This window comes from Ochotona princeps, chromosome 14, assembly GCF_030435755.1.
Source record: "Ochotona princeps isolate mOchPri1 chromosome 14, mOchPri1.hap1, whole genome shotgun sequence".
Classification (NCBI taxonomy): domain Eukaryota; kingdom Metazoa; phylum Chordata; class Mammalia; order Lagomorpha; family Ochotonidae; genus Ochotona; species Ochotona princeps.
Window position 1 is genome coordinate 63,932,129 of NC_080845.1, and position 72,089 is coordinate 64,004,217.

At 37.6% G+C, this 72,089-nt stretch overlaps 3 long non-coding RNA genes across 3 annotated transcripts; all 3 read left to right on the forward strand.

The window, feature by feature from the left end:
• The first annotated feature begins 9,841 nt into the window (after positions 1-9,841).
• LOC131481932 (uncharacterized) lies at positions 9,842-13,799 on the forward strand. Its single transcript, XR_009246659.1, has 3 exons — positions 9,842-9,910; positions 10,795-10,830; positions 13,733-13,799. It is a non-coding gene; the product is annotated as an uncharacterized LOC131481932 (long non-coding RNA).
• Positions 13,800-22,592: 8,793 nt separating this feature from the next.
• LOC131481877 (uncharacterized) lies at positions 22,593-24,608 on the forward strand. Its single transcript, XR_009246609.1, has 3 exons — positions 22,593-22,687; positions 23,947-24,007; positions 24,573-24,608. It is a non-coding gene; the product is annotated as an uncharacterized LOC131481877 (long non-coding RNA).
• Positions 24,609-41,571: 16,963 nt separating this feature from the next.
• On the forward strand, positions 41,572-54,443 carry LOC131481975 (uncharacterized). The gene is made up of 4 exons (XR_009246677.1): positions 41,572-41,643; positions 42,534-42,594; positions 43,124-43,159; positions 54,379-54,443. It is a non-coding gene; the product is annotated as an uncharacterized LOC131481975 (long non-coding RNA).
• The last annotated feature ends 17,646 nt before the right edge of the window (positions 54,444-72,089 follow it).

The window sequence follows — 72,089 nt, forward strand, 5'->3', positions numbered from 1 at the left end:
TTGAACCACCTGCATCCAATATGGGCTCTGGTTCTAATCTTGGCAGCTCCACTTCCCCTCCAGCTCCCTGCTTGTGGCCTGGGAAAACAGCCGAGGTTGGTCTAAAGCCTTGGGATCCTGCACCCGCGTGGGAGACCTGGAGGAAGTTCCTGGCTTCTGAGTTCATATTGGCTCAGCTCTGGCCATTGTGGTCACTTGGGGAGTAAATCATTGGACAGAAGATCTTCCTCTCTGTCTCTCCTCCTCTCTGTATATCTGGCTCTGCAATAAAAATAAATAAATCTTTAAAAAAAAAGAGAAAATACTCAACATCAATTTAATAAATAATTGTTTTTAGCAGTGGAATAAGTAGCTTAACTTTTGAAGTGGGTTGCAAAAGTTTTTTAAAAGTACAGATATACATAGTTTGTGTATTCAATCATTTATTTTTAAGATATTTACTTAAAAATTCCTTGCATTTTCATTTAAATAAGTAGTGAGTATTTTAGGATAGTTATATACTCAATACATGTAATTACTAAAATTTTTGACTTATTAATACGATTTTGTATTTTTTCTTTTCATTAAGTTTGTGGTAGTGATTTAGTTTGTGGTAGTGATTCATGCCACGTTTTGGAAAATATGTATTTCCTTCATTCTATCATCAAATAATACACTGATTTTGAAGCACTCAGATTATTTAGAATTGTTAGTTTTCATTTTTATAGATTACTGTAGGTGAATTAGCAGTTGAAGGTAGGTTAAAGTTTATACTTTTCTCTCAGGCATAGTTTGGTTTAAGTCTAGAGGACATCTGAGTATTTATTAGCCAAAAGGTCTAAATTCCTTGTATGATTTATAACACATATTATGTTTAAGCCCAAAAGTTATTGCTGAATAGAAATATAATACTATTGAGAGGCAAATTCTTTACTAGTTAAAATGGATATTACTGATTGTTATGGAAATATTTTAAGGAACTATTGAAAAAATACTTTTAAAAGCCTTTTTTATGCATTTTAGCTTCTAGGTTGAATAATAGATGCTAAATTCAATGGGGGTTTTTGAGGATTTTATACGAAAATATGAAACAATATTTAAAATAGTAGATCTAGATCTTTAAACTATTGAAAAGCATTAGATGTTCTATTGTTGGAGCCATTTTAATTTTGTTAATTTTGTCATTAACTTATTAATTTGGTAACTTTTGCCCTCAGATGTTAGTGTGTAACTTAAAATATTCCTTCTGTTATGACCTAAAATTTTCTTTAGAACATATTGAAAATGATCTGACTGAACAAATACCTTTGAAGTCAGAAGGGACACAATTTGGAAGTGAAATTGGGACACATCCGCAGGAAGTCCCAATGATGACTGAAGTATATCAAGGAAATGACATGATGCCATGCAGGTAATAAAAATCATTGCCAACTCCATTGGATGACAAGTAATCTATCTATCTATCTATCTATCTATCTATCTATCTATCTATCTATCTATCTCTATATTATAAATTTTAAAAATATTATTTGACCTTAAGATAGTTTCTTTAAGAGAGAAACTGGGGCAGATAACAGAAAGAAAGTGTTGAAAGTACTATTGGAAGTTTTGAACTAGTTCATAAAATCTTGTGTAATTTCCAGGAATTGGCTATTCAGTATGTGATTGCCTTAAATTAAATGATATTTGAGACTACATCAGGGAATCTGAGCATGTCTGGTTTCAGTATCCTTTATACACATCTCCAATGTATGGAGTATCTCATTTAGAACATTTTTTAAGTGTCAGTTTAATTTTAAATCCCGTATACACAACTCCAATATATGGCAAACTGATTCCTGTACCCTGTACGAATTGTTCCTATGGAAGTATTCCTTGTCTTCATTAACTAAAAGGAATTTGCCTAATTGATCAGGGTGACTTCCTAAGCCATTGCTGGCTTCTGTTTTGTTATATCCTGTATTGATAGGTATTTTATGGCTTTATTTAAAATACTGGAAAGGAACTTCTTAGGAAGGAAGAATTATTTTTGGCTAATATGCTGTAGGTATAGCATCCACATTAAGTAGCCTCATAGGTTCAGAATCTGGTGAAGATAGAGAACAGTGGAGGGCTATTCATTACACAGTGGATGATGAAGCAGAGATGGGACGCATGCTCTGCTTTTATCCCCCATCCTCTCTAGAGGATTGCCTTCCCAGGGTGACCTTAGGCCTCTCGTGTTCAACTAACTCCTAGATTACATGATTAAATTGATTGATTATGTTAATGGCTTTTAAAAACTGTTTCCACATGTAAGGTAAGTTTCATGATAGAACTCTTTTATTATGTTATCTCAGTGTCTAATGCTGTGTAGGACACATTGTAGATATTCAATAAATATTTCTGATTGTATAAATAAATATGCTTAGTACATTTATATATTGGAGAATGTGTGTGTGTGTATGTGTGTTGATGTCTGAATGGAGAAGTATAGGGAATTCCTTTGAGATAATGTATTTGGAGAATCATATTTTCTATTTGTTAAGATTTAGTTTTATTTATGTGAAGGTAGAGTTACAGAGAGGGAGAGTGAGAATTAATCTTCCATCATCTGGTTCACTCTCCACGGGGATACAGTGGTCAGGAACTCAGATTCCAGGAGGTGACAATGGCCAGGAACTCATATTTTTTCAGGTTTTCCATGTGGCTTCAGGGGCCCAACCACTGGTACTATCTTCTGATGCTTTCCCAGGTGCATTAGCAGGGAGTTGAATTGCAAGTGGAGCAGCCAGGTCTCCAACTAGCACTGATATGGGATGTTGGTGTCACAGGCCACAGTGCCAGGCCCAGAGACTCTGATTTGCAAATATCTCTATTAGCCCATGTTTTCCATCATAAAATGCAACATTTTAAGGCGTCACTTGTTGCTTAATAGAAGTCATTCCGGTCTGTCATTATTTTTAGGTTCTGTTTTATAAAACTCCCTGCTTGCTAAAATTTGTTTGTAATTTAACATTATTAGTATCGACTGAGCTTTTGTGTACCTGCTGATAACTACAATAAATTTGAGCTACTTAGTGCACATATGTATTTCCACCTGAGAATGAGTAAGGCAGCCGTGTTTCAATCCTCATTGTATAAGCAAGTATGTTTTTCATAGTATGTGTAGTGCCACATTTTGGTGTGTGTTAGTCATTTAGGTGTTTATGATGATCCCAATCGTAGTGCTGAAATGATGTTTAGTGTTCCTAAGCATAAGAAGGATATGTTTTTTTTTTTGGTTGGGTTTTTGGAGATAGTATATGTGTCAGACACATTTTATTTAGGCCTTAGCTGCAGATCTGTAGAGTGTGAGCTCATGTTAATAAGTCAATAATATATTAATGTATTGATACTGAAGTAAACATATAAAAATGGTAGAAATGGTTGGCTGATGAACGTATTCTGGTTAGAAACTATCAAGAATTTGCCGGTATCGCTTCTAGGCCTTTTGACTAAGATCAAGGGAAGAAATTTGCCTGTATTTTCCTTATGAGCAAAGGTACAATATTTGGCACTTAAGAATTTTACTTCAAGAACAGATTTATTAATTTATTAAAACTCTAGGGGCCCGGCACCATGGCCTAGCAGCTAAAGTCCTCTACTTGAACACACCTGCACCCATATGGGTGCCGGTTCTAATCCCGGCAGCTCCACTTCCCATCCAGCTCCTTGCTTGTGGCCTGGGAAAGCAGTCGAGGACGGCCCAATACTTTGGGACCCTGCACCCGCGTGGGAGACCCGGAAGAGGTTCCAGGTTCCCGGCATTGGATCGGCACAGCACCGGCTGTTGTGCTCACGTGGAGAGTGAATCATTGGACGCAAGACCTTCCTCTCTGTCTCTCCTCCTCTCTGTATATCCGACTTTGTAATATAATAAATAAATCTTTAAAAAAAATTCTAGTTTTAATGTGGGGTGAGATAGGGACCTTTTTATAAGATTTATATATTTGATAGGCAGAATTAGTGATGGAGGGAGAAAGGAAGAGAGAATGAGAATGAGAGTTGTATTTTCCATTCTATTCCCCCAAAACCCTGTAGGCCAACTAGTTGGTCCCAAGGAAAGAGATTGAATATCTGCTGGTGTATTTCTAGGGAAGCTGAAATAAGGAGAACTGATTGCAGGCCAAAGCCAGGAGTTGCAGCTGCGTCTCCCCTGTGGGTGAAAGGAGTGGAAGCATTTCTGCCTTCACTCTGCTTTCCTCAGTCCATTGGAAGGCAGCTGGATCTCAAGCAACTGGGAAATGAGCCAGCATTCGTATGAGATGCTGGCTTTACAGGTGTCACTTTATCTGCTGCATCACAACGTCGTCTTCAGTGACTTTGTAGAATGTAACTGGCACAAATAAGGAGAAGTCTGTTGTATATATCCGGAAAATTGTAGGGAGTAAACTAGGATGGTTGGTGGCTAGTTAGGTTCATTCACTGTCAAGTTGTAATACCTCAACACCAGCTTTGGATTCAATTCAGCATTTAAAAAATCTCTGCAATTCATCATGTACCTCTTCCATATGGGATTCTTCAGGACATGAAAAAAATGACTAAATGGATTAGTTGTAGTATAGCTGCCATGTTTCAGTTAGGAAAATCTGGAACAGGTCCTTCATTTTATATGCATGAAATATAACTAAATGATTTGGATGTTGAATTATGAGAGGTGCAAAAAAATACTTATGAATGCACCACTGGGATGAGCACAATGTATGCTGTTGATTACTGAATCTAAAGATGATGTTTTCAAGATTTATTTATTCATTTTATTACAAAGTCAGATATACAGAGAGGAGGAGAGACAGAGAGGAAGATCTTGCATCCGATGATTCACCCCCCAGGTAACCGCAGTGGCTAGTGCTGTGCCGATTCGAAGCCGATCCGAAGTCTCCCACACGGTTGCATGGTCCCAAAGTCTTGGGCTATCCTCGACTGCTTTCCCAGGTCACAAGCAGGGAGCTGGATGGGAAGTGGAGCTGCTGGGTTTAGAACCGGTGCCCATATGGGATGCAGGTGTGTTCAAGTCGAGGACTTTGGCCGCTAGGCCATGGTGCCGGGCCCCAAGATGATGTTTTAAAATTTCCAAGAGAAAGGTGTTTTTTTTGTAGATTTTAAGAAGTGGATTCTGGATATGTGTGGTTGTTAGAGTGTGATTTCACTTAGTCATATTGGAATGTTTTGAATTTCCCAAAATATTATACCTCATTCTTGCCCTCAGCTGTTTACTACTGAGATTCAATGGATGTTGCTGCTGACAGTTTTCTGGAGCTAAAATGGAGAGTTGGTAGTGCTGACAAAATGTTAAATTGTTGCATACATATGGTATAATTTAGCCTCATTAGCATTCTCTATGCTGGATTGATATTTCTTACTACTGTATTGGAAATATTACTAGTATATTACTAGCACTTTTCCAAATTTATTGTTGGAGAGACTGAAAGGCTAGAACCTGATAGTTAGGTGTGCTGCTTTAAATATTTGAAGTAAGATACGACCATGTATTGGTCATATCATCAGGGTTTCTTTTGCATTGATACTCTAATAGGCCCTTTCAAAATCAAGAAGAGGGTACATAGATCTCTTGTCTCATTGGAACAGGTGTCAATTAATGACCATCTGCAGGCTATGGAGTCTTCAAAAACACTCTTTTCTCCCATATCCATTTTCATGATAAGTTGTTTCCTAATGAAGTGATTTCAGTTTTTTATACTCGCATGATTCCTCATATATAGTATCTTTTTTTTTTTTTAAAGATTTTATTATTATTGGAAAGCCGGATATACAGAGAGGAGGAGAGACAGAGAGAAAGATCTTCCATCCGATGTTTCACTCCCCAAGTGAGCCCCAACGGGCCAGTACGTGCCAATCTGATGCCAGGACCAGGAACCTCTTCCGGGTCTCCCACGCGGGTGCAGAGTCCCAAAGCTTTGGGCCGTCCTGGACTGCTTTCCCAGGCCACAAGCAGGGAGCTGGATGGGAAGTGGAGCTGCCGGGATTAGAACTGGCGCCCGTATGGGATGCAGGTGTGTTCAAGGCGAGGACTTTGGCTGCTAGGCCACGCTGCTGAGCCCTATAGTATCTCTTTCTAACCAGTATTTGCTATAGTGTGTAGGATGTAATACATTTATGAATCTCCCTCAGGATTTCTTCCATAGTTAAGTCACTAAAATTCAATCCAGATGGATAGTGTAGTATCAAAGAATCACTGTCTGTGAGCCCTGCATGTGGATCAAATCACAGCCATGCATTGCACACTGTTGTTTGGGTCAGACAGTATATATGTGGGTGGTCCCTAAAGTTTAAATTACCTGGTGACATGATACCTATGTCCAATTTAGTATATTTTCACTGTTCTATAGGCACAGAGATTCCCACTTCATACCTCATTCTGAACTACTGTATTATAACAATAGTATCTTATAGCAACAATCACAAGTCTGTGATTCTTCTATTTAAGTTTATCTTGGCTTTGTAGGTATAGACAATGCTAGAAAATCTCATATGCTATTGTCAAAGTATGTTTAACAGTTTCATTGTGAGTTCTTTTATTAGGGAGAAGAGGTGCATATTGGAAAGTATCTTCAATGATAAATATATGTATGTATATGTTAGCCTAAATATTGATCTGGTATTTTGCGTGAAGGTTGATATATCAGAGAGAATATGTGATGTTTGTCCTTTGGGGATTGACTTATTTCACTGAGAATAATGGTCTCTAGCTGGGACCATTTTGCAGCAAATGGTAGAATTTGATTCATTTCGGTGTCTGAGTATTATTCCATGTAGTAGATCTGCTACAGTTTCTTTATCCATCTTTTGAAAGGCATCTGGATTATTTCCATGCCTTCACTTGTATGGATCATGCTGCTATAAATATAGGGTTGCAGGTCACTTTTTCATATGCAGATTTCACATTATTTGGATTTTTTTTCAGTATTGGACTAGCTGGACAATATGGTAGATTCACTTTCAGTTGTCCTAATACTCTCCATACTGACTGACAAAGTGGTGGCACTAGGTTGCATTCCCACCAACGGTGAAACAGGGTACCATTCTTCCCACATCCATGCCAGCACCTGTTGTGAATAGATTGACAAATATAGACCATTCTCACTGGTATTTGCTGGAATGGTAATGTGGTTTTTATTGGCATTTCCTGAATAAATAGGGAGCAGAACCCTTGCAGCCTGTGCCACACTGGGGACCCTAGGATGGCATTGGAGGGCCATTCCCTATCCCCAGGTGCTGAAGTGGTTGAGAGTCTGGGTGTTGCTCCCCTCCCATTCCCTGTTTTCCAAGACACAGAAAGTAGAAAAAATTTGAAACGATGGTCTCATCTACTTTCCCCTAATCCAGGACGCTTCCCACCCTAATCGACTGTGTAAACAAAATAAAAGAATAAAATGTATATAAAGAAAAAATGTATCTGCATTTATCATGATACAAGACCTGACTTAGTTTATTGCATTCATATATATATATATATGAATTAAACAATATATATATATATATTATTTAATGGATTGTAGTATTTTTGTAGTGCTGTTTCAGTCTTTAAGCAAGATCATTACATGTAAGGCCTAAGGATAGATTCTGGTACAATCTCAGGGCTTCAAAAGCCACTTATCATTGCAAGAAGTATGCACACTAATAAAAATATTACTGATGATACTACTAACATAATTAACTTTGGGTACAGTATGATTTTGTTACTTTCTGATCAGACCCAGAAGCCAACTCAAGATTTAAAACTGATATAAAATGATTCATTTTCTTATTTGAAAATCAGCATTAGAGCGAGGGAGAGGGACCTTGCATCTGCTGGTTGATACTTCACATACCTGCAGCAGCCAGCGCTGTGCCTGGCTGAGGAGCTGCATGAGGGATTCCCACATCATTAACCACCAATCTAAAATGACTTAAACATGGTTTATTGTGACTTACTCCTGTGTAACAAATATAATGTTGCTTTATATGGGAAGTCTGGATAAATGTTATGTATTCTCATAATTTCGTTTTTGCATCTTTTAAATTAATTTCTATGTGAAATTCCTACACAAAACTTTGGCATCTGTTGTGATAGCAGTAGTATTTTAGATGGTTTGCATTAAAATTTGAGTTTATAATGTTAAATACTATGTTTATATAGCAGTTTTATGCCGTGTTTGTAATGATAAGTATGGAAATACTTTTGGAAATCACCAATTTTGATATAGTTAAGCAATTAAATTCAATAAAATAGTTTTATGATGCGTATTAAGGGAAATGTGTAATATTTTGCTTAAGGAAATTGCTGGTAGAAGAAAATTGCCAACTAAAGAAAGAAGATCATATTTTCAAAGTGGCTGATAATCTTAACTGTGAAACAACAGCAGCAGTCAACAGTTACCGGTATTAAATGCTTTTTCTTTTGTGAGTTGGATAGTAGCTAAAAGCTCACTAACAGAAAAATCAGAGAAAATGCACAATCAGTTAACATTATTTGGATAGGTATATGAAATTTTTTAGAATTTATTCAATTTTCTTGGAAAGGCAGATTTACAGAGAGGAGATATAAGGAGTAAAGATTATTCATCGGCTGGTACACTCAAGTGGCTGCAATAGCCGGAGCTGAGCTGATCCAAAACCAGGAGCTTTCTGAGTCTTCCACATGGTTGTAGGGTCCCAAGGCTTTGAGCCACCCTTCTTTTCCAGGCCACAGGTAGAGACTGGATGGGAAGTGGAGCAGCTGAGATAGGAACTGCTGCCCATATAGGATCCCTATGATTTGCAAGGTGAAGATTTAGCCATCACACTAAGCTGTTTAAAAGTCTCTTTTCATTTATTTATTTTATTTGAAAGAGGTACAGAAAGACAGATAAAAGTTAGATTGGCTTGGCCACATGACCAGAAATAGAGCTCCTGTAATCTGAATGAGTGGCCTATATGAGATTATGAGATTATGGTGCCTCAGAGGGAGACTTATCCCATTATGCCACGGAGTCAGCTTTGTTTACAAGATTTTAAGTCCAGCTTTAACCTTGGATCCTTCTTCAGTTGACCCAAGGAAATAATATAAAAGCTATAGACAAAAGGCAAGATTCAGCTGTATGTGAATAGTTGTGCATGACACAAAAAGCAAAGTTGGATTTTATCTGAAAGATTTAGCTTGATAGTCTTTTTTAATTGATTCATGTATTTGAAAGGCAGTGAACAGAAATGAGGAGAAACATGGAGCAAGGAACAATTAGAGAAAGGATGAATGAATAGGTCTTTTACCTGCTGACTCATTCTCAATGACCACATTTGTGGGTGGGACAGTCTGAAATAAGGAGCCAGAAGTTTCCTGAGGGTCTCCTACATGGGCCCCAACACGTAAACCATCTTTCTCTGCGCTCCCAGGCACGTTAGCAGGGAGCTTGATAATGTGGGGCAGGTGGAACTTTAATGAGTGCCCATGCGAGATGTGGGTGATGCAGTAGCATAGCAGCCTTTGACTATCTTGTCACAGTGCTGTCCCATCATTTTAATCTTGCAAAGGTAATGAATAACATTTGTCAAATAGAGGACATTAATTTTCTATGATCACATGAAGATTTCAGATGTCCAAATAAGCCTCCCTTGATCAGACTTAAAGCAGATACACACACAGTCTAAATCTTGGGATGACCTTTGTTTCAGGAGTGCCTAAATACTAGAATATTAACATCAGATCATGTTTTTTTGGAGAACGTGATAATTCCTCATGTTTATTTCTCAATATATATAGTTTTGGGAGTTTTTTTGCTAAGAATAGAAAACTCTTGATGTAAATAATGTTTTATGAGTGCCCAGGGTATTGTGCTTATACATTAATGTAAAAATAATTTTTCTCCATAGATGGAGAGTCAAAGACCTTGAACAAGAATTGGAAAGAACAATTGATTATTTTCAATTTCAGGTATGTGTGTGTGCATGAACATGTGTGTACCATTCATTATTACCAGGTACAGGTGTGTGTGTTTGTGTGTGTGTACATGGATGTGTGTACCATTCTTTATTACCAGGTACAATGTGTTGTGTGCACACATGCGTGTGTGTACCATTCATTATAAACAGGTACAGTGTGTGTGTGTGCACACGTGCATGTGTGTATCATTCTTCATTACCAGCTGCAGGTGTGTGTGTGTGTGTGTTTCTGTGTACCATTCATTACCAGGTATACATATGTGTGTGTGCATACATGCATGCATGTACCACTCTTTATTATCAGGTACAGGAGTATGTGTATATGTGTGTGCACATGTGCATGCATGCACCATTCTTTATTACCAAGTACAGGTATGTGTGTGCACACACATGCATGCATGTGTCATTCATTATAATCATGTTTAGGTATTGTGTACGTGTGTGCAAGCACATGCATATATGTAGGTCCTAACACCTGAGTGTTGAATCAAAAGAGAAAATGAATTGCTCCATCAGTTGTACACTTTTGTTTAGAATGTCACATGTGGCTAAGACATTTCAACAGTTTCAGGATTTCAAAGAGCTTGACACAAGAATTCTTAGGTATCATGTCTCCTGCTTTGTTGTAAAAGTACATCAGATTTCACAAATGAAAATTATTGACTAAAGAACCTAAAGTGGAAGTGTACTAATTATATTTTAATTGTCTTCACATATACCTATAATACGTGATGTGTACATGAAAATTTGCATCAATATTGTTGTTACTGATGTTAGTGATATTTGGAATAGTTTTGAGTTGAGTTATTTCCTAAGCAAATGATAGGTATGTTTTTATACAAGAAAAGTATACATTTAAAATATCCTGTTTTTCAGATTATTTATATGAAGAAAAATGCAAATGATAATTGGGTAAGTATCAAATTCCCATAAAACTTTTTACCTTTTATAAATCAAGTTATGATTTTACTTCTAGAAGATAATACTGAGCAACTAAATTGAAGAAAATAAATTACTGTGTAAAAGAATCACTTTATTCTAATTGCACCAAAAGTGGAATTACCCTTCTTGTGAGAATTAACACATTGACCAATCCATACAGTCTAGTTTTAGCACGTTGCTATTTTGAAAGGAACCTATACTGTCCGCAAGGGTCAGAAGGATGTGATGTGCATATACAAAGATCATGGTCACAGATTCACATTTTTGGGGCATTGGATTACTCCTTGTTATTTATGAAGAAACAAAGTTCTCTGAATCATTTTAATCATTTGTAAACAATGGGGTGGATAAAGCGCTAAGTTAACTAAGCCCCTTCTAGTTCTAAAATTCAGAGTTCTTTAAATATTTGTTGAGGTACTCACTACATATTAAGAAGTGGATGATTGTGAACACTGGTCTGTGCTGCAGAGGAACTGCATGAGGTTATGAGGTGTCTTTCGGGGAGTCCCTGACACAGGTGGAGGAGGCTACTTTTGCGCCTTTTAATGTTCTAGGCACTGTACTTAAAAATAGTGTGAAATAACATCCATTAAGTCCACTTAATAACTGTGAAGTAGATTTTATTATTACAGATTTTATAGATGAGACAACAGCCCAAGGTCACATGACTAGGAAGTGAAAAGTAGAGGTTGCAATCCTGATCTTTCAGAGCCTAAGTCTTGTGCATTTTCTGTCACTTTACATTGAATTTATTATTTAGTAAGTTTGATTTTAAGTTAAAAGATACAGAAAGTGTGCCATCTAGATTTCAATGAAGCAGTATTTGTCACATCTACTACAAATAGCATATACTTACTGAAAGTTCAGATCAGGGCAGTTATTTGACCTAGCATTGACCTAGCATTTTGGATGCCAGTTAGAATGCCTGCATCACATACAAGGTATTTCTCTTGAACTGTTCCTTCAATTTCGTTACTTCCATCTTTGCCCTGGCCCAGTTCCAGCTCATGTTGGATTTGGGAAGTGAAGCAGAGTATAAGGAGTTTATTCCATCGATCTGCCTCCTCACAAAAATAAATATGGCAACCCAAATTCAGATGATGTACAAAGCATGCATTTACACAAATTTTGAAAATATTTCTAAGATTTGTTTACTTATTTGAATGATAGAGGGGGATGCAGAGAAAAACATTGAACATTCTTCCATCGGCTTGGCTGGTTAACTGTCCAAAATGGCCACAAAATGTGTCTAGATCTGATTGTATCCAGGATCTAGGAACTCCCCATGCAATCTCCTATGTGGTTGCAATGAGCCATCATTCCTTGCCTCTAGATCACATTGGCAGGAAGCTCTGAATGAAACTTAGAGTAGCTGTGACTTGAACCAAGTTCTCTAATATGCATGTTGTCTCTAGTCCTGTGGTGCCATGAGGATTACTAAAAGCTCATATGAGCATTTCACAAAAAGTGGAGTACATTATATCCTATCTTTGTAGCCTTATTTCTTAATGTGTTACAGGTGTATTTTTGCCTTTCTAAAACCGTTTTTATATCATTTTATGCTACAATTCCATAGGCCCTGAGATTTCCCTTACCCCTTTCCCAAGTTCCCTTCCCCTACTGAGTTCCCCTATATTATTACTATAACACGTAATACATAAACAGCCATATGTCCATCATTGTAGGCATGGACCATGGCAAGGAGCCCAACTGTGTAGCCTTATTTCTTAATGTGTTACAGGTATTTTTTAAACAAATATTTCATAATTTATTTTAAAAAGTCATGTTCAATTAATCTGTTCGTTTTTCATTCTTTCCCTTGTAATTTCAAATAATTTTGGTTCCACATATCAATAGTTCAGTAGTTTATTTTAGTAATTATCTTTGGCATGATTTCTTAGTAAAAATTTGTTATATCATTACATGTAGGAATAATATTTACACATGTATTTTTATATGATGGCAAGGTTTACAAATAAGTGATTCATTTTGTAAATATTTATGTGGTTTATTTCTGCAAGCTGTTTCTACCATGCAGTTCACTTTTAATAAATACCAGAGTAATTACTTTTATTTTTTAAAAATGCAGATTAACTTCTTTTTATTTGTAATAAATTATAAATTAAGTGACTTTAACTATACTTATGTGATAAGCCTAGTGAATCATATGATTTTCCCAGTCCAAAGTTTCACAAAATGATTGTGCAAATGATCTGGAGATCTCTCAGAATGAGGTTAACCTTCCACTTGAATGGTTGTGATTATTGCATGCTGTTGATATTTACTTGGTTGTGCAAGCTTTGTTCTCTGTAACATTTGATTTTATCTTTACCTCGTACTGAATAAAATGGGATATGATTTATGCAGCAGCATGAACTTACTGGAAGTACAACATGCATTGATAATTTCATCTACTTTTTAAAATAGCATTTAACCACATGCTGCAAAACTGTTTTAGACCTTTATGGTTTCACAGAATCATAGTGAATTTTCTGTAGCGATGATCGCCTTGAGGCAAATATGCAAAGCCACCATGTGTAATGATTCTGAGTCTCTGTTGCCATTGCCTGAAGCTTGCATCCTCCCACATTGCCCTTAGCATATTACTTGACTAATCAAACAGTCCTCCATCTCACATCAGAGAGCAGCATTCATTGGCAAGTGCACAAGTCATCTCCAGTTTTAGGCCCATGTCATCTGCTTACCTGAAATATTTCATTTTCCAAAAGATCCTTCAACTCAAAATGTTTTATCTGCATTTCATTTCAGGGGATGCATACATTGACAGTGATGTTTGTATGCTGTAGGATGTTCATGCTCATTTTCATCTAACATTTGTCTGCATGTTTCTCCATCTTTTGTTATTTTTCAGTGGGCAGCTCGGTTTGCCGAGAGAGAACTCCATGACTTAAAGAAAGAGTATGTTTGTAAAAGGAAAAGGTAAGTTTCTTAATGGTAACACTTAACAACTTTTAGCTCTTTTATTGTTACTTAATTAGATAATATTATAGGCTAAATAATGAAATTTTAGTGATTCCAGCATTTTTTCATTGTAAAGTATTTTCAATTTTTAAATGCTTAAATTACCTGACATATAAGTTGAAAGAAACTTCATTGATTTTTATGTATACTTTTATGTTTTTCAGTATTTAATATGGACTAAGCTAGTCATCATTTATTCTAGGATTACTAATTGAGAAACATGCTTAAATCTCCAGACTGAACAAGTATCTTTGCAGTGAAAAAGGCAAAAATTCAGAAGCTTCAGGAAAAACTTAAATAATAAATGTATAAAGAAAGTAAAACAAAATGTCATCAGTGACAAAGAGTATAGGACAAGCTGCACTGGATGCCAAGAAAACTAGACTCCAAAGCCTAAGTGTATATTTCATATTCTGTTTCTGTGATTACTAGACATTCACAATTCATGATTCATTTATAAAATATTATTTGATCTTAAACACTTTCCTCAAGAAAGTATTGAAAGTAATATTTGACATTCTAATCTATTACACAAAGGCTTGTGTAATCATTTTCATGTGAATACTTACTGTCTGATCACCTTAAATTAGATCACAATTGATGCTATCTGACTGAGTCAGGGGATTCAGTTCCATTTAATTTTGCACGCATCCATCTCTAATATGTATAAAGCTGACACCTCTCCTTTGTGCTGATTGCTCCTGCCCAGATATTCTATGTCTTAGTTAAATAATCATTTGTCTAGTTTGTCAGGGTGACTCCTCAAGCTATACTAGACTTCAGTTTTTCTATCCTATATTAATAAGCTCTTTATGACATTTTAAATGCTGGAGAGGAACTTCTTATTAAGGAAGATTTCTTTTGCCTAATGGGATGGAAGTACATTATTCAAAATTGAGTGGCCTCATGGGTTCTGGCTTGGTGAGGGTGGAGAACAGTGTAGAGACCATTTATCATGGAGTGGGTCAGGAATCAGAGAGAGACTGGAAACATACTCTGCTTCTATAACTTTCTCTCTCTAGAGATCTGCCTTCTCTTGGCAACCATTCAGGGACCTACAACCTTTCTTTAGGTGCAACTAGCTTCTAGATGATATGATTTGGTCCTGCCTCCACCATCAATGAGCTATCATTAATCATTAGCCTTTCTACTTTGAAAATAGAAGATTGAATTCAGGGAGGCAAATAATAACATTTTTTACTCATTTTATAAATGTAATTTGACCATTTTTATGGTCTCTGCCCTCTTTTTATGTGTTTATTTGGAGATTCCCAGTGCCGCTCTCCTTCCTCTCTCCTCATTCTGCCCCATACTATTTTCTAGTATGTTATTACAATAGTATTACTCTTTGGCAACAGCCATGAGTGCATCATTTGTTGTTGAAGTGTATCATGGGGTTGTAGGTATAACTAATGATATAGAATCTAGTATCAGACTGTCACGGTGTACTTGACAGCCTTACTTGGAGTCCTCCTTTCAGTTGGGAGTAGAGATGCAAACCAAAACATATCTTACATTACTGGTGTGCCATCCTCCATTTTCAAATTCATCTATTGGAATATATGTCTATACTTCTTACCCATATTTCTATTCTTTTTGTATTTTGTGTGAGTTTTTCTCATCAGAGAAAGTATATTATTTATTTTGGTGGAAACTACATCCAAAAAGTAGATGCACCACATTGTTTTTGTTTTGTATAACCAATTCCACTTTCAAAGGATATCTGGATTGTTTCCATTTCTTTGCTATCATGGATTGTGCTGCTGTAAATATAGGTATGCAGGTCACTTTCTCATATTCCGATTTCAATTCATGTGGATATATTCTCAGAAGTGGGATACCTCAATCATATGGCAGATCAGTTTCCACTTGCCAAAGCACTCTTCATACTGATTTCCATAGTGGCTTTACAAGGTACTCTCCCCACCAAAATGGAGCAGGTGTGCCCTTCTCCCTCATCTTATGAGTGGTGGTATTAGTAGATTTCTGTGTGTAGGTCTTTCTCACTGGAGTGAGGTGGGACCTCAGTACTGTTTGTATTTGCTTTTCTCTAATGGCTATGGAGCCTGAGCGCTTTTTCATGTCTGCCAGCCATTTGAATTTTTCCTTTTGACAAATTCCTGCTCATGTCCTTCATCCATTTCTTAATGGAGTTGTTTGTTTGGCTGTTGTTTGAGTATCTGATGCTCTCTGTAAATCTTGGATGTTATTCCACTATCTGTTGTATATTGTGCAAAGATTTTTTTTTCCCATTTGGTTGATTTACAGACTGTTTTTCTCCAAGCTGCCTACTATTATTCTGGTGTAATCCATTACCACTTATACCTGAGTCATTCCAATAGCTTCATGAGATCTTCTTGTTTTCATTGTTGTCTTCAAAGAATCATTCCCTGGCTACATAATTAAAACATTATGTGAAACCCCTTTCCCTATTCTATCCTTTATATTTTTCATAGCCCTTATTATTTTTGTTTCTTGTCCTTATTGTCCTGTGAATGTTTGTTAAAAGCGTTTTCACTTTTAAGGTAAACTTTTCTCCTGTTTTGTCTGTGTCTAAAGCTATGCAAGCCTGAATACATGTGAGACTGAAGCCAGAAACCGAGAGCTTCTTTCAGAGCTCCAGTTGGGTACAGGGACCCAGCTACCTAAACACTCTTGTGCTGTTTTCCCGGCTGTATTAGCAGGGAGCTTTATTGGATTCCTGGAAATAGCCAGGTCTCTAACAAGCACCCATATGGAATGCTGGTGTCACAGGCAGAGGCTTAACACACTATATACCACAGTGCCAGCCTCAGAGATTTCAATTATGAAATATTTCTGTAGCTCATAGTTTTCATCATAAAGGGCAATAAAATACAACAATTTGATACTTCATTAGTAAATTAATTAGTAAATTAACGAAGGGCATTCCAGGCTAATTTTTAGTTTCTGTTTTAAAAAATTTCCTGCTTGCTAACATTTGTAATATAACATCAGTGCTAACTAGTAATTTATTAAGCATATATTTCCAGCTGAGATTGAGCAAGGCAAAATAAATTTCAGTTCTCATTGTATAAATAAGTGTCTAATACACAGTATGTATTGTGCCACGTTTCGGTGGTTGTTAGTTGATTAGCTACTTTGATCCCCAAGCATAGTACAGAAATGTCTTCCACTGTTCCTAAGTGTAAGAATGATACTATGTTTTTTTAAAGAGGATGTATTTGTGTCAGATAAATTTTGTTTTGGCGTTAATTACAGGGCTATTGACTCTGAGCCCAATGTTAATAAGTCAATAATACTATATTAAATCAATCACAACTAAAGCAAACCTGTAACATAGTAAGTATTGGTTGACTGATGAAAGTGTTTTGTTATAATCTAGCGTGAATGTTGCCTTGTGTTATCCTTAGAAGTACTGATACACCATTTAACACTTCAGGATTTTATCACTGATAAAGTATTTTCTTAATTCCTTTTATGGTCTAAAGTTAGATACCAGGGAACTCAGAATTACTGAGAGAAAGAGAAAGAAATTTATCAAAAGAGAGCAAGGAAGATGAACTTGCTGCTGGTTCATTCCGCAAAAGTCTGCGAGGCAACAGAACTTCTCCCGGAACAGAGATCTATCTACTGTTTCCCCTCCTAGGATAGCTGAAATAGTCAGGGCTGGGGCAGAGCACACAAGCTTCAACCTGGTCTCCCATTTGGGTATTAGGCATCTCAGATATCAGCTACCCTTCTACAGGAGCTGCTTTAGTCATTAAGATGAGTATCTGAAAGGCGTACGGGCAGCTTATGTAAAATCTAAGGGCTCTATAAGTACTTATTATTGCAAATAGTATGCACACTAATAAAAATAGGCAGCACTGATTATACTACTAGCAGAATTTACTTTGGGTGTTGTATAATTTTGCTTCTTTCTGATTTGAACCAGAAGCCAACTCAAGATTTAAAACTGATATAAAATCATTTATTCATTTACTTATTTGAAAATCAGCATGAGAGAAAGAGTGAGAGAGAGAGAGAGAAACCTTGCATCTGCTGGTTGATACTTCACATACCTGCAGCAGCCAGCACTGTGCCTGGCTGAGGAGCTACATGTGGGATTCCCACATCATTTACCACCAATCTAAAACAACTGGAACCCAGTTTATTGTGGCTTACTCCTGTGTATCAAATATAATGCTGCTTTATATAGGAGTGGAAAAATAGTATTTGTATATGTTATTTCATTTATTTTACCTTTTTAAATTGCATTTCTTTTATGACACAATTTCAAAGACTTTGGGGTTCCCCCAACCCCTCCCCGTACCCTCCCCCATGGTGGCTTCGTCCACCTTGTTGCAGTATTATAGAAAAATCGAGTCATGATTCCTTCATTGCCAGCATGTACCATGTGTAGAGTCCAGCATCTTATTGTCCATGTAAATTCAACAGTTTTGAGAATCAAGATGGCGGAATAGGGTATGGACACATTTAAACGGATGGAAAAACATTTAATCAGGATGAAGCAGAGAGGACATATTTCAGGAAATAGGAAAGGAAAGAACAGCAGAGGGGTACCTGGAAACTGACAGACACAGGAAACCACAGGGTACAGCAGTGTGGTGTTGCAGTGACTGATACTCCAGCACGGCAATCTGAACTCCACCAGCCGTCAGAACTCCACCAGCAACCAGGTGGGAAGAGACTTTCACTGGGAGCTCGGGAGGTGAACCCAAAGACCTGTCCGTCCTGCTGGTCTGTTTGACCAGGAGCAGAAACAGAGCAGCAGATCCCAGACAGACAGTGTGAGAACAGGGTGGATTTCACAGCCTGGTCAGATCCCTAGAGCCGAATTGGGCGCCATTTTGCATAAGGGGGAAAGGGCAGGGGACAGGATGGAGCATGCGCTGAGCTGGGAGTGAACTCATTTCTGACTTGGTGAACTGCAATGATGTGCCATTCTATGGGTTCCACCCGGGGCAGGTGTGGGTAGCCCTTGGATCTGACAGCCAGCAGATGAAGAACGCTAGTAGTGATACATCAGGCGCCATTTTGCACACTGTGGCAATAGCTTTGGGACTGCAGGGGACAACAGTGAACTGCGCATGTGCTGAGCTTGCGAGAACTCACTGAGTTCAGTGGATTGCACTGGTCCCGCAGGAAAATAATACCGACTGTGGCATGGTATCGGCCAAAATAGGTCCGTGTGGCACCCAGACCTAATGTCCAACAGGTTCCGACAAGATCAGTGCCACCAACAACCTAACTCTATAGGACGCCTGGTGTCTTGCTAATCCTGGTACCTGCTCAAACCGAAAGTTGGATAAAGGTTTCAGAGACAACGGTGCAGCCTCAGCACTCTATCACAAGAGGAGGAAAGTGGTGAGCCAGGAGCCGGAGCTATGGAGACCACGGTGGAAATCTAACATAAGAACCCAGACCTGGAACTCGCTGGAGGTTGTGGCACAAGTGGCTGCAAGCAAAAAGTTGTGTATCAACTGCAATAAGTAAAATCACATTGTAGACCTGTGGGTGACACAGCTTAGAAACCTGTCCGAAGGAGAAGACTTTGCTAACCAGAAGTGCAATGATCAAGAGCAAAAGAAGAGACAAAGGCAGAATGAATATTACCGAAAACTCCCCTGCAAAGGAGCATAACGCTATGCCAACCTCAGAGTTCACTGAGGAAGACATCGAGAAAATGGGGGACACAAAATCCATAAGACGCATTTTAAAGATTCTGATCAAAAATGAGAAGCTCATGCAAGAGTTCAAAAAATTTAAGGAAGCAACAAAATAAATCGAGGCTGGTATATCAGAAATTAAGAACACAGTAGAGCAAATTTATGAAGCAAGCAGAAGAATCTCAGAATTGGAAGATATTTCCAGTCATCGGGGAAGCAAACAAAAAGCTGGAAGCAGAGCTGGATCAGGCCAAAAAAGTATTCAAGAATTGAAAGACACTATTAAGAGGCCAAATATAAGAGTTATGGGAGTCCCAGAAGGTGCAGAAAGAGAAGCTGAGTTTGCAAATGTATTTAATGAAATACTAATGGAAATTTTCCCTAATCTGGAGAAAGAATTGGGAAACAAGTTCCAGGAAGGGCGCAGAACTCACAACAGGCTTGATTAAAAGCAATCTTCACCACAACGTATGATAATCAAGCTATCTTCAATTGAACATAAGGAAAAGATCCTTAAATGTGCACGTGAAAAAATCAATTGACATATAAAGGAAAGCCAATTAAACTCACAGGAGATCTCTCACAGGAAACTCTACAGGCAAGAAGAGAATGGAGTGACATATTCCAGATTCTAAAAGAAAAAACTGTCGGCCTATGATAATATATCCAGCAAAACTTTCTTTTGCCTGTGAAAATGAAATAAAATTCTTCCACAGTAAAGAAAAGTTAAAAGAATTTTTCCTCTTCCAAACCTGCCCTACAAATGATACTTCAAAATGTTCTCTTGACAGAGAAGAGGAATAGCACCCACCAAAACCAGAGGCAAATATGAAGAACATCCCAGTAAAAAGACAACAGAAGACTAAACCAATGAACAACCCATTCCTAAAATGACAGGACCAAAATACCACCCATGTATATTAAACTCTGAATGTAAATGGCTTAAGTTCAATCAAACATTATTGATTAGTAGACTGGATGAAAAAACAAAACCCATCTGTTTCTTGTCTGGAGGAGACACACTTCAACAAAGATTAGCGGAAACTATATCACATGGGTTTTGTTGTTTTCTGTTGGTTTCATCTCTTCAAAACACTTTGTTATGATGAAATCATTCAGTGACTCGTAGATCATGCAGTGGCATCATTTTCTTCAAGAAGGTTCTTGATTTTCATTCTTCAGCTACACATTAGTCATTTAATAGCTTGTTATTTAACTTCTTGGTGTTGTTAATTTCTTTTTTCTCCTTGACGTTGATTTTGTTTTGTGTCTTTTCACTTAAGGGGATGTATAGTAGCTGTGTAATGGAGACTGTCATATCTGGTAACATGTCATTTAACTTCATGGCATTGTAAATTTCTATTTTTCTTTCTATTGTTGATTTTGTATCATGACTTTTCATTTAAGGGGATGTACAATAGCTGTGAAATGGAGTCTCCCATCCAGATGTGAGGATGCAGTGTGGTATGCATTTTTGCTTCCAGACAAAGGTGGACTTACAATGAAACTGTTTAGTATATGTTGACAATAGGATTCTGAACTCTGCCATTGTCCATGCTCACAATGATGGACATATGACTGAGCATGAAGAACTATATGTTAGTAATGATATAGACGAACTAGGTGGGGGAGGAGGGAATTAGGAGGAGTAAGGGAATGTGGAGCTGTATCATAAAATGATAGCAATAGTAATAAAATGTAAAAAATAAAAAATATGTAAAAATTCAACAGTTTCTTGGGGAGACCATCTCTGGTCTGAAAGCAGAACTGACAAAATATCATCCCGACCAATTAAAAGCCACAGCATGACATCAACAACAATTACTACATTATGAAATTAATTGACATAGTATTGAGTAACCAATATGTTAGAAAATGCAGGTTCTTAACCACATCCTGTGACTTCTTCATTGACATTTCTATTTTAGTTTATTCACAACCGGCTGCTATGCACCTTTACATGGCTATAGGGTACTATTCAGCTGTCTCGTGTCTATTTTCATTTTAGTATTTAGTAATTTATAGTGTTGAAGCATAAATTTTACTGAACTTGGTGGATTTTAGGATAGTTGAGACTTGCTTATAACTCTAACAAGGCATATGTCAACAGTTGAGGCACAGAACCGTTTTAAGAGGTGTGTGCAGAGGAATCTTCAATACCTTAGTGAGGAGTAACTAATCTTTGTGTCCCACCTAGTAAGATATATGTGAGTCCAAGCTGACCATTTCCTGTCTGGTTCTAAGTTTTCCTTGTTGTTCTATGCCTATCTATTCTAATTTTGTGGGGGAATGGCTCCATAGTGATCCCGATGATCATTGCAAGAGAGGGTGGGGATCCAAAGCTGGAAATAAGTAAGGACCAGAGAAAGCTCCCCTCTTGAGTTTCGAAGGGAATTTACTGTTCTGTTTCTGCAGACTGCTCAGGGCTCCCAGCTATTGTTATGATGACATTAGATCCTGTGAGGAAGGATTTGGGCTTCTTCCATCCCATGTGGGAGATCCGAAAGGGAGTGGATGACTTCAGAGTTCTTTGACTACAAGGGCAGTCCAATTCCCTGTGGTCTCCTTCGCAGTTGGGATATAGCCCTTGGTGCCTGTACTGATAGTCCTTGGTGAGGATCCAGGAGTCTCCAGGGTTGGGATACAAGCCTCCTCCTGTCCACCTGCTCCACTCTGGGGTCCCCCCCTGCTCTGTGCATGTGATCTCCTGTTAAGAGGTTGTCAGGATCACTCTTGATTCCTCCTATATGCCTTTATGGTTTTGCTAATGTCTAATGCTGATTTGAGTATGTTATCTATAAGTTATCTGTTATATGCATTTTATTTTGCCTTTTAAATCTTGATTCTGTGCCAGATTCATATACAAAACTCTGGAGACTGTTATGATAGCAAGATTATTTTGAGAGTTGTTGCTTTGAAATTTGAGTGTGTAGTGTTATTTCTACATCAGAAATGGTTGCATATTAGTTTTTCATGTTGTGTTTGCAGTGATAATTATGGATATTTTTATCGGAGACTCCAGTTTTGATACAGTTAAAACAATGTAAATCTTTATGACATGCTTTGAATACATTATAAATTTTCACTTTTCCTTTGAGGCACCTGATGATCGAGGAAAACTCCCAGCCGGAGAAGAAAGCTATCTCGATTGTTGATGCAAATTTCAAATCTACAAGAGAAGTTGACTTATATTGGTATTAATGTTTTTTCTTTTGTGACCTGGAGAATAGCCAGAAAAATATTTAAGCAGCCAAATATAAGTAGCATATTTTGCTACTTTTTAATTTCAAATCCTTGCTGTTATGAAATTTCATAGAAAACCTTAAAAGGAAAAGCAATATCCTTTCAGCATGTGTAATTTTTTTAATCTTGTTTGAGTATGGACCAGTCTTACCTATTACATCAGGGAATTTATGGGTAGACATTTCATTCAAGGTTTTTACTCTTTAGTTCCAATGGAGAAGAATGTGTAGGATATGAAGGGATTTGGCATATGGCTCATACATATAAAGGAATGTATGAGCCATAATTAATATTTGTATAGGTTTATAAGAGAGTAAGTTTAGTTTTTACCTTGAAGCTTGCCTTACTTCACAAAGGGGACACTGGAAAACCTAAACACAAAGGGTAAGATTCAGCTGTATTTGCATACTTGGGATACTTCATTATATGTCAGGAAGAGTAGTGTTGGGTTGGTCTTACTTTAATGAAGGAAGTAGCTGATTTGTCTTCTTTCTTGATTTATTCACTTGAAAGACAGAACAAAGATAGAACCTGGAGGTAGGGGGAGAGAATTACACACACACACACACACACACACACACAAAGAGATACACACAAAGAGATACACAGTCACACAGAATGGGAGAGACTGACCCTTCCATCTGCTGATTAACTCTCCAAATTGTCACAACACCCAAGGCTAGGTCAGTCTGAAACCGGAGCCAAGAGCTTCCTTTGGAACTCACCCATTGATACAAGGGCATAAGCATAAAGGTCAGCATCCTTTACTTTTTCAGGCACATTATCACAGTGCTGGATTGTATGTGTAGTAGTAGCTAGGATTTAACAGGTATCCATATGGGCATCAGGTGATGTAGGTTGCCCTCTGTGCCACAACACCAGGCCCTCATGTGCAGTCTGATAAGGTCTATAATTTTGTGAGGGAAATAATTCATTTCCTTTAGTCATTTAAAGATTATAAATATCTGGATGAATCTTCATCATATACTTACAATACTGTATGTACTGTTGTTTTAGGAAAGCTTAATGAGTAGAATTTATATTAGATCAAGAAAAAATGAGAATTCTATTTGATATTTCTCAGCATGTGCAGTTTTTGTTATTTGTTCCAGTAAATAGGTTGTTCTTGATGTCTGTTTTTTAGGTAGAGTATATTATTTTATTATGGTGATTACATATGAATAATTGAAAATTTATATCTTCTAAATAGTAAAAAAGCCAAAGATACTGAAGAAAGAGTGCAAAGAACCACTATTTATTACCAAGGAAGGGTAAGTGTGTGTTTGTGTTTGTTCAATGTGTGTGTTGTGCATGTTTAGGAGTGTGTGTATGTATTTATCAGATCCTGTGCCTTTATGTAGAATGGAAAGGGAAAAGTGATTCCTTTACTAGTTTTATATCTTTCTTTAAGTGCTAAATGTGGTATTCAGTCATTTCCATTTTTTAGTGATTCAAAGAATGTGTAATAAAAAAATCTCAAGTCACCATGTCTCCTGTCTTTGACAAAAGGAATTCCATTGCAGAAATAAAAATAGATTTTAAATCACCAGTTGGGTCTCATATTCAACCAGGCTATTTATCTGTTAACTGAAAGTTCCTTTTGTGGCTGAATACTGACAAGGGAACATAAACCAAAAGCTTTATGAATTACAAATTTTAGCTGCCTTTAGTGTACTTACACACGATAGATGATGTGTTCATGAAATTTTGGAGAAAATTGTGTCTACAGACACAAAATGTGCTTGGATTATTTCTTAACTTGTGAGTTACTTCCTATGTTAAAGACAGATATTTTTTTTGTTTAAGAAAACTAATTTTCAAGCATTCTGTTTTCAGGTTATTCATTCTAAGAAAAGAGCCCACCATAATTGGGTAAGTTAAAAATTGCCTTAAAGATTTCTCTGTTTCTTAGAATAAATTTTGCTTTTCCTTCTGGAAGATAATGCTAGGGATTTAAATTTATAAAAAAGATGGTATTTTAAAAAATCAGTAGTGGTATTACATTCCATTTGGAGAATTAATACATTATCAAATGGTGGTTATTCCATCAGTCTTCTTTTAGCATTTTCTTCTTCCAAAGTAGCCTAGAAGAGGTGAGAGGGTTAGAGGAACTTGGTGCATGTGCTCATGTTTATGTATTTACATTTTGGGACACTGGATTGCCCCTTGTTATCTACAAGAGCCTGAAAGGTCTCTGGATCATTTTACTCATTTGTCAAACAAATGGGATTAGAAAAAGAGCTAGCTAAAGCCCTTTCTAGTTGTAACATTGAGGGTTCTCTTAAGTGATTCTGAGTGTTGGTACAAATTAAGAAAAGGGTCATCTGGGGAACTAGTTGTGCTGCATGATGAGGAAGTGAAGTGGCTGTAGACTTTGAGCAGTTAGAAGGAAGAGCAGAGCTAGAGCTGTTGACAGTAGCTGTCTACAGGGGAGTGCCTGTCACAGGGAGGTGGAGACAGCATTCAGGGATGTTTGTCAAGTGCTTGACACTGATAAGCATTAAGTCAATGTTAACTGGTGTTACCATTGTTATTATAGTGAAGACTTGCAAGTCTGAGAGGAGCATAGAATGAGAGAGTGGTGTGTTGACTGTCAGGTCCCTCCACTCTCTGACATTCTGTTTGTTTTGGTTTCCAGAGTTTAAGTGAAGATTCATTAGTGAATTAGCTAGCATCACTATAGATTCATTTTTCTTCACCATTTCTCAGCATTTTCTAAATACATATGCATATTATTATCAAAGTTTAGTCATTTTATATTAAAAAAGACAGATTTACAGAGAGCAGGGATACAGAGAGAAAGATCTTCCATCAGCCAGTTGATTTCCCAGGTGGTTGCAATGGCTGGACCTGAGCCATTATGAAGCCAAGATGCAGGAGCTTGTTTTGAATCTGCCATGAGATTGGGTGGTCCCAAGGCTTTGGGCCATACATTACTGGTTTTCCCAGACCACAAACAGGGAGCTGGATGGGAAGTGGAGCAACTGGAACATGATCTGGTACCCAGATGAAATCCTGATGCGTGCAAGGCAAGAACTTATTTTTAAAAGATGAAGATGGTGTCTATTAAATTCTTGCTATTTTAGGCAAGATACTTAAAAGTAGTGTGCACATGTTCCTTATTAAACCCATTTAGTAAGTATAAATTAGATTATACCGTTTCAGGTTTTATGATGAGAAAACGGCCCAAGATCACATAATTAGATAGTGAAGGCTAGAGATAGAAATCATAGTCTTTTAGAGTCCAGTCTTATACATATTCTATTAGTTTTTGTAGAATTCTTGTTTGGTAAGTGTGACTTTACCATTAGTACATATAGAAGGTGTACCATCTAGATTTGAGCAAAATGCTATTTTCCAGATTTAAGAAAAGTACTATAGATTTACTGAAACAATCAAATCAGTGCTGGCATTTGGTCTGGTGTTTTAGAATGCCAGTTAGGATGCCTGCAACACAGACAGGGGTAACTTGGTTCGACTGCTGATTGCAGCTCCTGAAATTTCCTTACTTGTATTTTGCCCTGGGCCAGTTTCACTGTTGTTAAGTATGCAGAGTGAAACATTAGTTGAGTGCTCATTATGTGGATCTTATCCTCACATAAATGACTACACCGATCATCGTTCAGATGAAACAGAAATTGTGTGTGAGTGCTGCATTTGTGTGTACTTTTTGAAAACCTTTTTCAAGGATTATTTACTTGAATTCTGGGAAAAGGGATGAAATGAGAAAGAGAGAAAGAGAACAATGATTTATATATTTTTTACTCTCCAAAGACCACAAATCAAGGAGTAGGACCTTCCAGAATGCAGGAGCCAGTAGCTTCAGGCCTCCTAGGTGTGGCAGTGATCCATTCTCCCCTCCCTGTAAGGCGCATTGGCAGTAAGTTCTTTGTGAAGCTTAGAGTAACTGTGACTTGAATCAAGAACTCTGATATGGGATGATGGTAAACATAGAGATGGCTGAACCTGCTGAGCTACAAAGTTTATGAAAATTTAACAAGAAAGGGGCTGTGCTATATCTTATTATTTGCATCCTGAATTCTTTACTTAATATATTATAGAATTTCTAAAGAATATTTCACAATTTATTTTTCTTTACAAAAAGGCAGCTTTCACACTTGATGAACTTTGTTCTGTTTCTACTCCCTTTTCCTTATAATTTCAGCTGTTTATTACTTGTTTGACCTTCTTTCTCCACCCAGTTAGAATTATTGCCTTCTTCCTTTGAACTTACTTACTTGTATGTCTGGTGATGAATATGTCTTGTATGCGTGGTGATAAATTACTGAGGTCATTTGTACAAAACGTTTTAAATTAATATACCTAAAATTAAGAAATTTTCTGTATTCCAACGCATATTTTAAAAGCATGGTACTATCCACATTATTTTTCCCTCCATCCTTTCTTATTTTTCTATTTTAGCTTTTGCAGTGATTTACCTTCCATTTAACTTTATAATAAATTGTACCTTCCTCTAAATAAAAAACTCCAAAAATAATAGAAAAAGTAGTGTTCCTCAGATGTACAAAGGCCATGAAAATGACCAAAATTCAAAATATCATGTATATATATGTGTGTGTGTGCATATATATATATATATTTTTAAAAAAACAGATTTATTGATTTTATTACAAAGTCAGATATACATAGAGGAGGAGAGACAGAGAGGAAGATCTTCCATCCGATGAATCACTTCCCAAGTGAGCCGCAACGGCCGGTGCTCGCCAATCCAAAGCTGGGAACCTGGAACCTCTTCCAGGTCTCCCACACAGGTGCAGGGTCCCAATGCATTGGGCTATCCTCGACTGCTTTCCCAGGCCACAAGCAGGGAGCTGGATGGGAAGTGGAACTGCTGGGATCCCGGGGTGTTCAAGCTGAGGACTTTTAGCTGCTAGGCCCCACCGCCGGGCTCTATCTGTATCTTTTAGATATAGATATGTAACATACATACATACATATATGTATATTTTTCAGCTGTCAATTATCTACAAATACTTGAGCACATAACATATATTTGTGGGACCTTTTTTTTTTAAAGGGTAATGGTCTCCATTTCTGTATGTATTGGGAAAGACGAGGTTTCATTTTTTTAAATAACTGAGTACTATTAACTTTGTATCTGTGGAAGTGAAAGTATTTCTAAAAACTATTTGAGAGAATAATTAGGATATTAATGAAGGAGAAAGAGGGGAGGAAGGACATAAATACGAATAAGAGTGAAAGTGCTGTTTCAGTCCACTGAAAGTAAACTAGTCAGAGCCCAGATGGTTGAAGTTGAGAGCTTGGACCTCAGTCTACATCTCCATTTGAGTGACAAGGGATCCAGGTACTTAACAGTTATTGTCTCCTAGGATTTGTTTAATCAGGAATTCAGAACAAGGAAATGGAGCCATGAATTGAAACCAAGTTCTCTAAAGTGGGACATGGCTGTCTTTAGTGGCAGCTTGCCTTCAAGGCCCAACAGCAGCCCTTACTGTGATCATTCTTTGTGTCTTTACCCTGAGATAGTTTCAAATTCCATTAGTGAGTGAATGTCACTTTCTCATCAGCAAACCTCTTAGAAGGCTTTGTAGATGTGAGTGCTCAGTGTTTGAAATAGTGTTTTGTAGTATAACATCGTGATTGGCTGAAATTTGTCTTAACCTTTGAGAATGAGCTGTAGACTCAGAACTAGGTGTTCAGTTCATGTGGCAGTAAAGATGCTGCTTAGGATACCTGGTCCTCTGTTGGGCTGCCTGATTTAAGTCCAGGCTCCTCTGCTTCTTACCCAGCTTCCTGCTAATGTGCACCTTAGGCTAGAGCAGCTGATGGTTGAAGAACTTGGTCCCTGACACCCATGTGGGAGACCCAGATTGAATCCTGGGTTCTTCTTTAGTCCGTCCTGTCTCTGGCTGCGTGGCAAATGAGGAGTGAACAGGTGTTGGAAAAAAATGTCTCGTTACTATTCAAATAAAAGAATAAGAGAGATCTTAACTATTAGTACTGACTTTGTATGTATTTATTTTTGACCATATGTCTTTAGTGTTGGTTCTTTATTATCTGTGATGCTTCTCTGCCTAGTACATAAAGACAGATGTGTTTTATTAATTTTACAAAAGATTCACAAATGGACCTAGTAAAATACACTAGAGGCTAAAGTCCTGGCATTGCATTTGCAGGGATCCAAGTTGGGTACAGGTTTATGTGCTAGCCACCCCACTTCCCATTTTGCTCCCTGATTGTGGTCTGGGAATATTGTTGATGGTCCAGTCTTGACCCTGTACCTTCAGTGGAGACCCAAAAGAAGCTCCTGGCCCCTGGCTTTGAATAGGCTCAGCTTGGGCCTTTGTGGATGCTTGTGGAGTGATTCAGTGGATGAAAGATAGTCCTATCTGTATATCTGACTTTCAAATAAAAATAAACAGAACTTTATAAAAATAAACAAAAGATCAAACAATTTTGATTCCATATTATTACTCATCCAATAATTTGTTGATTTCGATAACAATGATTTTGGCATAGTTTTTCACCAAATGTTGATATGAAGGATAGTAATGAATGAGATATGTTTTTTGTGCTTCTTTAATTTGGGGAGTCAAGTTTCTTTCTACATTGGAATTCATTTTAAAGTAAAAATTTGTTATTGGATTCCATTTTATTTGTAGAAATTGCAGATTAAGCTAAATGCCTCTACTATGATTGTAAATTAAGTGACTGTATCTATCTTTAAATGTTAAGACTAATTGATCGTAATAGTTTCTCCAGTCCAAAGTCTCACATAATTGTGTAAATGATCTGGAGATCTCTCAGAATGGGGTTAACCTTCCGCATGAATGGTTGTGATTATTGCATGTTGTTGATATTCACTTGGTTGTGCAAGCTTTGTTCTCTGTAACATTTGATTTTATCTTTACCTCGTACTGAATAAAATGGGATATGATATATGCAGCACCATGAACTTACTGGAAGTACAGCATGCATTGATAATTTCATCTGTTTTTTTAAAATAGCATTTAACCATATGTTGCAAAACTGTTTTAGACCTTTATGGTTTCACAGAATCATAGTGAATTTTCTGTAGCGATGATCGCCTTGAGGCTAATATACAAAGCTGCCATGTGTAATGATTCTGAGTCTCTGTTGCCATTGCCTGAAGCTTGCATCCTCCCACATTGCCCTTAGCATATTACTTGACTAATCGAACAGTCCTCCATCTCACATCAGAGAGCAGCATTCATTGGCAAGTGCACAAGTCATCTCCAGTTTTAGGCCCATGTCATCTGCTTACCTGAAATATTTCATTTTCCAAAAGATCCTTCAACTCAAAATGTTTTATCTGCATTTCATTTCAGGGGATGCATACATTGACAGTGATGTTTGTATGCTGTGGGATGTTCATGCTCATTTTCATCTAACATTTGTCTGCATGTTTCTCCATCTTTTGTTATTTTTCAGTGGGCAGCTCGGTTTGCCGAGAGAGAACTCCGTGACTTAAAGAAAGAGTATGTTTGTAAAAGGAAAAGGTAAGTTTCTTAATGGTAACACTTAACAACTTTTAGCTCTTTTATTGTTACTTAATTAGATAATATTATAGGCTAAATAATGAAATTTTAGTGATTTTAGCATTTTTCATTGTAACGTGTTTACTCGTTTTGTCCTTTGGTTTAAATACTTAGGTTACCTGAGTGTTTAATTTTCCTACATAATGCTTTTTTGCCTTATGTGCAACAGACATTTATATATATTATATATTTATATATAACCATTATATCTATGCATTTTGCTGCGGCCCAGTTATTCCTTGTCTTCATGAAAAATGTCGTTTGCCTTATTGTCAAGTTGACTGCTAAAGCCATGCTTTTCTTCTGTTATGTGTATTGGTAAGATTTTAATGATGTTCTTTATAACACTTGAGAGGAGTTTCTTAGGAGGGTAGTTTTATTTTGGCTCACAGGAGAGACATCCTCAAAAATTGTGTCATGTTTTGGGTTCAAGATCTGTTGTGGCACTGTACAGTAGAGTAGCCATTCATTACACAGCCAAATAGCCTCTTACTCCGTCACTATACATTGCCTTAATTGAGAAGCCACAAATAAGTTTGATAACAGATATGATGTTAAAGCAAAGACAAAGCAAAGCAAAAATACAGTACCATAGAGTTAAAAAATATGCCATTGAATAACCAGTTCATAGGTGATGGAAAGAAAACACAGAAGTCTAATTGTCATAATGGTTTTCTTGTATTAGAACATATGGTATTTGTCCTTTTGGGATTTACTTATTTCACTGAAGATGATGGTGTCTAGGTGTGACCATCTAGTTGCAAATGATATGATTTCCTTTCTTTTATTGGCTGAGTAATACTCCATAAAATAGAGGTACCGCTCCCTATTTAACCACTCCTCCTTGGATGGGCATCCTGATTGTTTCCATATATTTTCTACTGTAGATTTTGATGCTGTGAATATAGGATTACAGCTGCCTCTCATATATGCAGTATTCATTTCCTTTGGGTATATTCCTAGGAGTGGAATACCTGGTTCATGTGGCAGGTTCATTTGCAATTCTCTAAGCACTATCCATACTGATTTGCATAACTGCTGTACTAGCCTGTACTCCCACCAGCAGTGAAGGAGGATATCTTCTTCCCACTCCCCTCCAAGCAGGTGTTGTTAGTTGAGTTCTGAATGTAGGCTAGTCTGAATGGTTTTAATTTGTATCTTCCTGACAGCTAGGTAGCCTTAGTATCTTTTCATATGTCTGTTAGCCTTTAGATCTCTTCTTTTGAAAAATCTCTGTTCATTTCCTTTGCCCATTTTTCACAGGGTTGCTTTATTGATTGATTGATTGATTTTTCTGTCCCTGGGTTTCTGAAGCTCTTTGTAAATCCTGGATATTAGTCCCCTCTCACCTGTGTAATGTGCAAAATTTTTCTCCTGTTCTGTTAATTGCTTCTTCATTTTGTTAATCATTTGCTTTGCTGCATAGAAGATTTTTAGTTTGATATAGTCCCATTTGTTTATTTTATCTTTGACTACCTATGATTTTGGGGTCTTTCCTAAGAAGTCTAGTTCCATTCCTATTCCTAGGAGAGAGCTTCCTCTATTTTTCTTTAATACCTTGATGGTTTCTCGGTGTATATTTAGGTCCTTGAACCATTTAGAGCTTATTTTTTTTGTATAATGTGGCAAGTGCAGGTCTTGTTTCTTGATTCCGCAGGCTGCTATCCAGTTGTCCGAACAGCATTTGTTGAATGGCCAAGAATTTTTTTCCTGGATTATTTTCAGTTTTCTTGTGAAAGAGTAGTTGGTAATACATGTGTGGTTTCCCTTCTGATGTTTCTATTCTATTTCATTAATATCCTCATCTGTTTCTGTACCGGTACCAGACTGTGTTGATGACTATTGCACTGTAGTATGTCTTGAAGTCTGGAATTGTGATTCCCTCTGCTTGATTTTTCTTCTTCAGGATAGCTTTCGCTATTCGTGGTCTCTTGTGTTTCCAGATGAATTTTTGTATCTTGTATTTCTGAGAAGAATGATGTTGGGATTTTGATTGGGATTGCATTGAATCTGTATATTACTTTTGGTAATATGGACGTTTTGATGATGTTGATCCTGCCAACCCAGGAATATGGTAAATTTCTCCACTTTTCAATGTCTTCTTCAATTTCCTTTTAAAATGTTTTATAGTTTTCATCATAGAGGTCTTCCACATATTTGGTTAGCTTAATTCCTAGATATTTAAGATTCCTCTCTGCTTTAAGGACTGTACTTACAACTTCCTTCTCAGTCATGAAATTAGTTTTGTACACTAGTGCCATTGATTTGTGTTCATTAATTTGTATCCTGCTACCCTGCCAAAGTCTCTTATGAGTTCCAGTAGTGTCTTGACTGAGTTTTTTGATTCTCCTATGTAGAGGATCATGTCATCTGCAAATAGAGATACTTTCAGTTCCTCATTTCCAATTTGAATTCCTTTGATTCCATTTTCTTGCCTAATAGCTTTGTTATGAACATCCAATAGTATATTGGATAATAATGGTGACAGTGGACATCCCTGTCTAGTTCCAGATTTTGGTGGAAAGGCTTTCAGTCTTACTCCATTTAGTATGATGCTGGCATTGGCTTTGATTGTGCTGTAGAATGTTCCTTCTATACTGATCTTGCTTAGGGTTTTCATCATTTAGTGGTAGTGGATCTTATCAAATGCTTTTTCTGCATCTATTGAGATGATCATATTTTTTTCAATTTGTTGATGTGATGTATCACATTTATTGATTTACGAATGTTGAACCTTTCCTGCATGCCTGGGCTGAATCCCACCTGGTCCAGGTGAATGATCTGCCTGATGTACTGTCTGTTCCTGTTGACTAGTATTTTCTTGAGGATCTTTGCATCTTTGTTCATGAAGGATATTGGTGTACAGTTCACTTTTTCTGTTGCTTTTCTATCTGGCTTTGGTATTAAGGTGATATAGGCTTCATAGAGCTTATAAGGATTGCCTCCATTTTTATTGTTTGGAAAAGCTTGTGGAGGGTTGGAGTAAATTCCTCTTGAATAGTTTTTTAGAACTCAGCAGTGAAACCATCTGGTCTAGGACTTTTCTTGGTTAGAAGGGCTTTAATTTTGCATTCAATTTCAGTTCAATGTATAAATCTATTTAGGTTGTTAATTATCTCTTGATTTAGTTTTGGTGGATGTATATGTCCAAAACTCTGTCCATCTTTTCTGTGTCTTCTGATTTGTTTCCATATAATTGCTTGTAATAGTTCCTAATATTTTCCTGTGTGTCTGAGCTATGTGTTGTTAGATTTTTCTTCTCATCTCTGATGCTACAGATGCTCATCTTCTCACTCCATTTTTTGATTAGTTGGGCTAGTGGGCTGTCTATTTTGTTGATTTTCTCAAAAAACCAGCTCTTTAATTTATTGTTCTCATATATAGTTCTTTTGGTCTCTGTTTAGTTAATTTCATTCCTTATTTTGATTATTTCATTTTTCCTACTTATCTAGGGATTACTTTGCTGTTGTTTTTTGTATCCTTCAATTGCAGGGTTAGCTCATTTATTTGGTTCCTTTTTAGTTTCTTTTTTTTAAATTATTTATTATTTAACTTCATTAATTACATTGTATTATGTGACACAGTTACATAGATACTTGGGTTCTCCCCCCCCTCCCCAAACCCTCCCACCATGGTGGATTCCTCCACCTAGTTGCATAACCACAGCTCAAGTTCAGTTGAGATTTCCCCATTGCAAGCGTATACCAAACACAGAGTCCAGCATCTTATTGTCCAGTCAAGTTCAACGGCTTCTTAGGTATACCCTGTCTGGTCTGAAGACAGAGCCAGCAGAGTATCATCCCAGTCAATTGAAAGCTCCAACATACCATCAGCAAAAATTTACATCATTATGGAATTAATTGACATAGTAATGAGTAACCAATATGTTAAAAGTAAATGCGAGTTCCCAGCCACCTTCTGTGACCTCACCTACACTTCAATTTTAGTTTATACACAACATATAACATTCATAACATAACATGTTATACATAACATCATATCATCTTAAATTAAGGCAAATATGTGGTATTTAACCTTTTGGGATTGGCTCATTTCCCTTAGCAATATGGTTTCCAGTTTGGCCCATTTGGCCACAAAGAACTGCATTTTGTTTTTTTTAATAGCTGAGTAGTATTCCATGGAGTAGATGAACCATAGCTTTCTTATCCAATCCTCTGTTGATGGGCATTTTGGTTGCTTCCATGTTTTTGCAATTACCGATTGTGCTGCTATGAGCATAGGAGTGCATGTTGGTTTCTCATAAAACAATTGTTCTGGATATATTCCTAGGAGTGCTATTGCTGGATCATACGGTATGTTGAATTTGAGTTGTTTGAATATTCTCCATACTGATTTCCATAGAGGCTGTACCAGCCTGCAGTCCCACCAGCAGTGGAGTAGGGATCCCTTTTCCGCGCAACGTAAGCATTGATTGCGATGAACTTTCCTCTTAACACTGTCTTGATTGTGTCCCAATAGTTTTGGTTTGTTGTGTTGATGCCTTCATTTGTTTCAAGCAATTTTTAAATTTTCCTTTTGATTTCCTCTCTAATCCATCAATCATTTAGTAACATATTATGCAGTCTCTATGTGTTTGCAAGTTTTCTTGGGTGTTTTGACTTTTGGTCTCTAGCTCCACTCCATGATGGTCTGAGAATATTCATGGTATGATTTCAATTTTTTTTTAAATTAAATGAGGCTTGTTTTGTGGCCTGTAACATGGTCCGTTCTGGAGAAGGTTCCATGTAGTGATGAAAAGTTTTGTAGGATGAAAGTTTTGGTAGCTATCAAGTAAACCCATTTGTTCTAGAGTTTGGATGATTCTGTTGTTTCTTTGCTGAGTTCAGTTCCATCAAACTGTCCATTGATGTTAATGAGGTGTTAAAGTCCTCCACTATGAATGTATTGGAGTCTGTTTCTCCCTTTAAATCCATCAATATTTGTTTCACATAGCCAGATGCCTTAGCATTTGGTGCATGTGCATTTATTATATTGATCTCTTCTTGCTGAATGGATCAGTTGATCATCAGGTGGTTTCCTCCTTCATCTCTTTTGATGTTTTTCACACCAAATCTATATCATGTAATATAAGAATGGCTTCACCCACACGTTTTTCTTTACCATTTGCTTGGAATATCTTTCCCATCCTTTCACTTTCAGTTTCCTCTGATATTTGTTGGTGAGATATGTCTGCTGCAAGCAACAGATAGATGGAATTTTTTGATCCAGTCCTCTAATCTATAGTGTTTGATTGATAAGTTTAAGCCATTTACATTCAGTGTTAATATGGATAGGTTGCAGTTTGGTTCCGTCATTTTAGCAATGGGTTGGTATTTGATTTAGTCTTCTGCTAGTCTTTTAGTGGAATGTTCTCCACATTTGCCTTTGGTTTTGGTAGTTGCTATTCCTTTTTGCTTTCACGAGAACATCTTTCATACCATTTGCAAGGCAAGTCTAGAAAGCAATTTCTTGCATTTATCTTTGCTGTGGAATAATTTTATTTCATTTTCAAAGACAAAGGAGAGTTTTTCAGGATACGTTACTCTGGGCTGAAAATGTTTCCCTTTTTGAATCTGGAATAAGTCACTCCTTTCTCTTCTGGCATTAAGTGTTTCCTCTGAGAGGTCAACTGTGAGTGTGGGGTTCCTCTATAGGTCATTCAGTTTTTTTTTTTACATGCACATTTAAGGATCTTTCTGAAGAGAGCTTGATTACATGTGTCGTAGTGAGGTTTGTTTTTGATTAACTCTGTTGGGAGTGTTATGACCCTCCTGTATATTATTTCCCGATTCATTTCCAGCTTTGGGAACTTTGCATTTATTATTTCTTTGAATACAGCTTTAATCCCAGCTTCTGTTTCTGCACCTTCTGGAACTTCCACTAACTCTTAGGTTGGGTCTTTTAATCGTATCTTTTAATTCGTGTAATTCGTGGATACTTTTTTTTTTTAGTTTGACTTTGCTCTGCTTCCAGCTTTTTGATTGTTTCCCCCTGTTGACAGGAAATATCTTCCAATTCTGAAATTCTTTCTTCGGCTTCATTCATTCTATTTTTTGAGAGTTTCCACTGTACTTTTAATTTGCTCCACTGTATACTTAATTTCTGATATATCTGCTTTCATTTGATTCATTGCTGTTATTTACTTTCCAACATATTCCTTAAATTCCTTGTGCTTTTCATTGTTTAGAAAGCTTATGAGGGCCCGGCGGCATGGCCTAGTGGCTAAAGTCCTCGCCTTGAAAGCCCCGGGATCCCATATGGGTGCCGGTTCTAATCCTGGCAGCTCCACTTCCCATCCAGCTCCCTGCTTGTGGCCTGGGAAAGCAGTTGAGGACGGCCCAATGCTTTGGGACCCTGCACCCGCATGGGAGACCTGGAAGAGGTTCCAGGTTCCCAGCTTTGGATCGGCGCGCACCGGCCCGTTGCGGCTCACTTGGGGAGTGAATCATCGGACGGAAGATCTTCCTCTCTGTCTTTCCTCCTCTGTGTATATCTGGCTGTAATAAAATGAATAAATCTTTAAATAAAAAAAAAAGAAAGCTTATGAGTTCTCTGAATTCTATGTCTCCCATTTTTTTTCAGGGTCTTCCTCAATTAACTCTGAGGGTGTTCAAGGCTTTTCCTCCTTTGCTGGAGAGTCTTCAGTAACAATCATAGTACCTCTGTGTCTTCTTTTGCCGTTTGATATTGGATTTCTGGTTGGCAGATTCATCTCCTTAGTGCAGATTTCTAAGATGCATTACCTGGCTGCCACAAGAGTTGAGCCATGGCTGCCGCTAGATCCTTGGCTGTCACTGGGGACTGTATTGTTGTTCACCAGCCACTGGTAGGGATTGCCGTTCACTACAACACTGCTCCAGCATTGTTGCCATTTCCCCTTGTCAAGAGGGTCTCCAGGTACCCCCTGCGAACTGCCTGACCCCTTTTTCCCCTTGTAATCTGTCTCTTGTGCTTCATCCTAATGGTTCTCTGTCATCCAACACTAATTTTTTCTGTCAGCTGGTTAGGTAGTCAGGATGTTTGTTGGCTGCTGCCAACTTGTGGTTGACAGGTGCTTTCACTTTCCTGGGTACTCACCTTTCCTGCTGTGGGGCAGATATGGGGCTGGTATAGATTAGATAGTTCTCACAGTGGAGTGGCTATTCAGAGTGTTCTGGCTGGCATAGGTCCCCCACCGCCTTGTGCTTTTGCGGCCTCTGCCTGCCCAACTGGTGCCTTGAGTGGGAGTGGTCCAGCTCCTCCCACACTGTGTGTGATCAGAAACTAGCCTTTCTACGCTCCGAGGGCACTACATCTTCTCCCAGTTGTGATAGGCCAGTGATGGCAGTTCACTGTGCTTTTGTTCTCACGCACCCACTGCCACCAGCCGGGCGGTTCACTTTGCTGCATCACCAGTCTTGTTTTCTCCTGGAATCTGCCCTCCCATTTCTGGGTTGCCAAAAGAAGCCTTAGTCTCTGAGAGAGACCTTTATCCCCTAGGATCCTCTGTTTTGGATGATTTAGGTGTCTGTCTTAGTGGCCCCAATCTAACAGAGCATTCAGGAGAGGATAGGCTCAGATTCCACCACATGAGACTTCAAAGAGTGTCTCACCAGTTCCTCTTTTTATGTTTTTCTTTGTCTGCAACAGTGTTTACCCTAGACGGTGCCTGCTTCCACCAGTTCAAGTTGCCATTTGCTGTCTTGGGAGGTTGTTTTTTTTTTTTTTTCAGTCCTCTATGTCTGCTCATCCCCTGCCTTGATCATGCCAACTCCGGGGAGTTTCAGATGACTTTTCCAGCAATTCTGCTCTTCCTATTCTCTACTCTGCCAATATTTGTCTCTATTTCTGCATGTGCTTAGCTACACCAACCTCTACGTTCGGCTACCTTCCTAGACTCCGATCATTAACTTTCAAATTTCAGGTATAATTTGATGAAATCAGTGAGCCAAATCACAGCACTTTTTATTCATTCTGTAATTAAATTTTGGCAGCTTTCTTATACTCATTTTTGTGTGTGTGTGTTTTTATTTTTATGATCTTTCTTGACACAGAGAAATTCCCTGTTCTACCTCTGCTTTCTCCCTCAACACCTTCCTTCCATCAATTTCCCCGGTATTATTACAGTAGTACAGTCCTTCAGGAACAATTACTTGTCAACACTCTGCTTTTTAACATAGACATCCGTATCTATTTTTAAGATAAGTTTGTTGACTACGTTCTCCTTTTGTTTGACTGTATTGATAGATACTGCAACATATCTTCTAATCTTCTGTATGTTAATCTTCATTATATAATTCTTCCTGTATGTATAGACATATATGTATGCATATGCATACATCTAATGTGTATATATATATACACATATGTGTGTACACACATGCACACTCTGGGCTTACCTGCATATCTGTTTAGTGTTTTACCTGAAAGTTGCTTTGTATCAGAGAAAAGACATGTTATTTTCCATTTTGGGACTGGGTTAATTCACTGGGTATGATGATCAACTTTTGCAAATAATGGAATGTTGCAAATGGTAGAATCCCTTCCTTAATGGCTATATTGTATCCCTGAGGTAAATGTAGCAGTTTTCTTACTCATCCCTCTTTCAGTGGGAGTCTGTATTGTTTCAATGTCTTTGCTATCATAGATTCTGGTGCTATATATAGGGAGGCAGGTTGTTTTGCCATGCACAGATATCACTTCATTTGGATATATTCATAGGAATGGGACACCTTGGACATATGGTAGATCAACATTCAGTTGTCTGAGCACTCTTCACACTGTCATAGTAGGTATACTATTCTGTGATTCTAGCAACAACGGGGCAGGTTATTTTTTTCTCCTTATACTCAGCAGCAAGCATTGCTAGTAGATTGCTGCAGATGCAGGAGCCTCATTTTGGTCTTCCAGCTAGGTGGCAGGCATACAAATATGGCAATCATTTTTACTTATCTTAGTGTATTTCAAGGGAGATTATCATAAGTGAAGCATGTGGGACATGATTCATCATCTATAGAGGGTGCTGGTGTTGCAGGTGTCTCCTTAAAGGCCACAACACTGCTGAATCCCTCTTTAATGATTTGTGGTGACTTTATAGAATGGAACCAGCACAAATAATTGAATGTATTTAGAACCTAATAGGGAACATTAGTGTTCTGTTGAGTTTAAAATGTTGGGAGTTGTTTAGGCTCATTCAGCCTCCTGTTATAACACCTCAACTCTAGCTTTGGATTCAATTCAAAAATTTTTTTTTAAATGTCTATTCATCATGGACTTCTGGACATACGCAATTCTTCAGGATATCAAATAAGATTAAAATTGGCAAAATGCATCAGCTGACGTATGGCTGCCATGACTCAGATAGTAAAACCTAAAGTAAGTTCTTCTTATTAGGCTCATGTGAGAAAATTAAGTGAGTTGAATGTTAAATTAGTTAGGTGAAGGAACTTTTTGACTCTATCATGAAAACATTAAAGAATGTTGTTGATTAATGAATTTTAAACAGTGTTGATTTAAAATTCTAAACAGGAAATGGTACTTTTTGTTGTTTTAAAAAAGTGATCCTGACTATGTGTGTTCTTTCAGTGATTTCACACCCCCAAAATTGGATTGTTGTGAATTGATACTAATACTAATGTGTCATTCTTGCCCATAAACTGTTTCCTAATGGGATTCAATGGATGTTGCTGCTAGTAATTCTTTAGTGTGCAAATACAATCAATAGTATAGGTAAAATGTTATTTTTAAATTCTTGAAAACATATGGTGTATTTTAGCTTCATTGATTTTCTGTATGCTGGCTGTCTATTTCTCATTACCAGTTTGGTGCTTTAGTAACACATTTCCAAATTTAATACTGGAGAAAATGAAATGAAAGAACGTAATAGTCAGGTGTGCTGCTTTAAATATTTGAAGTAAGAAACAATCATGTATTGGTCATATCATCAGGGTTTCTTTGCATTGATACTTTAGTAGGCCCTTTCAAAACCAAGGAGAGTGTACAAAGGCCTCATCTCTGGAGGGACAGGTGTCAAAGGATTTCTGACTGTCTGCACCTTATACTGCCTTTAAAAACATTCTTCTCTCCCATATCCATGGTCATCATAGTTTCATATACTTCCAAATGTGGTGGCTTTATTTCACTTAATGCTTGCACAACACCTGATATGGTGAAATGCTTGCTAAGTGACATTTAATATAGTATGTGGAATATAAAACATTTACTGAGCCCCTGAGTTCCATAGTTAATTCACTAAAGGTCATAAAGGTCCAGAGTCATCTGTTTGGGATTTCAAATATTACGTCAATCAAGATGGATAGTGTAGCATCAAAGAACCACTATCCGTGAGCCCTGCAACTGGATCAAATCACAGTCACATATTACATACTGTTGTTTGTGTCAGACAGTGTATGTGATGGTGGTCCCAAACATTTGTGTTACCTGGTGACGTGATAAGTTTACTAGTTCAAGTATATTTTCAGAATTTGTCCTTGTTTTTTAGTGACGCAAGGCTTGACTTCATTTCTCTGTTTCATTTGCATTTTTATTCAACAGGAATTTTAGAACCCTCTGTATCCCTGTTCAGTCCTTAAGACATTTTCTGGTGCAGTCTAAGGGCTCCATAAGTACTTATCACTGCAAGCAGTATGCACACTAATAGAAATAGGCAGCACTGATTATACTTTGGGTGTAATATAATTTTGTAAGGCAAAACTTACTTTGAGTGTAATATAATTTTGTTGCTTTCTGGTCTGACCTGGAAGCCCCATCAAGACTTTAAAAACTGGTTTGAAAATGATTTATTCATTTACTTATTTGAAAGTGAGCATTGGAGAGAAAGAGAGAGAGAAAAAGAGAGAAAGAGAGAGAGAGAACTTGTACCTGCTGGTTGATTTCTTCAGATAACTACAACAGCCAGGGCTGTGCCTGGCTGAGGCACTGCATGTGGGATTCCCATATCATTAACCACCAATCTAAAATGACTGGAACCCAGTTTATTGTGGCTTACTCCAGTGTAACAAATATAATGCTGCTTTATATAGGAGTCTGGATGAATATTTTATGTATTATATGTAAGAATATTTTAAGAGGTGTTGCTTTGAAATTTGAGTCTGTAATGTTAATTCTGTATCAGAAATGCTTGCATATTAGTTTTCATGTTGTGTTTGCAGTGATAATTATGGATATTTTTATGGGAGGCTCCAGTTTTGATACAGTTAAAAGCATATAAGTCTTTTTTTATGACATGCCTTGAATATATTATGAATTTTCACTTTTGCTTTAAGGTGCCTGATGGTCGAGGAAAACTGCCAGCTAGATCAAAGGGCTGGTGTGTCACTTGTTGATGAAGATTGGGACTATAAAGCAACAGAAATCTTGATCTATAGGTATTAAATGCCTTTAGTCTTGTGGATGAAGCATATCTAAAGCTCATTTCCAGAAAATAATGTTAAAGGATCTAGAAACAAGTGGGACACTTTTGTCTCTCAGTTCAAGTTTCTTCATATTAAATCTAGTTTTTGCCTTGAATCCTTCTTCAGTTGGACTAAGGAGATAGTGGAAAGCTTAGAGACAAAGGGCAAGAATTGTCTGTATATTGAGAGTTTTGGTACTTCTTTTTATTTAGGTAGATTAAGGTTAATGTTTACCAAAAAAAAAAAAAACTTGGAATGATGTATTTACTTGAAATGCAGAATTAGAGAGAGTGTGAGAAAAGGTGAAAAGATAACAGAGAATAAGGCAGACAGTGAAGCTTCCATCTGCTGATTCAATCTCTAAATGGCCATAACAATCGTGGCTGAGCCAGCTTGAATTCTGGAGCCAGTAGCTTTCACTTGTTTCCCACATGGTACAAGGTGCCAAGCATCAGGCTCATCCTCCACATTCCACAAAACATTGTCTGGGTGTTGGAATTTATGTGAGCAGCTGAACTAGAACAGTTGCCAGTATGGAATTACTGTGATACAGGCAGTAGGTACAGCCCATTGTCTCATGGTGCTGCTCTATCTTACTAGTATTTTTAAGGTGATCAGAACTTTATGGGGGATTTCATTAATATCCTATGATTATATTAAGATTATAGATATCTATATAAGGGTAAGTCTGTGAGCATTATTCATGTTAGTACAAACATACACTATACTACACTTAGTATAAATCTTGAGCTTTGTTTTAGGCTAGCATAAATAACAATTAATGTTAATGTTTTTTAAATGGGCATAAAGACTTAGTATTTTGATTACATTTAAATATTGGAGTAATTCTTTGTTCCTCACAGAAACAGAATCAATGATCTTGAAATAGAACTTCAAAGAACATTTCATTATTACCAGGAAGAGGTAGGTGTGTGTCTGTGTGTGTGTGTACACATGCATTTACTTGTTCCTGTGAATTTATGTTGGATAGAAAGGGAAAAGTGATTCCTTTACTAGTTTTATATCTTTCTTCAGGTGTTACATGTGGTTTTCAGACACTTCCATATTTCAGTGATTCAAAGAATATGAGATATGAAATTTTAAGAGTCATCATGTCTGCTGTTTCTTTGGAAAAGTGGAATTACATTGCAGGCATAAAAATAGATTTTAAATCACTGATAAGGTGTCACATTCAGCCAGGTCAGTTATCTGTTAATTGATAGTTCCTGTTGTGGCTGATCAGTGACCAGAGAAAATAAAGTAAAAATTTATTATATAAATTTTAGCTGTGTTTAAGTGTACTTACAATAGATGATGGAAATTTCTGTAAAAGTGTGTTTACTGACACAAAGTGTTCTTGGAGTGTTTCTTAGCTTGTGAGTTACTTCCTTTGTTATCAATAGATATGATTTTTTTTTTTAAGAAAACTAATGTTTCAATGACATTGTTTTAGATTGTTTCTGTTCAGAAAGAAACCCACCATAATTGGGTAAGTTTCAAATGCCCTTTTTAATCTTTTCTTCAAATCAAATTGTGTATTTCATTCAGAGAGTTAACATTGGGGAGTTAAGTTTATGAAACGTAGTGTGTAAAAGATTTGGCCAATTTTATTTGCATCAATAATGGAATTATGTTTACTGTGAGCTTTAAATTCTAAGTTGTATCCTGGTTGTTTTCACAGTCTTGTTTTAGTATTTTTCTTCTTCCAAAGTAGAGGAACTTGGTGCATGTGCTCATGTTTATGTATTTACATTTTGGGACACTGGATTGCCCCTTGTTATCTACAAGAGCCTGAAAGGTCTCTGGATCATTTTACTCATTTGTCAAACAAATGGGATTAGAAAAAGAGCTAGCTAAAGCCCTTTCTAGTTGTAACATTGAGGGTTCTCTTAAGTGATTCTGAGTGTTGGTACAAATTAAGAAAAGGGTCATCTGGGGAACTAGTTGTGCTGCATGATGAGGAAGTGAAGTGGCTGTAGACTTTGAGCAGTTAGAAGGAAGAGCAGAGCTAGAGCTGTTGACAGTAGCTGTCTACAGGGGAGTGCCTGTCACAGGGAGGTGGAGACAGCATTCAGGGATGTTTGTCAAGTGCTTGACACTGATAAGCATTAAGTCAATGTTAACTGGTGTTACCATTGTTATTATAGTGAAGACTTGCAAGTCTGAGAGGAGCATAGAATGAGAGAGTGGTGTGTTGACTGTCAGGTCCCTCCACTCTCTGACATTCTGTTTGTTTTGGTTTCCAGAGTTTAAGTGAAGATTCATTAGTGAATTAGCTAGCATCATTATAGATTCATTTTTCTTCACCATTTCTCAGCATTTTCTAAATACTTATACATGTTAATTTTTTTCCAATTTCTTAATCTTTTTTTTATTATTTATTATTTAACTTCAGTAATTACATTGTATTATGTGACACAGTTACATAGATACTTGGGTTCTCCCCACCCCTCCCCAAGCCCTCCCACCATGGTGGATTCCTCCACCTTGTTGTATAACCACAGCTCAAGTTCAGTTGAGATTTCCCCATTGCAAGCGTATACCAAACATAGAGTCCAGCATCTTATTGTCCCATCAAGTTCAACGGCTTCTTAGGTATACCCTGTCTGGTCTGAAGACAGAGCCAGCAGAGTATCATCCCAGTCAATTGAAAGCTCCAACATACCATCAGCAAAAATTTACATCATTATGGAATTAATTGACATAGTAATGAGTAACCAATATGTTAAAAGTAAATGCGAGTTCCCAGCCACCTTCTGTGACCACCTCACCTATACTTCAATTTTAGTTTATACACATCATATAACATTCAAACCATAACATGTTATACATAACATCATATCATCTTAAATTAAGGCAAACATGTGGTATTTAACCTTTTGGGATTGGCTCATTTCCCTTAGCAATATGGTTTCCAGTTTGGCCCATTTGGCCACAAAGAACTGCATTTTGTTTTTTTTAACAGCTGAGTAGTATTCCATGGAGTAGATGAACCATAGCTTTCTTATCCAATCCTCTGTTGATGGGCATTTTGGTTGTTTCCATGTTTTTGCAATTACTGATTGTGCTGCTATGAACATAGGAGTGCATGTTGGTTTCTCATAGAAAAAGTGTTCTGGATATATTCCTAGGAGTGCTATTGCTGGATCATACGGTATGTTGAATTTGAGTTGTTTGAATATTCTCCATACTGATTTCCATAGAGGCTGTACCAGCCTGCAGCCCCACCAGCAGTGGAGTAGGGTTCCCTTTTCCTCGCAACCTCGCCAACAAGTGTCGTTGGTGCTTTTATTCATGTGGGCCAGTCTTACTGGCGTTAGGTGGTACCTCATTGATGTTTTAATTTGGATTTCCCTTATTGCCAGGGAACTTGAGCATTGTTTCATATGTTTATTTGCCATTTGGGTTTGTTCCTTTGTGAAGTGTTTGCCGATTTCCCGTGCCCATTTCTTGAGTGGCTTGTTTGTTTTGACATTTTGGTTGTTTTGTAGCTCTTTGTATATTCTGGAGATTAACCCTCTATCACCTATGTCGTGTGCGAAGATCTTCTCCCATTCTGTGGGTTGCCTTTTTACTTTGTTGATTGTCTCTCTAGCTGTACAGAAGCTTCTTAGTTTGATGAGGTCCCAATTGTTTATTTTCGTCTTGATTTCTACTGCATCTGGAGTCTTTTTTAGGAAGTGAGGGCCTACCCCTAAGTGTTCCAGTGTGTTTCCAACATTTTCTTCCAAAAGTTTGAAGGTTTCTGGATGTAGGTTTAGATCTGTTATCCATTTAGATCTGATCTTAGTGTATGGTGAGAGATGTGGATCTATTTTTTTGTTTCTGCAGGCTATCAACCAGTTGTCCCAACAGCATTTATTGAACAGACCTTCCCATTTGCCTGGATTGTCGTTTGTCTTTTTGTCAAAGATTATTTGGCTGTATCTGTGTGGGTTTCCTTCTGGTGTTTCTATTCTGCTCCATTGATCTTCCTCTCTTTGTGCCAGTACCACGCTGTTTTGATAACCACTGCCCTATAGTATGTCCAGAGGTCCGGAACTGTGATTCCCCCTGCTAACTTCCTGTTCTTCAGGATAGTTCTAGTTATCCGTGGTTTTTTGTGCTTCCAGATGAACCTTTTGATCATTGTTTCCAGTTCCATGAAGAATGTTTTGGGCAATTTGATTGGGATTGCGTTGAATGTATATATTGCTTTTGGCAGTATAGACATTTTAATGATATTGATTTTACCTATCCAGGAGCATGGGATATTACTCCATCTTTTGAGGTCTTGTTCAATTTCTTTTTTAAGTAGTTTGTAGTTTTCTTCGAATAAGTCTCCTACATTTTTGGTTAGATTTATTCCCAGATATTTCATACTTTTCTCTGTTATTTTGAATGGTATCTTGCTGGTTAAGTCTTTTTCCATCTTGGGGCTGTTCGCATACACTATGGCTGTTGATTTTGTACCCTGCCACTCTACCAAACTCTCGTACAAGTTCTAGCAGTCTCTGTATTGAGTCTCTTGGCTCTTCTACATAAAGAATCATATCATCTGCGTATAGTGAGAGTTTAAATTCTTCGTTTCCCATTTGGATTCCTCCTTTTCTTTTTCTTGTCTTATGGCCTCAGCGAGTACCTCTAGGACTATGTTGAATAGTAGTGGGGAAAGTGGACATTCCTGTTTTGTTCCAGATCTCAGTGGGAAGGGTTCCAGCTTTTCTCATTCAGTATGATGCTGGCGTTGGGTTTTTCATATATGGCTTTAATTATGTTGTGGATTTTTCCATCTATGCCTACCTTGGTTAGGGTTTTTAGTAGGAAGTGGTGTTGGATTTTGTCGAAAGCTTTTTCTGCATCTATTGATACTATCATGTGATTCTTGTTTTTCAGTTTTTGGATGTGGTGTATCACATTTATAGATTTTCGAATGTTGAACCATCCCTGCATTCCAGGGATGAATCCTACTTGATCTGGATGAATGATCTGTCTGATGTGTTTTTGAATTCTGTTGGCTAGGATTTTGTTGAGAATCTTAGCATCAATGTTCATCAAAGAGATAGGTCTGTAGTTTTCTTTCTCTGTTAGTTCTCTGTCTGGTTTTGGGATTAAGGTAATGTTGGCTTCATAGAATGAGTTTGGAAGGGTTGCCTCTTTTTCTATTGTTTTGAAGAGTTTGTAGAGGATTGGGGTCAGCTCTGTTCGGAATGTTTTGTAGAATTCTGGAGTGAAGCCGTCTGGGCCTGGGCTTTTCCTTGTTGGGAGGTCTTTAATCACTGATTCAATCTCTACTTCAGTTATGGGTTTGTTCAGGTCGTTTGTTGCCTCTGGGCTAAGTTTTGGCAGGTGGTAGAAGTCTAAGAACTTTTCCATTTCTTGGTGATCTTCTGATTTGTTGGAGTACAGTGCTTTGTAGTAATTTCTAATTATGGCCTTAATGGATGTGGTGTCTGTTGTTATGTTGCCTTTTTCATCTTTGATGCTGTTAATTCTTGCCTTCTCTTGTTTTTTCTTTGTCAGTCGGGCCAGTGGGGTGTCTATCTTGTTTATCTTCTCAAAAAACCAGCTTTTTGATTCATTGATTTTGTGTATGGTTTTTTTTATTTCTATCTGGTTGATTTCCTCCCTTGTTTTGATGATTTCTTGTTTCATATTGTGTGGGGGGCACTTCTGCTGTTGTTTTTCCAATTCCTGGAGGTGTGTGTTTAGTTCTTGTATTTGGCGCCTTTCTTGGGCCTTGACATGAGCTCCAATTGCGATGAGTTTACCCCGTAGCACTGCTTTGGCAGTGTCCCACAAATTTTGGAATGTTGTGTCAGAGTTTTCATTGGTTTCCATAAATTTTTTGATCTCATCTTTAATTTCCTCTCTGATCCATTGTTCGTTTAGTAGCATATTGTTCAGCCTCCAAGAGTTTCTGTATTTCCTGGGGCATTTTGAATTGCTGATTTCCAGCTTCATTCCATGGTGGTCTGAGAGGGTACATGGTATGATTCCTATCTTTTTGAAGTTATTTAGGTTTGCTTTGTGTCCTATCATGTGGTCGATCCTGGAGAAGGTGCCATGCACTGCTGAAAAAAATGTATAATCTGTGGCCTTAGGGTAAAAAATTCTATAAATGTCAACCAAGTCCAGTTGTTCTATTGTTTGTATGAGCTCTGTTGTTTTTTGTTGAGTTTTTGTTTTGTTGATCTGTCTATAGTTGTTAGTGGGGTGTTAAGATCACCCACTATTATTGTGTGCATATCTATGTCTCCCCTTAAGTCCGTGAGTAATTGCTTCACGTAGCTAGGTGCGTTTGAATTTGGTGCATATATGTTCACAATGGTAATTACTTCCTGATGGATCAGTCCCTTCACCAATATATAATGTCCTTCCCTGTCCTTTTTGATGTGTGTCAGATTGAAGTCCACATCATCTGAAATTAAGACAGCTACCCCAGCCTTTTTTTCTCGTCCATTGGCATGAAATATCTGTTTCCAACCTTTCACTTTCAGCTTCTTCGAATCTCTTCTGGTTAGATGTGTCTCTTGTAGGCAACAGATAGTTGGGTGCTGTTTGATAATCCATTCTGTTAATCTATGCCTTTTGATTGGTGAGTTCATGCCATTTGTGTTGAGAGTTAAAATTGAGAGGTTGTGATTTTGCCCTACCATACTTGTTTTTGTGGGTGTTGATATCTGTGTTATTGCCCTTCCTTGTGTGGACTTTAGTGGGGAGATCTTCCTGTTTGCCATCTTTGTTTATGATTCACCACCTTTTTTTCTGGATTTAGTGCATTTCTAAGGAGATTTTGTAGAGGTGGTTTTGTGCTGGCATATTCTTCTAATTTCTCTTTGCTGTGGAAGTATTTGATTTCGTTCTCAAATACGAATGAGATCTTTGCTGGGTACAATAGTCTTGGTTGACAGTTGTTCTGATTCAGGATTTGGAAGATCTTTGTCCATTCTCTTCTTGCTTGTAAGGTCTCTTCAGAAAAGTCAGCCGTGATCCTGATTGGTTTTCCCCGGTATGTGATCTTTTCTCTGCTTCGTACTTGTCTCAGGATTCTTTCTTTGTCTTCGTTGGAGTGGAACTTGAGCACCATATGTCTGGGTGAAGATCGCTTTGGGTCATATCTGCTGGGAGTCCTCTGACCGTCCTGGATTTGAGCTGGATTCATGTTCCAAGTGTTTTGGAAGTTTTCCTGTATAATTTCATCGAGCACCATTTGCATTCCTGATTCTTTTTCCGCTCCTTCAGGAAGGCCAATAATCCTAATATTTGATTTTCTGAGGTTGTCTTTCATTTCTTGTATGGTCTTATTGGCTTTGTTCAGACTTGTCTCCAGCTGTTTCATGAACTGGGTGTGTTCGTTTTGTGTGTCTTCCGTTTCAGAGATCCTCTCTTCTGCTGTATTTCTTCTGTTGGTTAGGCTCTCAATTTTGTGCTCTAAGTCAAGGATTTTACTTTTCATTTGTTGTATTTCTGAGGCTATGTGGTTCTTGAATTCCTTGAAGTCCTCCCAATTCTTCTCATTGTCTCTGACATATTTTAACATTATTTTTTTGAATTCCTTGTCTGGTAGATCTTCTATGTCTTCATCTCGCATCTCCGAAATAGACATTGGCTTTTGATCCTTTATTGGTAGGGTGTTGGCACTCTCATCTGGATCATTACCTTTTCTGGTATTTCTTCCCATTGTGTTAGTGTTTCTTTTTTGAGAGACCTAGGCACCAGTGTGCTGAGGGGTCTCCAAGCACTATCCTGTAGAGATCGGAGTCTGCAGGCGTGGAGTAGCAGGGTGTGGGAATTTTCAAGGCACTTTTCGTGCGTCTCCAGAACACTGGACCTCAGGGCGCCACTTCCAGGGCCCAGAGGATTCAAAGCGCACTCTCAGCTCGTCCCCTACAGGTATGCTACCTCAGGGCGTGGGGGAGTGAAGGCACTCTCTGTGTGCGCCCCCTGTGCACTGGATCACAGGGCTCGGAGCAAGGGACTATAGGGCGTGGGGTGTTCCAGGTGCTCTCTGGAAGCGCCTCCTGCGCAGTCCCGCCCACCCCAGCACTTGCAGGGGACTGACCGCCCCGGCGCTAGCAGGGAACTGCCCAGCCCAGAGGCGTGCTTGGGTTCCTGTGGGATAGCACCGCCCAGCTGAGTGCCAGACCGCAAAGGCACAGGGGAGTATCCAGTGTGTCTTTTGCCTTTCTCCCAGACACAGTTTTGGTAGTTTCAAGGCACTCGCTCTGTGTCTCTAGACGCTGGAGTCTGGGGGGGGAGGGGCCGGGAGACAAGCACCAATTGTGTTCAGGCTCTGTCCGTGCCCCTGTGGGGCCAACTCCCGAAGCCTCCAACCCACCACTGTCCCCACCCAACTCACTCAAACCTCAGGTTCTTGCAGTCTGCCTCTTCCTCTGGTGGGAATCCTGGCCGCCGGTGCGTCTCCCGACTGCTGCGTCCGTTGCTGGTCTCGGCGGGTCGCGATGGAGCCTGGAGGCTGCGGCTGGTGCAGGTCCCGGGGCTTGGCGACCAGGGTGGGCGGATGCCGGCGGGTCCCGGTGATTCATGTTCCTGGTGTCCGCAGCGGGGCAGGTCCTGGCGAGTCCTGGTGACCAGGGTGAGCAGATGCCAGCGGGTCCCAATCACCGCCGGTCCTCACTGCCACAGTCTCTGTGGGTCGGTCTTTGGGTGGGTCGGCGGCTTTCAGCGTCTGCACTCAGAGGTGACTCAGCAGGTCAGGAGCGGAAAGTCGTCTTCCCTGTCCTTTGCTTTGTTTTTCCCTGGTTGCTCTTCCGAGTTGTGTGGATTTTCTTGGCTCCACACTGTCCAGGGAACTTCACGTTCTTCTCCCTGTAGTTCTATGCTGCTCCACTTACGCTTTTGTCACGTTCTAGCCCTCTCTGTCTGTGAGCTCTCTCACAGTCTTCCTCCTATGTCGGCCATCTTGCGAGTCTCTCCAATTTCTTAATCTTAATTATAAGTCCTAATATGTATATTTGTTGAATTTGGTGATGAAAGAAGTGGTGAATTGGCAGCAGGCATTGTTATCACCTGCTCCAAGGACACAGCATCTCCTCAAGTCCTTTTTCAATCTACACAGGGGACCAGGTCTTACTTTCCTCCTTCCTTATTCACCCACTAGCGTTTAGCTCCCTAATCTCCAGAAAACACGAAGTCCATGCATGAGTCACCCAAAAAGAAAAATCCTCTAGCCTTCAAATGAGTTTTCTCTGTGGGTTTTCTTTAAGCAGCAGGTACTCAGTGTGCTGAAATGCTTGCTTACAGTCGGTTAAGCTTCCAAGTTCACAGGCAGGAAATACAAGGAGCTGACTAAAGATGAGTTGAAACCGAACTTGAAGCACTTCTTGTCACACATGTTAAGAGAGCAGATGCAGTCCATGCATGGTCCTCCTCTTCAATGACCGGCAATAAGGGGCTCTCTGGTCAAGTGGACCTGAGATCTAAGTAGACTTCAAACCTCAACTCGCCTCTGCTTCCATGCGACTGCTCGGCTCGGAGTCCTGACGCCGACTCTACATGTTAATTTTTAAAGATAATTTTTTTAATTCCTGTTATACTCGGCAAAGTACTTGAAAGTATTTTGCATATATAGTTATGAAATCCATTTAATATCTGTAATTGGATTTTATAATTACAGATGTTATAGATGAGAAAACAGCCCAAGGACGTATGATGATTTAGATTCTTGTCTTGTACAGTTTCTGTTAGTTTGCATTTAATATTTATTTAGTACGTGTGACTTTGTGTTAAAACATTTAGAAAGTGTGTTCCCTACTTCTGGCCTAGAAAAGCAGTGGAGGTTGTCCCAGTGCCTTGGAACTCTGCACCTACATAGGGGACTGTGAGGAAGGTCCTAGCTGCTAGCTTCAGATCAGCTCAGCTCTGGACATTGTACCTCTTAGGGAGCAAAACCCTGGATTGAAGATCTTTTGTTCTCTGTTCATTTCTCTCTGTAAATCTGCCTTTCCTAGAACATTAAATAATGTGTGGATACTTTGAAAGTACCTACACATTTGATTAACCTTGCTTTGTTTCCACTTTTTTACCTTTATAATTTCTTTTTTTTTAATTTTATTTTAAATTCATTAATTACATTGTATTATGTGACACAGTTTCATAGGTACTGGGATTCTCCCCACCCCTCCCCAAACCCTCCCACCATGATGGATTCCTCCACCTTGTTGCATAACCACAGTTCAAGTTCGGTTGAGATTCCCCCATTGCAAGCATATACTAAACATAGACTCTAGTTTCTCTTCAGATCGTATAAATCTTTCGCCTTTTACCTTTATAATTTCAACTGTTACTTTCTTCATTGACCACTGCTTTGTTCCATCCTGTTGGATTAACTTTATTTGCTTTAAACTTACATAGTAGTCTCTTTCATGTGCTGTGGTGAATACAGTGTTCTTTACTGAGGTCATTTTAAATGTATTATTCACATACACAAAATTGAGAAATTTCATATATTTCACATGCATGATTTTAAAGTATGCTTTCTACATTATTCTTGTCTCCTCTCTCCTTCCTACTTTCTTATTTTTGCTTTAGTTTTAAAAATTATATACTTCCCATTTCCTTTACAATCATAAGCTTTACCTTTCCTTCGTTAATTGAATAATTCAGCCTATGATAATTAGACACTTAATGTTCTTTAGGAGAATTGACCACGGCTATACATGATAGTGAAATAACAAAATATCTATATATTTGTTGCACTCTGTGTGTTTTTATGCAAAATTAGGGAAAGAATAAATGTCTCTTGGTGACAGAAATAACAAGTATGCGTAATGGTCACTAATTCCATAATACTTTTGTGAAAGACAAAGTTTAATGTGTGACTGCTGTTCCATTATATTTGTGCATGAAATGAGCCTAAAGACTTGAGAAATAATTCGGTGGAGAAAGACAAGGAGAAAGAAATGGAAAAAGAAAGAGGCAGGGAGAGAGAAATAGGCATGCAAAAGTGAAGTCATCATTTTGTTTAGATCTCTGAAAGCTAATCTACTTGTGCAATTTTCTGAGACTACTGATGCTCAGCTTGGAACTCAGTCCATGTCTTTCATGCAGTTGGCAAGGGATCCAGATGCTTAATCCATTGCCACTGCTTTCCAGTGTTTGTGTGTTCAAGAAGCCAGAACCAGTGGATGGAACCATAAACTGAACCCAAGTTCTCTAAAGTGGGACATGGCTGTCTTTAGTGGCAGCTTGCCTTCAAGGCCCAGCAACAGCCCTTGCTGTGATCATTCTTTGTGTCTTTACCCTGAGATAGTTTCAAATTCCATTAGTGAGCGAATGTCACTTTCTCGTCAGCAGACCTCTTAGAAGGCTTTGAAGATGTGAGTGCTCAGTGTTTGAACATAGTGTTTTGGAGTATAACATAGTGATTGGCTGAAATTTGTCTTAACCTTTGAGAATAAGCTGTAGACTCAGAACTAGGTGTTCAGTTCATGTGGCAGTGAAGATGCTGCTTAGGATACCTGGTCCTATGTTGGGCTGCCTGACTGTGTGGCAGATGAGGAGTAAACAGGTGTATGGAAAAAGTTTCCATTGCCATTCAGATACAAGAATAAAAGAAGTCTTAACTATTGGCTGTGATTTTGTATGTATTTATTTTTGGCACCATGTCTTTGATATTAGTAGTCTATTGCTTATATAGTTTTCTGCCTTGTAATTAGCAAGTAGCTATCTTACAGTATTGTACAAAACATTCAGAAATCATTGTTTCCATATTATTATTAGTTCAAAAATTTGGTGATTGTAATAACAGGATGATTGTGACATAGTTTTCGGAAAAAAAGTGATGACATCATTTTGTGTTGGGGAAGGATTTTTATATGTAATCTTTTTGGATGGAAAGTACTACAAATAATTTGTGAATGTTTTCGCTATTCTTTGGCCAAGTTCCTTTCTACCATTTGATGAATCATAAGTTAAATAATAAATTTGTTATTGTGTGTCCTTACATGTGTAAAAATTTGAATTGTGTGATTTTCAGTTGTATATTACAAAAGTATGTACTAAGTGATTTTACCAACCTTTATGTGACGAACTGCTGGATTTTGATAGTTTGGTTAGTCAGATTTTCTAGGTAAATACTGCACCTAACCTCCATATTCCCCAGAATGCATTTAACTTTTTCATGTTAATTTTTTGTGGTTATTGAATATGGTTGATATTTACCATGTTGTGTAATTTTTTTGCCAGTAACATACTAAATTTTATCTTTTGTGAAATAAATGGGTTAGTATTTACACAATAGTATGTACTTAACGGAAATGTGGCATGCTTTGATTATATTAACTGTTTAAAAAATAGCCTTTAGCCACAGGCTGTGACACTGTTTTAAACCTTTATGATTTCACAGAATTATAGGGAGTTTTTTCTAAAAATGATTGTCTTGAGGCAAATAAGCAAAGCTGGCATTGATAATGACTTTGGGTCTCTTATTTCCATTGCCATAGCTCATGGAATATTTCTTGATTAATCAAACATCCTTCATCTAACATGGGGAGCTTAACATTCATTTACAAGTGCACAATAGGCTTCAGTTTTATGTTCACATTATTCTCTAACTCATTTCCTGTTTCAATAAATCCTTAAAATGAAAATCTTTTATTTAGATAAGATTTTTAATAAAAATGATATGTGCATTGACTATGATATTTGTACACTCTCACTAAGATGCTGTTGCTCATTTTAATCTAAAGTTTGCATATCTTTAAGTTGGCAGCTTGCATTGCTGAAAGAAGCCTGAATGACTTGAAGCAAGAAAATAAAAGGAAAATGTAAGTATATCAGTGATAACACTTGAAAACTTTGGCTACTTTATTCTGCTTTATGAAATAGTTAATTTTTTTGTAAGCATAAATAGGAAAGGGTATGGTGAATCTTGCATATTTCATTTTGAAGTATTTACTCATTTTGTGGCTGTTAAGTTCTTGGGTCACTGGAATATTATTTGAAAGATTAAAGCTTTCCTACAAAATTTTGAAGTTTTCCATCTTTGATATGTATATGAACGAAGTTAGGTAGCTAGTTCATTGTCATTATTTTGAAAGCACATCAAAAATATCCAAACCAAGTGGAAAAGGCAATTAAAATTTGTGCATTTTGAAAGTGAAATTCCAAAGATATTTCCATTATTCTCTAAGTGGTATAAAGAAAATGAAAAAAAAATCACAAATAACAAAAAATATGTTGATAGCTCCAATAAACAATGAAATAAAGCTTGGAAATTCTAGTCCTATATTGCACATTCAGTTTTTGTGATTACTAGATATTCTCAGTTTCTGATTGAATTTGTTCATTCATCCCTTGGGATATTATTTCATCCTAAACTATTTTGGGGGGGGGGAACTGTTGAAGTAATATTTATACTTTTAAGGTAGTGTTATTTCTATTATGTGAATATTCAGTATATTTTTGCTTTAAATATAGTGATACTGTCAGGGCAGGTCAGGGAAATAAAGAGGACATGCATGATTGCATTATTCTTTACATGCATCTCTGATTACACACACATCACTGATTCAACTTTCTTGGGTAGATTGCTCCTGCTTTTGTTGGGTTTTTGACCCCGAATATAGCAGCAACCTCATTTCTTGTCTCATAGGAAAGAATTTTCGTGTGGATACAATTTAATTTTAAAGCAAGATTTATTAGAAAAGTTGAGAAAGGAAACTCCCGTCCAAGTGACGGGAGGGGGCTCTGAGATAGAAAGGACCCTTACCTCCTGCCATAGTAGCAGGAGAAGTGGAGAAAAAATAGACCCTAGTCCTCTGCCATAGTGGCAGGAGGAAAAATGGAAAAAAAAAAACCATATTAATGGTGGAGAAAGCATCTTTTAATGGTTTACTTCAAAGGGGCTCTCCAAAGAAAAAAGGAAATTCCTGGTCCCCCTGGTATCTGGCTTTGGGGCAAAAGACCAGACAGGTGTCAGACATTGGACATTCCTAGCGATGAGTACTACTTCCTCCAGTCCTTCAATGATAAGGAGACCAGTCTGAGGCCCTCCCACACAATGGCCAGAGATAGTGACTGATACTTCAGGTTGAGGAATTGATACGCTAAAGCACCTTTGTTCCTTGGAAGAGACATGTTCTGGTGAATCCAAGAAATGGTGGGGGGAAATAATCTTTTATATTTGAGTAAAAATGGCTTGAGGACCCAGAATACTCTAACTTACTACTACCCAGTCTAACTCCTCTCACACTGCCAAGTATTCCTTGACTCATCAAAGAGGGTTCATTTGCTTGGTTGATCAGAGTGACTGCTCAAGCCATCCTTGACTTCTGGTTTTATATTGTGTTTTAGTAAGCTTTTAATGACTATTTGAAGTACTGACTAGTAATAGCTTAGGAAGGAAGATTTATTTTGGCCAACAGGCTCTAGATAGGCTATGCAAAATTGAGTCCAGAACTGGTGAGAGTGGAGAACAGTGGAGAGCCCATTCATTACACAGCAGACAAGGAAGCAGAGAGCGATGTGAAGCATACTCTGCCTCTGTAACCTACCTGCCCTCTCTTGAGAAGCACCTCCCCATGGTGACCCATTAGTGCCTTGGGATTTCTCATTAGGCTCATGCACAGCCTAGTTGCCATGAATAGATGTAATCTCCACCATCAATTCATTATTGTTAGTCATTGAATATTGGAATATAAATGGCATGAATTTAAGGATCTAAAGTGTAAATTCTGTATTTATTCTATTGCTGAATATTGGCAGTTTTCTTATAAACCTTATTCCTCTATTTTAGTGGTCTTTTGTTTTCTGTGATGATTTTTTTTTTCAGCTTTAAGGATTCTCCCATCCTCTCCCATTCCTCTTTCCCCATTCCTCCTAACCATTTCTCCCCTAGGTTCACAATGTTATAGTCCTTCAGGAGAAGTCACAAGTCCATCATTCTGTCTTAAAATATATGTCCTGGCACAATGGGAATTTACCCATGTGGGAGTCCGTCTTTTATTCAGGAGTAGAGACGCATACAGGAATATTTATTCACTCCCAGTATTCTAGTCTCCATTATGCAGTTGATATATGAGAAAAGACACACACACACACACACACACACATATATATATATACACACACACTCATCTGTTTACCAATATATGTATTTGTTTTGTGTAGTTGCATAACATTGCCTTATTTCAGAGAGAACATACTGTATTCTTTTCCTTTTGGAACTTGTTTATTTCACTAAGCATAGTGCTCTCCTCTCCAATTACAAATAGTAGATTGTTGCTATTGGTAGATTTTCATTATTTTTTATGGGTATATATGTTTTGATGAAGTAAATATACCACTTTTGTAACCATCGCAGTTTCTATGGATGTAAGATTATTAGTATATGATTGCTATCATGGATTATGCTGCTGCAAATATAGGTATGCAGGTCACTTTCTCATATTCCGATTTCAATTCATGTGGATATATTCCCAGAAGTGGGATACCTCAATCATATGGCAGATCAGTTTCCACTTGCCAAAGCACTCTTCATACTGATTTCCATAGTGGCTTTACAAGGTACTCTCCCCACCAAAATGGAGCAGGTGTGCCCTTCTCCCTCATTCTTATGAGTGGTGGTATTAGTAGATTTCTGTGTGTAGGTCTTTCTCACTGGAGTGAGGTGGGACCTCAGTACTGTTTGTATTTGCTTTTCTCTAATGGCTATGGAGCCTGAGCGCTTTTTCATATGTCTGCCAGCCATTTGAATTTTTCCTTTTGACAAATTCCTGCTCATGTCCTTCATCCATTTCTTAATGGAGTTTTTTGTTTGGCTGTTGTTTGAGTATCTGATGCTCTCTGTAAATCTTGGATGTTATTCCACTATCTGTTGTATATTGTGCAAAGATTTTTTTCCATTTGGTTGATTTACAGACTGCTTTTTCCTGTGCCATATAACTTCAAGCACACTGCACTGTCCCAAGTCAGAAATTTCTTTGCAATTGTTTGCTCCACAGATAAATGTAATAGAGAAGTGAGAAGTTGATGCAGCAGCTTCAAGTGGATTTTTCCATGTGGATGGCTAGGGTACAAACAATTATGACCACTACCTTCAGCTTCTCCCAGAAATTGAAAGGGAGCAGGATCTCAAGGGCAACATCTGAGACAAGGGCCAGGAGCCATGTGGGTATCAACATTGCAGATGTTATCTTTACCTGCCACACCACAATGCCCAGTCCATATTTCAGGATTTGTGTTGACTTTATATAATAAATCCAGTGCAAATAATGACAAGCCTACCATGTATATTTGGACAGTGGTGGAAAACATTAGTGCTCATTTATTGTATAGTTGTAACATTTCAACTCCAGCTTTGGTATAGCTGACTTTGTAATAAAAATAAGTCTTTAAAAAAATTGCAAATTATCATGGAAGTTTTGGGATTTTTCAGGACATGAAAAATAATGTGGATAAAATGGCAGATTTGTGGTGTACCTGCAGTGTTAGAAAACATTGAGCTATTCTTGTTAGGTTAAAATGAAAAATATTCTACAGGTATGGGATTAGAAGTGTGGATAGAGAAATCCCAGAGCTTGTAGTACTATGCCATAAAATAATAAAATAAATAAATGAACTTTTCACCTCTGACAATGCAACTCACAACAAAGTACTGAATGCCCCGTATGTCACTGAAGAAATGAAAACAAAATCAAAACCTTCTTGAAGAAAATGTTGCTAGTGTATGACCTGCATGTCATTGAGAAATTAATAAGAAAAAGGTTTTTGAAAGAAATGAAAATAAAAATAAAAATATTAAAACCCATGAGATGCCGCAAAACGAGTATTGAAAGTGAAATTTATAACATCTGGGCTTAAAAAAAAAATAGAAATATCTCAAATAAATGACCTAGCGTATCTTCAAGGACTTATTGAAAAATAAAAAAGTGGGCCGGTCTAGCGGCCTAGTGGCTAAAGTCCTCACCTTGAACACGCTGGGATCCCTTATGGGCGCCGGTTCTAATCCTGACAGGCTGTCTTTAAAAACATTCTTCTCTCCCATATCCATGGTCATCATAGTTTCATGTACTTCCAGATGTGGTGGCTTTATTTCGCTTAATGCTTGCACAACACCTGATATGGTGAAATGCTTGCTAAGTGACATTTAATATAGTATGTGGAATATAAAACATTTACTGAGCCCCTGAGTTCCATAGTTAATTCACTAAAGGTCATAAAGGTCCAGAGTCATCTGTTTGGGATTTCAAATATTACGTCAATCAAGATGGATCGTGTAGTATCAAAGAACCACTATCCGTGAGCCCTGCAACTGGATCAAATCACAGTCACATATTGCATACTGTTGTTTGTGTCAGACAGTGTATGTGATGATGCTCCTAAACATTTGTGTTACCTGGTGACGTGATAAGTTTACTAGTTCAAGTATATTTTCAGAATTTGTCCTTGTTTTTTAGTGACGCAAGGCTTGACTTCGTTTCTGTTTCATTTACATTTTTATTCAACAGGAATTTTAGAACCCTCTGTATCCCTGTTCAGTCCTTAAGATCAGTCTTAAGACATTTTCTGGTGCAGTCTAAGGGCTCCATAAGTACTTATCACTGCAAGCAGTATGCACACTAATAGAAATAGGCAGCACTGATTATACTTTGGGTGTAATATAATTTTGTAAGGCAAAATTTACTTTAGGTGTAATATAATTTTGTTGTTTTCTGGTCTGACCTGGAAGCCTCGTCACGATTTTAAAAACTGGTTTGAAAATGATTTATTCATTTACTTATTTGAAAGTCAGCATTGGAGAGAAAGAGAGAGAGAGAGAGACCTTGTACCTGCTGGTTGATTTCTTCAGATAGCTACAACAGCCAGAGCTGTGCCTGGCTGAGGCACTGCATGTGGGATTCCCATATCATTAACCACCAATCTAAAATGACTGGAACCCAGTTTATTGTGGCTTACTCCAGTGTAACAAATATAATGCTGCTTTATATAGGAGTCTGGATATATATTATTTGTACGTGTAATTTCTTTTTTTTTTTTTTTACCTTTTAAATCTTACTCCTGTGCCAAATCCATACACAACTCTGCAGACTTTCGTGATAGCAAGACTATTTTAAGAGGTGTTGCTTTGAAATTTGAGTTTGTAATTTATTTCTATTTCAGAAATGTTTGCATATTAGTTTTCATGTTGTGTTTGCAGTGATAATTATGAATATTTTTATGGGAGGCTCCAGTTTTGGTACAGTTAAAAGCATATGTCTTTTTTTATGACATGCCTTGAATATATTATGAATTTTCACTTTTGCTTTAAGGTGCCTGATGGTCGAGGAAAACTGCCAGCCAGACCAAAGGGCTGATGTGTCACTTGTGGATGAAGTCTGCAACTATACAAAAAAAGAAATCTTGATCTATAGGTATTAAATGCCTTTTGTTTTGTGGCTGTAACATGTCTAAAACTCATTTTTATTTTTAAAGGATTGCCTAAATGATAGCAATATTAACATTAGTGAAAGAAGAAAAAATCAGATCTCTCATTTAATTCTTATAGTGTGCTTTTATGATGTCAATTTTATCAGGCATTCTCTTGGTGTTTTAATTAATATTTAGAAATAGGATATTGCCATAATTTCATATTAATAGTCGAATAATTACTTTTTGTTCATAGAAAGAGAGTTGAAGATCTTGAACAAGGATTGGATAGAACCATTCGTAATTCCCAAAGACTGGTATGTATGTGTGTGTGTGTGTGCATTCATTCATTCATATAGTTTTTTAATATCAGTGTGTTTATCTGAATTGAAAGAGAAATGGAATACATTGACCAGTTGTATGCATTTCTTTTGTGTTTAGAGATATTTTCACATTTTCAGGATTCAAATAATGTGAGATAAAAAAATCTTAGAATTATATCTGCTTGGAAAATGAAACACATTGCACTCAACAAAAGAAAGATTTTAAAACATCAGTGGGGTCTCATATTAAAGCAGGATAGTTATCTGTGAAAAAGACATCTGTTTTTGTGGACGTTTATTCCAGGAGAACATAAAGTAGAAGTGTACCATTTAAAACCGTTAATTACCTTTACATGTAAAGCACAATAGATAATATGGCCATTGAGGTTTACATTAGAGGTGTTTGTGACTTTGGAGTTGCTTGAAGTATTTTTTTTTAATTTGTCAGTTATTTCCAGTGTTTATGATAAATGTACTTCTTATATTATAAAAAAACATTGAATTTTTTGTTTTTTAGATACTTTCTTATGACAAAGAAGCACAAATCAATTGGGTAAGTTTCACACTGCCTTAAATGTTTTGTCTGTTTTTAATTAAATTTTGGTTTTCTGTCAAGAACCTAGGCATGGCAATTGGTGGAAAAAGCGCTATGTTAAAAAAAAATGGTAGTAAAATTATGTGCCTCTGATAAATAATGCATTGTTCCATTATGGTTATTCATTCAGTCTACTTTCAGCACAATCCTACTTCAGAAAGAACTTGTATTCTGCTAGAGGTTTAGAGGAACTTGGTGTATATGCTCATGTTTATGCATGTACATTTTGGAACATTGGATTGCCCCTTGTTATCTAGAAGAACCAGAAAACTCTGTGGATCATTTTATTCATTTGTAAAACAAATGGGATTAGAAAAAGAGATAGCTAAAGCCCTTTCTAGTTCTAAAACTGAGGGTTCTATTAAGTGATTCTGAGTGTTGGTACAAATTAAGAAAAGGATCATCTGGAGAACTCGTTGTCTGTGCTGCAGAGGAACTGCATGATGAGGAAGTGAAGTGGCTGTAAACTTTGAGCAGTTAGAAGGAAGAGCAGAGATAGAGCTGTTGACAGTAGCTGTCTACTGGGGCGTGCCTGTCACAGGGAGGTAGAGGCATCATGCCCTGTAGTTAAATGTGTTGCATCAGAAATCAGTCTGTCTTGGTTGTATGCACTCTTTATGACAATTCCCTGTTTTTCTTACCTATAAAATAGAGATTCTAACAGTACTCATTTCTTGGCTTATTGTGACGATTAAGAAATATATGGATGTTTGTCAAGTGCTTGACATGATTAGGCATACGTGTTACCATTGTTACCTGAAGACTTGTAGATGTTAGGCAAGTCTGAGTGGAGCATAGCATGAGAGTGGTATATATTTATTTACATTGTCCTGACTCAGTTACACCGGTTGTTAGATTTTGAAGATAAAGCAAAGGTCTTGAGCTGATTTGTTAATGTCTTCACCTAAATAACTATAACAACCAGTGTTCAGATGATGCAGAAAGGTGCCATAAAGTCATCCTCAATATCACTGTCATTGGATAAACTTTTTTTAGCACTCTTAGACATATATGCACACATATAGCAACACATGAGCATACGTACATATATACATGCACATGCACTTTTTGAAAACTTTGTAATGTTTATATATTGAATTGACAGGTGGAGGGAGGGATAGACACAATTAACCTTCCATCAGATGGTACCCTTTTTTTAAGGATTTATTTATTTTTATTTATTGGATGAGCTCATCTTAGGCAATTGTGGACAGTTGGGGACTGAATGGGCAGAAGTGCTGTGATCTTTTTAAAATGTTTTTAAAAATTTTATCTTCCACATTGTTTACGTATTTCATAGTTTTCAAATATATGGTTTTAAGAACATGATAAAGTTCCCCTTTACCTTTCCTGCATTGTTCATCCTTTCTTATTTTTGTTTCAATTTTTTCATTTTCTTTAAATGTGCAAGATTTCCCTTTCCTTAAATAAATATTTGAATATATATGTTAAGTAGAAAAATTACTGTTCATGAGGAGTTTAGACAAAGGCAATAAGTATTTGTTCAAAAATATATTATTATTACTGTTATTATGTATATTTGTGGGATGTTGCCCCTGGATCTCTGCCTGCTAAGCCCATGCTGGAAGCCATAGGCATGTGACACACCATATCCTTGGCTGAGACCTCAAGCTGGCCTGTTCACTGGACATGCAGCAAGAATGATGAGCTGCATCCCAGTCTCTCTTCTCTGCCCCTTTAATGAACTGTGCTAGGACTTCCTTTATAAACAACTCTAGGAAGTCAAATGTTACATTCATCCTGCTTTTCAGCAGGTAAGGAGTTTGCCCTGAGACACAGCCAGCTTTCTGTGCTTCCTGACCTTCAACTTTATTGGAGGGATCAAAGAGACAGGCATATCTAGCAGCCTGTCACAGTATCGTGGTTGGGTGGAAGTGTTGTCAGGACCACCTTTCTGCCTGCCCGTTTTCCTACTCTTTATAAGCGTGTGACTTCTTTCAAATAAACCGACATCCCCTACTATCAGTTTGTCTCCATTGTTTCTGCTGCAGAGGATCACTGTGACCTCATCCCCGAGATTAGTTACCCCATAAAGTGAAAACATGTCTTTTGGAAACTGATTATTAAAACTGAATGTTCTCCATTTGCATGCATTTTGTTGTGAAAGGTGTTTAATACTTTTTTGCCTGAGTAGTATTTGTGTATGTGTATGTCTGTGTGTGTGTGTATGTGTGTATGTGAGAGAGAGAGAAAGAAAATGTTGTAACGTTATTTGAGTGCCCAGGGATATAAACATTGAGTAAAATCTCATCTTGCATGCACCAGGATTCCATAACGGTGACAGCTAATGACCTGCTTGTTATACTTCCTATCTAGCTCCCTGCTTGTGGCCAGGGATAACAAAGGAGTAAATCCAAAACCCTTAGGATTATGCACCCATGTGGGAGAGTTGAAGGAGACTCCTGGCTCCTGACTTTAGATGAACTCAGCTTAGGCAATTGTGGACAGTTGGGGACCAAATGAGTGGTCAGAAGAACTTTCTCTTTTCTGTCTACTCATTCACTCCTTCCAATAAAGATAAATTAATCTTGGGCCTGGCACAGTGGCCTAATGGCTAAAGCCATCGCTTTGAACGTGCCAGGATCCCATATGTGCGCCAGTTCTAATCCCTGCAGTTCTACTTCCCATGAAGCTCATTGCTTGTGGCCTGGGAAGGAAGTCTAGGATGACCCAAAGCCTTGCCTTCCTGCACCCACGTGGGAACCTGGAGAAAGTTCCTGGCTCCTGGCTTCACACAGGCACAGCACCGGCCAATTTGGTCTCTCAGGGAGTGAATCATTGGATGGAAGATCTTCCTCTCTGTCTCTTTCTCTCTGTATATGTAACTCCGCAATAGAAATAAATAAATCTTTTTTAAAAAGATAAATGAATCTTAAAAAACGTTATTTGTGTAAGAATTGCCAGGGAGAGAAGAAAAAGGAGAAAGAGACAAAAAATCCTGCACATAACTGCTTTTGTCCTGAGAACCCACAATGATTGTGGCTAGGCTGTGGCTGAAGCTGAGAGCTTGGAATTCAGTCCATATCTCTCGTGTAGATGGCCAGAAATCCAGATGCTTAATCCATTACCACTGCTTCAGAGTGCATGATCAGGAATTCAGAACAAGGAAATGGAGCCATGAATTGAACCCAAGTACTCTAATGTGGTACATGGCTGTCTTTAGTGGCAACTTGCCTTCAAGGCCCAACAACAGCCCTTACTGTGATCATTCTTTGTGTCTTTACCCTGAGATAGTTTCAAGTTCCATGAATGAGCGAATGTCACTTTTTCATGAGCAGACCTCTTAGAAGGCTTTGTAGATGTGAGTGCTCAGTGTTTGAACATAGTGTTTTGTAGTATAACATAGTGATTGGCTGAAATTTGTCTTAACCTTTGAGAATGAGCTGTAGACTCAGAACTAGGTGTTCAGTTCATGTGGCAGCAAAGATGCTGCTTAGGATACCTGGTCCTCTGTTGGGCTGCCTGATTTAAGTCCAGGCTCCTCTGCTTCTTATCCAGCTTCCTGCTAATGTGCACCTTAGGCTAGAGCAGCTGATGGTTGAAGAACTTGGTCCCTGACACCCATGTGGGAGACCCAGATTGAATCCTGGGTTCTTCTTTACTCTGGCCTGTCTCTGGCTGTGTGGCAAATGAGAAGTGAATAAATTTATGGAAAAAAGATCTGATTCCTTGTCTTTCATAATAAAATAAATAATCTCAAGAATTTGCCATTAGTTTGTATAGATTTTTTTTCATATATAACCTAAATATTACTAGGTTACCAGTGATTCAATTTTTTCTTCTACTTAACAAGCAAATGTGTTAAAGTACAGAAAAGCATTTTGAAACAATGTGTTTCCACATTGTTAACAGTTTAATATGTCACGTATTTTCTTAATCTGTTTTGGTAGAATTTTTTAGTAAAAATTGGTGACATCATTACATACTGGAAAAGATTTTACACATGCACGATTTTTTGAAAGCAAGGCCTACAAAGAAGTAAGGTATCATTTTTGTAAATCTTTATGTGACCTATTCTTTGGCCATTTCTCTTTTTAGCATGTACTTAAATTTTAGGCAAATATAAGTTTGATATTATATTTTGATATTATATTTCCTTTTATTTGTGAAAAGCTGCATGCTGTGTGTTTTTAACTTGTAGAAAATTATAGACCACAGTTTTGTCCAGAGGGATTTGCTTGGGAGAATTTCACATCAGAAACTCCTCCCCTAACCCCACCAACACTTTCCCACACGAGGAAATCAGGGGAGAAACAGGGACTCATACTCACATCCATTAAAAGGGCAGTCTGAATGTAGACTGCACTGTCGGCCCTTTGCTGAGACACTTGCCTGCTCTATCAGGTGCAGGAATTTCTGTTTCCTCATTTTTTCCAATAAACTAGGTTAAAATTGATTAAAACATTATAGACCAAGTGACAGTACTTACATTTATATGAATAAGCTAGTAAATCTTTTTTTTTTTTTTTTTTTTTGGACATTGCTGCCTTCCACAAAAATGCATGTAATCTAAGTTTTCTAAGAATAACATACTTTGAGTTTTAGCTTTTTATCAATACAAATGTAATATGATGTATAGAATTCTGTGGGCTTCATTGAAGTCCAACAGACATTGATCATATCAGCTATATTAAAAGGTGTGTTTTTTACCAGCAAGCTGTAAAAGTGTCTTAGACCTTTATGGTTTCACAGAATTGCAGTTTGTTTTCTCTAGAGATGATTGCCTTGAGGTAACTGACCAAACTTTCCAAGCTCTACGACTCTAAGGCTTTTTCCTTTGCTTGAAGCTTGCAACCTGTTACATAGCCCTTAGCTTATAACTTGGCCAAACAATTCTTGATCTTACATAAGAGAGCACCATTTGTTGGCAGGTCATTTGCTTACCTGAAACTCATTTATTTTTCAATAATTTCTTAAATACAATGTGTTTTACTTAGAATTGGTTAAAATTATATGTGCATTGACTGATACATTTCTGCTCTGTGATATTTGCTTATTTTTTGCATAGATATTTTAATAATATTTTGTTGTCTTTAAGTGGGAAGCTTTTACTGCTAAAAGAAACATCAGTGACCTAAAGAAAGAAATGACTGGTGATATGCAAATGTGAGTATTTTAGTATTAACTATTAAAAAGTTTATTGCATTGTTATTTTATTAATTAGGTAATTCTGTCATAAGGACATGTAGCAAGTTTTCCAGTGAATCTGGCATATTTGATTGTGAAGTATCTACTAGTGTTTTTCCTGCTGAAATACTTAGGTTCCTGAACTATTACTTGGATTAAACTTATGTGATGTAACTGTATAAAATCTTGTTTTTCACATTTTCATATTGGTATGGTCCTGAATCAGCAGCTTGTGTTGGGTTATTGATTTGGAAACCACATTTTTCCCCACGGATGTGGTTAAATCTGTTCACTTGTCAGTCAAGTGACTCGCTTGTAGAGATGCCTCTCTGCACATGGAACTTGAAGTTGCACATACCACTCTCCTCCAAGCCCCCACTGGAGCCCATGTTGAAGAGAAACTCACACTGTCTTGCAGGAGATGCAGCACAGACATGTATAGAAAAAAAAGTAGGTTTTCAAGCCAGAGATGCTGGAGTCAGAAGGATGAAATGTAAAGGGTGAAGCTTGACACAGTTATGCTCCAAATATCAACATCTTTTGATAAATTTGTGAAGAGCAATCTTATTATCTCAGGTCCTCATTTTTCTGCAGAAATTGACATTGTTTTGCAATATTAAGCTGGATGGGAGAATAAACATGTGGTGTACAATAAAAGGGGGAAAATAAGTGTACTGTGAGAATGGTCTTTGTTTTCCCAGAATTGATTTCTTACCATAGTGTGCATTCTTGCTTGTTTTCTACTCTCAGCAATTGAATTTTTAATGTTTGTTTCAGCTCTGATGATCAAGAACTAAGAAAATTCTTTTAGAAGTTACATTTGTAATATAAAATGTTTAAGTAATAAAGTAGTAGGAAGATTTTACAGAATTGTTGATTTAAAAAATAAATTACCATTGTGATCAAATGGGTCACATTACAATGAAAAGCTTACGTTTCTCAGACCCATGAAGTTTGTGTTTTAATCCTGGCACTTGTTATTTCTTATACTTCATTTAAACAACTTGCTCAGTTGCAAAATGATGGAGTGGGATCGGCTGACTTTGATAAGCTCTTCCATTTCAGTAATTTAGCTCTGTGTCACAGTATTCATGGTAGTCTTATTTTGAAGTGGAATAAAATCAATTCCAAGCTTCAGTAGAACACACTATCCTTTAGTAACAAATATTGATTTTCCCAAGATAAATACTGGGAGATACGAAAGAGTGTTTTGATCAGAATAATCCTAGAAGATCTGCTTTTACTAAGATACTGTGTTATTTAGAGTAGCTAATTTATGGCAGTGGTAATTTTCTTGAAGTATGGGTGGTTTCTCTTGGAAAAGTAACTTAGAGCTGCATTTTCCTATTTGCAGTTTATCTGAAAGTGCGTTGGAAACTTTACAAAAAGACCCTTATGTGCTTGAAATTCCAGCTAAAAACTTTGACAGAGGTACAGTATGTTTCTCTGTACACTATAACCCCTGTTATAAAATACATGTTAAGTCTTTATATATTCTGATAGTTAATTTATCTTACTAGAAATTAATATGGTTATTTAGAAATATTTTAGATTCTGGAACTATGAAAGATCTATTCAATCCCTGGTATAAAATACATGTTAAATCTTTATATTTCTGATTGTTAATTTATGTTACTATAAACTAATTTGATTATTTAGAAATATTTTAGATTCGGGAACTATGAAAGCTCTGTTCTTTTTTTTATTATTTAACTTCATAAATTACATTGTATTATGTGACACAGTTACATAGATACTTGGGTTCTCCCACCCCTGCCCAAACCCTCCCACCATGGTGGATTCCTCCACCTTGTTGCATAACCACAGCTCAAGTTCAGTTGAGATTCCCCCATTGCAAGCGTATACCAAACATAGAGTCCAGCATCTTATTGTCCAGTCAAGTTCAACGTCTTCTTAGGTATACCCTCTCTGGTCTGAAGACAGAGCTAGCAGAGTATTATCCCAGTCAATTGAAAGCTCCATCATACCATCAGCAAAAATTTACATCATTATGGAATTAATTGACATAGTAATGAGTAACCAACATGTTGAAAGTAAATACGAGTTCCCAGCCACCTTCTGTGACGACCTCACCTATACTTCAATTTAGTTTATATACAACATATAACATTCAAAACATAACATGTTATACATAACATCATATCATCTTAAATTAAGGCAAACATGTGGTATTTAACCTTTTGCGATTGGCTCATTTCCCTTAGCATTATGGTTTCCAGTTTGGCCCATTTGGCCACAAAGAACTGCATTTTTTTTTTTTAATAGCTGAGTAGTATTCCATGGAGTAGATGAACCATAGCTTTCTTATCCAATCCTCTGTTGATGGGCATTTTGGTTGCTTCCATGTTTTTGCAATTACTGATTGTGCTGCTATGAGCATAGGAGTGCATGTTGGTTTCTCATAAAACAATTGTTCTGGATATATTCCTAGGAGTGCTATTGCTGGATCATACGGTATGTTGAATTTGAGTTGTTTGAATATTCTCCATACTGATTTCCATAGAGGCTGTACCAGCCTGCAGCCCCACCAGCAGTGGAGTAGGGATCCCTTTTTCCCGCAACCTCGCCAACAAGTGTTGTTGGTGCTTTTATTCATGTGGGCCAGTCTTACTGGCATTAGGTGGTACCTCATTGATGTTTTAATTTGGATTTCCCTTATTGCCAGGGAACTTGAGCATTTTTTCATATGTTTATTTGCCATTTGGGTTTGTTCCTTTGTGAAGTGTTTGTCCATTTCCCGTGCCCATTTCTTGAGTGGCTTGTTTGTTTTGACATTTTGGTTGTTTTGTAGCTCTTTGTATATTCTGGAGATTAACCCTCTATCACCTATGTCGTGTGCAAAGATCTTCTCCCATTCTGTGGGGTGCCTTTTTACTTTGTTGATTGTTTCTCTAGCTGTACAGAAGCTTCTTAGTTTGATGAGGTCCCAATTGTTTATTTTGGTCTCGATTTCTACTGCATTTGGAGTCTTTTTTAGGAAGTGAGGGCCTACCCCTAAGTGTTCCAGTGTGTTTCCAACATTTTCTTCCAAAAGTTTGAAGGTTTCTGGATGAATGGATTATCAAACAGCACCCAACTATCTGTTGCCTACAAGAGACACATCTAACCAGAAGAGATTCGAAGAAGCTGAAAGTGAAAGGTTGGAAACAGATATTTCATGCCAATGGACGAGAAAAAAAGGCCAGGGTAGCTGTCTTAATTTCAGATGATGTGGACTTCAATCTGACACACATCAAAAAGGACAGGGAAGGACATTATATATTGGTGAAGGGACTGATCCATCAGGAAGTAATTACCATTGTGAACATATATGCACCAAATTCAAACGCATCTAGCTACGTGAAGCAATTACTCACGGACTTAAGGGGAGACATAGATATGCACACAATAATAGTGGGTGATCTTAACACCCCACTAACAACAATAGACAGATCAACAAAACAAAAACTCAACAAAAAACAACAGAGCTCATACAAACAATAGAACAACTGGACTTGGTTGACATTTATAGAATTTTTTACCCTAAGGCCACAGATTATACATTTTTTTCAGCAGTGCATGGCACCTTCTCCAGGATCGACCACATGATAGGACACAAAGCAAACCTAAATAACTTCAAAAAGATAGGAATCATACCATGTACCCTCTCAGACCACCATGGAATGAAGCTGGAAATCAGCAATTCAAAATGCCCCAAGAAATACAGAAACTCTTGGAGGCTGAACAATATGCTATTAAACGAACAATGGATCAGAGAAGAAATTAAAGATGAGATCAAAAAATTTATGGAAACCAATGAAAACTCTGACACAACATTCCAAAATTTGTGGAACACTGCCAAAGCAGTGCTACGGGGTAAACTCATCGCAATTGGAGCTCATGTCAAGGCCCAAGAAAGGCGCCAAATACAAGAACTAAACACACACCTCCAGGAATTGGAAAAACAACAGCAGAAGTGCCCCCCACACAATATGAAACAAGAAATCATCAAAACAAGGGAGGAAATCAACCAGATAGAAATAAAAAAAACCATACACAAAATCAATGAATCAAAAAGCTGGTTTTTTGAGAAGATAAACAAGATAGACACCCCACTGGCCCGACTGACAAAGAAAAAACAAGAGAAGGCAAGAATTAACAGCATCAAAGATGAAAAAGGCAACATAACAACAGACACCACATCCATTAAGGCCATAATTAGAAATTACTACAAAGCACTGTACTCCAACAAATCAGAAGATCACCAAGAAATGGAAAAGTTCTTAGACTTCTACCACCTGCCAAAACTTAGCCCAGAGGCAACAAACGACCTGAACAAACCCATAACTGAAGTAGAGATTGAATCAGTGATTAAAGACCTCCCAACAAAGAAAAGCCCAGGCCCAGACGGCTTCACTACAGAATTCTACAAAACATTCAGAACAGAACTGACCCCAATCCTCTACAAACTCTTCAAAACAATAGAAGAAGAGGCAACCCTTCCAAACTCATTCTATGAAGCCAACATTGCCTTAATCCCAAAACCAGACAGAGAACTAACAGAGAAGGAAAACTACAGACCTATCTCTTTGATGAACATTGATGCTAAGATTCTCAACAAAATCCTAGTCAACAGAATTCAAAAACACATCAGACAGATCGTTCATCCAGATCAAGTAGGATTCATCCCTGGAATGCAGGGATGGTTCAACATTCGCAAATCCATAAATGTGATACACTACATCCAAAAACTGAAAAACAAGAATCACATGATAGTATCAATAGATGCAGAAAAAGCTTTCGACAAAATCCAACACCACTTCCTACTAAAAACCCTAACCAAGGTAGGCATAGATGGAAAAATCCACAACATAATTAAAGCCATATATGAAAAACCCAACGCCAGCATCATACTGAATGGAGAAAAGCTGGAACCCTTCCCACTGAGATCTGGAACAAGACAGGGATGTCCACTTTCTCCACTACTATTCAACATAGTCCTAGAGGTACTCGCTGAGGCCATAAGACAAGAAAAAGAAATCAGAGGAATCCAAATGGGAAACGAAGAAGTCAAACTCTCACTATATGCAGATGATATGATTCTTTATGTAGAAGAGCCAAGAGACTCAATACAGAGACTGCTAGAACTTGTACGAGAGTTTGGTAGAGTGGCAGGGTACAAAATTAATGAACAAAAATCAACAGCCATAGTGTATGCGAACAGCCCCAAGATGGAAAAAGACTTAACCAGCAAGATACCATTCAAAATAACAGAGAAAAGTATGAAATATCTGGGAATAAATCTAACCAAAAATGTAGGAGACTTATTCGAAGAAAACTACAAACTACTTAAAAAAGAAATTGAACAAGACCTCAAAAGATGGAGTAACATCCCATGCTCCTGGATAGGTAAAATCAATATCATTAAAATGTCTATACTGCCAAAAGCAATATATACATTCAACGCAATCCCAATCAAATTGCCCAAAACATTCTTCATGGAACTGGAAACAATGATCCAAAAGTTCATCTGGAAGCACAAAAAACCATGGATAGCTAGAACCATCCTGAAGAGCAGGAAGTTAGCAGGGGGAATCACAGTTCCGGACCTCTGGACATACTATAGGGCAGTGGTTATCAAAACAGCGTGGTACTGGCACAAAGATAGAGAGGAAGATCAATGGAGCAGAATAGAAACACCAGAAGGAAACCCACACAGATACAGCCAAATAATCTTTGACAAAAAGACAAACGACAATCCAGGCAAATGCGAAGGTCTGTTCAATAAATGCTGTTGGGACAACTGGTTGATAGCCTGCAGAAACAAAAAAATAGATCCACATCTCTCACCATACACTAAGATCAGATCTAAATGGAAAGCTCTGTTCTAAGCTCGCCTTGAACTACAAGGTTTGAGGTTTTATTTCCATAGCACTAATGGAAAGTATTTCTGTCTTCCTTTCTCAGTGGGGCTTCGGAGGATGACAAATGATCAGTGCTTT